Genomic DNA, 72089 nt, shown 5'->3' with positions numbered 1-72089 from the left:
CTGTTGGGAGTAATATTTTCTTTTTTGTAACTAAGTTACATAAATTACCTCATTTACTTAATTATCATATTAATTAATATAAAATTATTATGCATAGTAATTATTACCAAAATTTTGAATTCAATTTTGAAAAAAAAATTAACTAGTTATTGCATCAGGTGAGATTAAATCAATTAAATCTGATCATCCAATCACCACCAACCAAGGGGATCAGCATTTTATGATATAGGACATTTGATGTGATTTTGGTTGATTGACATTTTGATCACTCTTGCAGATAACATTAGATTTGGATCAACTTGTCGCAACCTTAATACATTACACCTCAATCAGTAAAACTGAAATTAAAAGAGGTGAATCGAATGGCATTATATTTTAATTTTTTGCAAACCTTACATTAAGATCTTTCAATAATGGTGACCATTTAGGTTTCCATATAACACAATGAATAATATCAGTTTTCTCCACCAAACTAGACACACTCTCTCCGTCCAAAAATGTTTCAAAACCCGAGCAATAAATTGAAATCGATTTTCAACATGTCCTCTGCTGCATGTGCAAACACGTTTCATGAGTCTAAATGTGGGCGAGTGGATGATACAGAGGACACCTCAGACCTCCTGGGGCATCAGCTTGCACCAATTAATGGAAGGACCAGTTGTAACCCTACCTAGTACAGTCTCCCTGGGATACTTCCTAATATGAGGAGCTTTGAGCAGGGTTTTCATAATGAGAAGAGGATCTCGACTGTGTCCATTACAGTGCCTTAGGCATGGGCCTCTGTGTCCCCAATATTCAATATGTACCATTGCTTGTGCAATTTGATTTACTGATATATACCTTGTTATAAGTGTACTGACAAATGAGGCTGGTACCTTCTATGCTCTCAAGACATTTTGGGGAAGTTTCATTCCTAAAGTAAAATATGTCAGTGTTCCGAGTACATTTTGGCGTGCATTTTGCATGTGCTATGTGCCACGTATATTGCCTGTGTATCCTAAGCATACGGTAGTATACATGTATTGTAGGAGAATTTTACGGATTAAAACAGTACATTTCACTAATTTAGGTAATGTCAAAGTCAGTTGCGTGGTTTAGGGTAGAGTCTATTTTATTGATAGGTGTGTCGTGTAGTAGTGTATGTGTTCACATTTGATATAAACATATTTCATTAAGATCAATGTACAAAATAGGATCGGGCACAAGTTTTCAAATTAACATGAAGCCTTGGGGGGGGGGGGCAAGAATTTTTTTTTTCTAAAAAAAATATATGAAATCGATTTTCCAAATTAAATTTCTATTTACTCTTTTGTGGAATTGAGTTATAAATCCTATGATTTTTATCTGAGTATCTGACTTTTATCTGAATATCTGTATGAATCTGTCTGTAACCAGATTCTCCAAGTATAATTAACTTTAGTTCAACTTATATTTTCAATAAAAAGGTAACATATCAGCATTACAATAAACAGTCGGTACATGTATATATACCTACAGTTTTACTTAGCATCGGATATAAAACAGTAGAGCATTTACTTACACCTCTGACAAGGTCAGTCTTTATCTTCTGAATGACAGTGCACACTCTCCCGCGAAAACGTTTTTTTTCGTACCTATTGTCATTATCTATGACGATTTTCATTCGTCAATGTGATTATGTGACTAAATTTCATACGCTTACCAGTGTTGCGCATTCACATTGTTGTAAAATAATTACCAAATAAAGTGCGTCAAAAATTCTGGTTTAAACCACCAAATTTGCTTCTTTGGCTTAAACGAAACTTAAAATCATTAAATAAAATGTAAGTTTACATGTATGTCACTTGTTCAAATTACGTATTTTGGTGGTTCAATTCTATTTGAACAGTTTTGTGTGTCTATATATTTATAATATGTTGTAGGAATGCTTAGAGGGTCTCTAAGCTAACGTCACAACGCGCCGTGCGCGTGATTTTCAAGTCTCTGAACACGAGTTGCGCTTTGTGGCATTCATGATATACGTGTCACAGAAGAAAATACTTTAAAACACCAGCGGTTCATATGACTTAAACTCGATCTTTGAAACTATGATATTTAGCATGCGACTTTCTTTCGTTTAACCAGAGACGTCTCTGGTTTAACTTTAAGATTGAAATATGTCAATGTGCCGAAAACTTCTTGTTGTGTTCCTCACTGCCATGAGAGAGGGGGTAATTCATTCCCAAGTGAAGAAAAGCTGAAGATTTCATGGGTATCTGCCATCAGACTAAATTCTTCGGTGAGAAATAAGAGCGATGGACACTCACAAAAACAAGTGTCGTCTGCAGTGCCCATTTTCTCAAGACTGACTACAAAACTGAGACAGCTTACGGTAATAATGCAATGATGTTGTGTTACTTCTGTTTGTTGTGTCCTTCTCATTAGGTTTGTAATTAATAATTACTAGTTTTGATTTTCTGTATTACAAAATTCTAATGACTATATGTATTTTGGAAACAACAGACATAGGACCAGGATGTTGGGGGGAGGGGGGGGGGGGTGATTTTCTTTTCACGTTGCAAAAGTTGCACACTCAAAATGAAAAGAAATACGTTTAAACAAAAGATTGTTTTACCATCTGCAGCTTCTAAAGCCTCACTGACCACTTTGTGTATGTTAAAAATGAAAGTCTCCGATTAGTCACAACTTACATATGTAAATTCACAGAGGCTCGCCGGTTACGGTGTCATATCATATTTGGATCCCCCATCAGAAAAGGATCCGGATCACTTTTCTGGCCATCAGAAAGTGATCCCCCTTAAGAGAAGTTATATAAACAGTGCATATATGCATATATTTAAGATGGATCAATATATGATAGCCATCAGAATAGTATCTAGTGGGGTATGATGAGATATCAACGGGGGATCAATATATGATAGCCATCAGAATAGTATCTTGGGGGTATGATTGACATGACGTGAGCGTAAAGAACACTACGTGCGAGTTGATAAGAAGCTAGTCTGGGGGCTTGGTTTGAATTATCAACTAACAACACTTATAAACAAACAAAACTTACAAACAGAGCATCAATTTTGTTTTAATCCTTGTCATTGTGGCAAGGTCGTCTTAATATATAACATCACTTTACCTCAGTAGACGTCACCGAATAGGACTGTTTATCCCACGCGCACTCTCGCCGATATGACACTTTTTCAGGTTTTTCACACCCACCGCCATGACACGTTTTCAAGTTTTTAAAGATAAAAAGTTTGCGCGTTGTAGGCAAGGTACATTTGGTGATCATGATTTATGAATAATATATTTTTAATACTGTACTGATCATGATGTTGACTCTGTTATAACTTATATTTTTTGTCTTTTAGTTTTATTTGATGAAGGTTGATTGTGCTGATTTTTCAAGGTTTGTTAATGTGTATCAAAGTTCCTTGAAATGAAAATATTCCTGCAAACAAAGCGCGTATAAAAAAATCCAAAATATTCATGTTTATAATTATCAGTTAACTAGAACGAAATATTTCCATAACATATTTATTCATTTAGCGTGTCATGGTGACATTATCTAATGCATTGGAGATGAGAAATAGTAGTAGCTACAGTGAAAATATTGTAAATTTTGTATATATATTGGAGTCTGGTTTAATCTCATAGAACTATGTCTTTATAGACATAATTACTGGAAGAAAAGTCTAACCATGATACTTCAAGGAAGATAGGCATGTAAATACATTTAATGTAATTACTTACACTTTTATCTATCTGAAATGCTGTGTATACCTTATCTACTTTCCTCAACTACAAATATGATTATAATAAGTAAGGACTATTACTTTGCAATACATTCAAAATAAAGAAGAAGGTATAAAGTCCTATCGATTTGTCTAAATCCTCATATTGATAGGATAGTAATTGCAACATCTTGGGTATTTCAAAGGTTTTATTTAGTCAACTTCATCATAGAGTCATTTGTCATTTGGGTTGTTGGCGATAAATATATGGTGTGAATTTTATTTTTTTACCTATTTTGATTTATTCACATTATTGTCGTCAAATTTGAAATAAGAATTAAAGAAGATATAAAATCGCTTAAAATTACTTATTTTAGTAATTTTTGCATTCCAAAGTGTAGGAGTATGGGGAAAGTAATATAGCTTAGCGGTTATTTGTGAACATTTTTCAATACGTTTAGCCTCTCAGTACTTTCAGTACTTTGATTATTATATTACATTACAATGGAGAAATAACTTGAATGTCATTGATGCTTGCATGTACTTCAGATTTCATGTATCAAATAGTATATTGTTTTATCTTGATGTAAAAAGATAATATCAAACATATCCTATGTGTCATTTGTACAGAATAAGGAAACTTGTTAAAAGTTATTGGATGAAGAAAGATATTCAACTTATCTAGGTTCTTGATTTCTTAATACACTCTGCTTATATATTTTACTAAGTACCTTTATCTCTTCTACAAGAGAACAATATGACCTTAGGTATTCATGATCATTAGGTTCTTTATGTAGATCTTCCTCCTCAACCACAGTAATATTTTCTGTACAAGAAGTACTCGTTACATCAGCTGAACTCGTGTCCACTTTTTTTGGTTTCCTGTGATAAACGTTTATTTTGCACTTGGTTTTAAATCTGACTTGAACAAACTTCCTTCATAACTCAACATTGTTATCTTTATCTTGGTCAGACTATATTGACTACAGAGGTGTATAATACTAATGCTAGCCAGGAACTCAACTCATATTAACAATTATAACAACTGTATATATATTGAGTATATTTGTGTTAATGTTCAGCTACTACATTTAACATTAAAATAGGCATGATACCTGTTAATAAGAGTTATAATAAAGATGTACATGTTATACACCTGTAATATGAACATGGAGAACACAATCTTAAAAGTGCTTCGTTATTTCTCAAATGATTTGTCACATTTTTAGGAAAGGACTGATATATTGTCGTGTCTGTTGTCTAGTCGATTTCAAAATTAATGTTTCAGACATTCTTATGGAAATATAGCAATTAATTGTGATTTTTTTATGACACCTTGAAATTTTATTTGGATCTTGGTAGTCAAAATATTCCCCTTGGTTCCAAGGAAACAAAGTGGGACCATTCTCCTTCTTCTCGTCTTTAAAATGGCAGCTACAGATTCTGTCTGCATCAGGTACTTTCCTATCCCACCTCCTAAAAAGGATATCGATGTATCCATGGTGATCCAAGGCCAATTTTGTGTAGGAAAATGACCACGCCCACTTCGGGATTACTCATTTCCACATAATTCCAATCACACGATAATTAAAGTATGAAGGTTTGTATTTGATTGATATGAGAAGCATTTGAATTTAATGATTTGCTGATCATAAAGCGGTGCCTTAGAGACGTGTTTCAGGTACTGCATACAAACCCATAACCCATAGGAAGCTTTTGTCTCACTCATAATTATAACATTAAACAAGTGTATAAGTGTATCTGTTTATATACTGCGGAACCGAAACGTGTTGTGCGCCACCTATAAATCAGGGGGAAGTACTCTATGTGATATGCGACAACTGTTTCTCATTATCCATGCTGTCTTTGAAAAACCATTTTTCCTCAAAAAGTACATTACTAATCACTTCAAAATAAAAAAAGTAGTAAACTAGTGCTAACTTTTGAGACATTGAAATTATTACTGTCAACTTTTATTATTTTTTTTTACAAATTGTATTCCCACTTCCATCCTGAAATATGGAGAATATCAACTTGAAATAGATATTATTAAAAACCTGAGTAATTTTACAATTTATGAAATAATTTTCACTTTCATTTATATAAGTATTAAATCTGTTTTTGTTACCAAGTTGAGATTTTCACTTATGCAGGTAGATAAGGTTAGAAAAACAAAATGTGGGGAAAGGGGGGACTTCATGGCTCGATGGTTACAGACACAAAAACTAATGTCTCTCATCTCTGTATTATACTTCCCAGGCATACCAATGCAGAAAAAAAGTATGACATGAATTCAATGCGACTTCAAGTTGACCAATTTGTTGACATAATAGAGATGTCTTTCACAAATGAATTTGCAAATTACAATTTTTTTGATATGGAGTAATTAAGATATTTTCAAGAGTGAGTTTGTGGTGCTTTTGTAAACACATAAAGACTTTAATTTCTGTTCCAAATTTTTTGCCTCATATTCATTGATGTTAACTGTCTAATGATACCAATAAAGACAGGGTATTAGGGTAAAATAGACAATTTGGCTCACTTGCTTGGGATATAAAAACCCTGGGAAAGTAATGTGTATATGCTTGCACAATAAAAGTATTTCGAGCGAAGACTAATCAATATATCTGTACAAAGCACAGGTTAAGTATTTTTGTGGTGCATGTATGTACAGGTACTGAAAAATTAAAAAGAAAGTGTCATCTTGTGTGTATACCTGACTAATTTTGAACCGTAAAAGTCAACTTAGAGATGGTGAACCTGATATTTTTCGGAGAAGTCATTGAATCATTTCAGACTGAAATAAATGTGAAGAGGCCAGGTTTTTTGTTTCAATATACAGTTTATGTTTTGAAAACCTACATTTATATCTTTTTGCTATTTAAATTTTACTGCACAGCAGACCTGATGTCTCGCAGGAAACTTTATGACATGGCCTGTTTACATGATATCCTCACTGAAACTCAAGTGTATTTAGTTAATTGCCCTAGCTCCTAGCATTATATCTTCAGAACTAAATTTCAATGACAGTAAAATATCAGAGAAGTTTAAAAGAGTCAGAAATAAATGAAACACAAGTATTTAGCGAGGAAAAGTCGGAAAAAATAATGATTTGATGGATTTTGATATTTTCATTGTGTGTTGAGTAATTATTGCTATGGTGTTATGGTTAAAGCTGTAGCCTCCAACATTAATGGTACCAGGACCAAAACCATGTGATACTGGAATTGTTTACCAATATCTAATTTTATGTCTCTTGCAATGTTTGTCCTATATAATTTTCTGGTTAACCTATCTGCTTAAATATTTTTCATAAAGCGATAATTTTTTTTTATTACATGTATATGAATTGTAAACTCATTTCTTTGTAGGATCTAATACCCTTTGCACATCATATCTCTTCCGCATGAAGATTAACTCTAATTTGTGTTTTTGATAAAGTTACAAATTTTCTATAAATATTTATATTTTGGTGGTCATCGGTCAAACTCTAAAGTCAGTGGTCACACTTTGTCACTTTTGAAATGAAAAATGCTTTTATAAAAAGATACAATGTATCTTCTGAATATTTTCAGTTTTGCGACTTACGTTCGGGCGATTGAAACATAGTGAGTAATTTAAGTATTTGATTTAAGTGTGATCGAATGTTAGGTGAGAAGCTTATGCGGGACAGACAAAATACTAAGAATTAAATGAGGTCTTTGAGTAAATACAAGTTCGACATAATTAGGTTTGACTGTACTCCTTTGCATCTCTTAGTTATTAGCTCACCTGGCCCAAAGGGCCAAGTGAGGTTATGCCGTACTGCGGCGTCTGTCATCTGACCGTCTGTCCTGCATCAGAGGTCAAATGTGTTAAAACCTTTAAACAACTTCTTTCAAAATACCAAAAGGCCTAGAATCATTATATATGGCTGGAAGGTTCCTTTGATGAAGCCCAACAAAGTTGGCGAAAAAAAATAGAAATTGTACATGCAATAAAAATAAAGGGGTCTTATTTCATGGTTATATTCTATTACATGTATAGTATGTCCAAATAAACAACAATTCATATTGCTTCGGAAAAACTCGAATAGTTACTTGAAAAAATTACAAATGACAGTTTGCTTTTTGTTACTGTCTGAGATCTTGTTAAGGGTCTTTTGAATGGTATGTAATGCATTGAATTAAAATTGTACTCAGTGTTGTTGCTGAATTTCGAAGCTATCTGCAATATCTTTGTTAGTCTTTTCCCCATTTTCTACTTCATAAATAATTTGGTATTTGGTTTCAATTGTTAATGCCTTCTGTTTACGAGACGGCTACGATGAAGCCATTTCCAAAATAACAACAACAAGAACAAAACGCAAAGATTTTGTATCGATAAAATCAGTTCAGTAACTCAAAAACCAAAAGAACGCAGTTACATATAACAACAACTCACTGTATTCGTCAGTCTTGCATGTATGTAATTGAAACTTACCTTGACATGTGTGTCGATACAGGACACACGACTTACTTCACTACGGTGTGATGAATGCCTGAGGCCACTATGTTATATGGTTATTAATTAGCACTGATATTCACCTGAGTGGACCCAAAAGCTGCTACGTTATAACCACTAATTCGTTTTAAGCGTGTTCGTTATAAATAAACGTGTTTTTCTGTATTTGGCTTGATGGTTAAAACCTTTAAACGAATTCTTCCAAAAAACAGAAAGGCCTAGAATGATTATATTTGGCTGGAAGGTTCCTTTGATGAAGCCCAACAAAGTTTGCAAAAAATAGTAACCTTGACCCATATTCAAGGTCACAGAGGTCAAATGTGTTAAAACCTTTAAACAACTTCTTCCAAAATACTGAAAGGCCTAGAATGATTATATTTGGCTGGAAGGTTCCTTTGATAAAGCCCAACAAAGTTTGCAAAAAGAAATGATCTTGACCTATATTCAGGGTCACAGAGGTCAAATGTGTTAAAACCTTTAAACGACTTCTTCTAAAATACAGAAAGGCCTAGAATGATTATATTTGGCTGGAAGGTTTCTTTGATGAGCCCATCAAAGTTTGCAAAAAGAAATGACCTTGACCCATATTCAAGGTCACAGAGGTCAAATGTGTTAAAACCTTTAAACAACTTCTTCCAAAATACTGGAAGTCTTAGAATCATTATATTAGGCCACTATGTTCCTCTTATGGTGTCCTACAAAGTTTACTAAAAGAAATGACCTTGACCAATCTTCAAGGTCACAGGAGTTAAATGTGTTAAAATGTTTAAACAATTTCTTCTGAAATATCAAAAAGCCTAGAATCATTATATATGGCCAGTATTTCCTTTTATGAATTGCAAGGAAGAAAAAGGGGTCAAATGTGTTAAACGTGGAACATATGCACAGATATAGTAATGTTGGTCATAAAGATCCAGGTGAGCGATACAGGCCCTCTGAGAAATACACTTTTAATTCAATTCCTACATTCAAACCTTTCATTAACATTTAATGAAAATTTTAATGGTTCTCGATTTTTCCGTATCTTCTACATAATATGTAAAATGATCAATAAATGTTTTACAAGAACCAGAAGTAGGTGTATTGCTTCCATTTTAAGTTGTCATATATGTAAAAATTGTCTCAAATTTTAACTGTTAATATGTTTGAAACTATATCAATATATTTCAATACATGATATATATTACATATAAAAAGTGCATATGTAATGATCTGATCACCCGTTCATATAACTCTTATCATGTGTGGCTGGTGTTGTAAGCTTATTTGTTTTATTACTTATATTATTCACCTACTGATTGACCCAAAAGGTCATTGAGATATATTACTGAGTTCTTACCCTGATCCTGTCTGAGAATCTATTGGGTACTATAATGGATACAATATTTAGGTCAAGTGATTTAAAGGTAAAAGGATTCATCAAAAATATGGACACTGAAGGAGATAGCATCTCTTGCTATTTATACAAAGTAATGTCAAGCCTTTTAGTGAACCAATTAAAATTACTCACTTAAAATTGTGAAGGTCATCGTTGTGATAAGGCGTCTCTATTGAACAAGGCAGAATTACAATGTACCATTAGTTTGTACAAGATCATTGGCCAGTGGGCATATATATACAGTCATGATCAGTTAACATAACTGTTAGTTTCCAAAGGACATTTTGGGCATAATTTTTCAGACATTTTTCACCTTTTTTGGCATTGAACACTTATCAAATGAAATCAATTTTGAAAGAGCAGCAACCACTGCACATTATGATCTCAATCGTGTATTGAAATATTGTAACAATTTCAAACATGAAAAGTCAAAATTTGAGACAGTTACATATAATTTGTAATGGAAGCCATACACCTACTTTTGGTTCTTTTTTTATCATTTGACTCATTATATAGAGAGCATATGGTGAAGATTTCAGAAGAATTGAAAACCAGTTAATTTGTTGTTTTATTTAAATGAAAGGTTTAAATGTAGTAAATTTCAGAGAAAGTCAGATAAAATGAGCTCAAAGTATATAGTTACATATTGGAAAATAAACCATTTATGAAATTACATTTATGAGAAAGTTCTTTATTTTTCTATATATTTTGCGGTGTTTTCAAAGTTAAACACAGAAATGACACAACTATTAAGACCATTCATGTGTGTGTCTCCATGAGTAATTTAAGGTAGTACAGTTTTAAAATGTGATTCACTGCAATGAGATTTTTATGGTGTCTGATCTAAGATAGTGATAAATATCTAACAGGATAGAATAAACACATAAGTGAAGTTGGTAACTAAGTAAACATATTTGTATAATACAAGTAGTAAAAGATTATTTATAGATATGAGGTTTGTCAGAGGTGGTAGTTTTTTTGTTTAATAGTGATCATGATGGCACTTTGTCTAAGATTAAAAAGTTATGATCACTTAAATAAGACATATATATGGAAATCCAAAACTTGACTTCAAATTATGAACAATGTAAAAAGGTAAACTGGTACAAAGAGATTTCTCTAATTATTGTACTTTTATGTTTGGTGTGTCTTCCTGGCCCCCCATGCTGTGTAACTTACAAAAAGATACATTAATACAGTATAAGTGTTGCAATAATTTTTTCACGATTTTGCTGTGAACAATATAACGTGACTGAAGAATTCTTTAAATGTAAACAAAATTAGCGTGCCAAATTACTTCCATAAAAAGAACTTAAAAAACGTATGAATGTCAAAGTGTCCCGACAAAAAAGTATTTTGCGAGTAAAATTTAAATGTCGTGTAACATGCAAGGTTGACAGGTTGTGTTTAGTACTTGTATAGCTATGTATGTAATTTAGAAAAAAAACTGGCAGAGAGTCATTGTATATGACAGATCAATGACAGTATTTTGTCCTCATGTCACATAAAATATAGTTTTGGATGTTTCTTTAATATTTTTGGTTGTTTCTATTCAGAATACGATATTTTCTAAATTCTTTCTTTCTCACCAGTTTGTTGACAGGGTGATTTCATACTGTCTTTGTCAGGATAACTTTCATGACCAATTTTCCATCAGTTTACAGAATATAATCTGTTGGTAATTACAAAAACTGAAACATCTAATTCTGTTTTCTGGAATAATAGTAATTTTTTTTTCTCTTAATGCTTGTCATACAATTAATGAAACTAATACTACCTCCATATTTGGAGATAAGTTCCTGGTTTCCAGGAAACAAATAGTGTTTATAGTACATTAAATTTCCCTTTGTGCTTACAAACATACCGTCAGAGTTTATCCTCTGCCGTGAACAGATTTAGTTTTGATAATGTGAATAGAAATCCAATGGCTTTCCACACAAACCAATGAATAAAAACTGAATGGAAAAAATTCGGTATTGATAAATCATTTAGAATTATACACGTCTCCTGCAGCGTATAGTTTTTTACCCGTCATGGTAAATTATAAACAAGAAATCATTTATCTGCATTGAATAAGCATGTAAATCCGGAGAGATATTGACATTTAAATTGTGTGTATTACCTTATTATACCGTAATGCTGTTGTTTGTAGAAATTAAAACTTACTGAAGATGAGTTAGCCTTTAGTGGTTAATGATAGTCATATTATTGTTCCATAGCTAAGTGTTGGCTATTTTCAGACATACTGGTAATTTTAAACCGACGTTTTTTGGATTAAGTGCAGACCAGGCCGCAGTTCTTTATGCCTCATTAAGTTATGACACCTCAATGTAAAAAAAATTTGATGTAGTACCAGGTACATAATTGGAAATTAAAGTACAAAATTGTATTTTGAGTTGTATTATAAATTTATCAAAATTACTTGTATTGAACAACTGCAGGCTGCTTTCAACTTCTGCTTTATTATGATACATATCGTGATATACACATTTTGATTTAATTCTAATTTAATATGATTTATAAATTTGCCATCAGTAAAATTTACCACTGACTTTAAAAGGAACTTTCAAGGCAACTATGATACAAAACATGGTATCAATGTAACAATAACAAAGTTTTCAAAGAGAGCATAGATCTTTACTGCTAATATCACTAGAGAGAAAAAACCATTGACACCAAGACAATCAGGCTTTGTTTTGTTTAGGTTTTTTTCCGCACTCGGAAACTAACTTTTGTTAACCTGAACAAAACTTCGTATGACGCAATCTCTTTTGTAGAATGTCTACAATCAGCCTTTGTTATGGTTGCATTGCATAATTTTGAAATCACAAAGTGAATTAAGAAATTGAATGCATTGAAATAAATGTTTTGATTCTCTAATCTGGTCAAGTTTGTGTGGTAGTTGAGTGTTGAAAATCTGTACATATTTTTGCAAAATTGATTAAACAGGAAATGTGATCTACATATTCTTGTGCAATCTTAAATGATATAAACCTTATAATGTTATACTAGGCTGACAGTAAATCTATCAACAGGTGCTATCTGAATGTATTTGAATAAAATTATTTTTTGAAACTCGGCCATGATAGTAAATATGCATTGTCAACTTATATCTATTTCAACACTTATTTTCATAAATGATTTAGGCATTTAATTTACAAAATATATGAAAATGGGGTCAAAATTGAATTACCCTGAGTTTGACCGAAGTGAATGTATGTCAGTATTACCATGCTTAACACATTCAATATCTAGGTGTAGAAAATCCCTACTGTTATTCAAATATTGTTACAAAATCTTTCTATTCAGAAAAGCTTTCACAGGTTAAGTTTTACCTGTCCGTTTATTATAGAGCAATTAAATCCATTTGATCTTGTATTTTTTTTTTAACTTCTATAGGATTGCTATTTATAGCAACTTATCAAAATTGGAATTGAAATTGATAAAAAGTATTTCTTTTGTCAAAAATTTCAACCTAGGTGGTGTGGTTCAAAAATAAATAGGATTATATTGTAAGTATTTGTGAAAACTTGAGATAAAAATAAATCATGGACATTAAGCGATAAATGGATGGATTTAGGAAATTAAAATATACACAAAAATGTTCTTTGGTATTTAAATAGACTTTACCTGACACACTAAAAAAGTTTTTAACCTATTCTTAGTTGAATCTTATTCAGGTTTTAACATATTTGTTCATACTGACTGTGAACTTGTGTTATACAATGATTAGTGTAGTTTAAATTTATTTGGAACAAGTTGCTGAATGTTCTGAAGAACCAAACATCTTCAGATTTAAATGGCTGCATGAAAGAGTGGAATTTATGTTGAATTAAGCATTTGACTTTAAATATACATGGGTGAAAATGATAAATTTATTTAAAATTATTAAATATTTTCAAAGTTAAGCGAGGAATAGATGTTTTAAGTACAATTTTTTATAAGCTGGAGGCCCAAGGGGTCAAAGGGCATGGCCCTTTAAGGGAAATTGTGAACTGAGGCTTAAAATTTCTTCTCCTTTTTATATACATAGACAAATTTTAACTATTTTTGAATGGCTAAAACATCATTGGCAGACAAAAAATCATTGCCATAATCTTTTTGATATGTTGTAAAAGAGCATCATCATTCTCTTTAATGTTAATCAGAAGACTGTGATGGCCGAAATGGCTTCTTGTTTCAACAATTGAAATATTCTTGCTTTGTGTTTTTTCATCGTTCTGTTTATATTGTGGGTTTTATTACACTCCTATGTGTGGATGATGAAGGGACAACCCAAAAGAAATTTTAAAAGCTGTTTTTTTCCTTTTTTTATTAATTTTCTGTAACCCTTATAATGTGAAAAATAAAAAAAATTCTTTTGTTTTTGACAAATACTGTTATAAAAATAAATTGTTTGGATTATCTTTTTATTTCATGCTTGGGATATGCCAGGGTTCAACTTGGTGAGACCGTGCCGCATATCAAAATAAGTCTCTGATTTGAGTTCCCCTTGATTAGACAGTGTGTCACATAACAAAAGTAGGTCACTTTGACCTACATTTGGCATTTGACAATTACATTAAAGGGAAAGTTTATTATATGGACCATATCTTTGACACTTCTAATTAGGGAACTTAATACTTGGTATATGGGTTTATCTTGGTGAAAGGTATGTTGTGTATCAAAAGTAGGTCATCTGACCAGCGATCTTGAGCTGCTACACTTCTTATTATGGGATCTTAATTCTTGGGATATGGGTTCACAATTAGTGAGACCATGTGTAGCATATCAGAAGTAGGTCATGCTGACTTACTTTTTTTCATTTTTACCTACATCAAAGAAGTTTGTACAGGCTTTATAATCTCCCACTTTACTTATAATCACTGGAACTTCATACTTAGGATAAGGGTTTACCTTGGTGATGCACTGTATCGGTGGGCGACTCAAGTTCATCATATAGTCTTGTTACTTCATCTACCACTTTTCATTGTGGTGAAACTGACAGATTTCTTAATTTTGATACAGTGTACAGAAATAGCCATGTATTGGGTCTTGGGGCCACTGACCCAACAAAAATGAAATTGACCCCTATATATTTCAATTTTTTAAATTTCATTTCTATATATAGAAATGTCCAACTTTATTCTATGAAAATTGCTGGAAGCGACATGTTACTTTCAGTTCCCAGAATTTTCCTGTACACAAAAAACTACCAACATTATCTTCATAATCATGATCTAAATTCAAATTCCATAAAACAATGTATGTCTGCTGACCTTATTGGACTCTGTGTTCATGACAATTAGTCTATCAGCTTTTTGAATGAAATGTTTGGAAGGTCTGTAAGTCTATAGTCCAATTTCTTAGACAAACAATGACACCTAAGTGCTACAAGTAGCATTCTTATCCTTCCATATTGACAGTGCCCATGTTGAAGGTTTGTTTGAAATAAATTGTGTTGGCGTTTTCATTGTGCAGGTTTATTTGATGGAAATTTACACCTGTGTACAGATTTAAATAAAAGATCCGGCTTCTAGTATTTCTGTAATCAAGGTATTTATTTATAAGATAGAGAAAACTAAACACCAATCACTGACTGAAAGCTCCTGTGTACACAACTTGCTAGGCCTACTGGGGGTTTTAAATCTATCTACTCTCCTTTCAGGAAACAGTGGATCCATATATGTGTGTCAGTGTTCATTGGTTGAAATGTCGATCAGCATGGACTTACTTGTCTCATGGAACATGATGTCTGTTCTAGCAGTGGTGATAAGGCAATTGAGGTGTAGTAATATTGATCACACAGGAACTACTTTTTTTCTGTGCATCCAAGGGATATATGAAAGAAGGTAAGTGATATTTTTTCTCATTTGTTGAAAATCTAGTGGATTTGTACTTTGAAAGATTAATTGTTTGTGAAAAAAAGATGAAGAACTTGATGAATTAAGTGGTGCTGTAGAGAAATCAGTATTTTAGGATATACCAAAAAGTTCTTCATGTATTTTCATGACAGATACAAAAAGTATGTGATTTTAAAAATTAGAAATCTTGGTGGACATATGGAAACCTGACTTCCTTTGGAATTTTATCACTTAAGCAATGAAATGGATTAAAATTATGGTTGTTGTTGTTATAGTCATTTAAACTTGTCAAAATATAATAGTACATGATTTTTGGGTTGGGGATTTTTATAAAAACAGGAAAAAGAGTGATTAATTTTGTTCTTTATTTAGATATTTCATCCTTTAATTAAGATACAAAAACGTTAGTGTGGTAGATGTTTATTTAAATCTTTTACCTTCATTACAGAATCTAATATTTCATGAAAAAAAATGACAATATTTTTATTTTTATATAAAGATTTTTTTCGTTTAACTTTAACCAAGTAAATTTGATGAACACAGTTTTCAGATAGTCATTTCTGGTACTTGCTGATTTTTGTCTGGTGCCAATGAAAAAGTTAAATGTCTTTTTTAGATCATTCCTTTATTTTTCTCATTACCGTGGTAGATTTTTTACTCCACTGATTTTAATGGCCTCTGTATTTATCACTTCATTGATTATCTCCATGCAATTTCTACTTCAATAATTTTTTTTTTCAGCCTATAAATGTTTTCACTTGATCATAGTCTGAATTATTCTGATATTCAATCAGTTTTTTTATATCGATCTGAAGTCGACTCCAGACTGATATACAAAAAGTTGATAGAGTGTCAAAACAATTCTGACTAACTGGAGCGATGATGATGATGATCTAGTGTTTTTCCTGAATTTATTTTACACTATTGTGGGATTTTCTGATTAATTGGGAAAATATTCCTGGATTCTACTAAATTTTGGAAATAACACACACTTTTGCGATGGAATACAGTCTTTTTTGGCTGTCATGTAGTGCAAAAACAAAAAATCAGTGAAATCTGTCAGGCTCTCACACCCCATTTTGGGACTGGGGCCTGTGGCCCTTTGAATTGGGAAAAATAATGGTGTTTTCCTTAGAATTGGGGAAACTTGGGGTCTAAATTGGGAAAAAAAAGATACTATTTTGCATTGGGAATTCGGCCCCAAATTTGGCAGATCGAGAGCCCTGTCTGTGAAGTTATTTTACTCCATGTATTTGTGTTTTTTTTTGATAGGTTGTTCATGGTGCTTTACTTTTTATTTTGGTTCTTCCTCTGTTGCTAGTTTTATCTTTTTACATATGTCTTTGATAGTATTCTTTTTTCCTTTTTTTTCTGGCGTACCATTCTAAAATTGATCTACTAAATTTTATTTCTCAAATATGTTTTGATAAAGATATTGAAAATTTCATCTTTCAAATAAGTTTGGATCATACAATGCTATAAATAATGTCTATAATTTTATAACATATGCAGTATTCTAGGGGAAATTAAAGAAGAGGAGGATTCATTTTAAATAACTTCATTGATTGATGACAATAGAAGTTGTCTCTAGATTTCTTCAACAGAAAACATGATAATATTAACCCATCATTTCTGTTGACTTTAACTTCTGAAATGTTGACTCAGTAGATACACATTTATAACTGGACATGGATTTCAATCACTTTTCTATTCTATTGTCACTTTCTCAGTCATTTTGACATCTTCACACACACTGTTTATTGTAGGCATAACCATATCACCTGTCGAGCTTCATACACTCTCATAAAGCATATTTGTTGATTAAAGCTTTCAGACAGTGGGCTACCTGTCCAATAGAATGTTTAGAATTCTTTAAGGACCAACACTAATCTTTATTAACAAGGAAGTATTTCTGTTTGTCTTGACGTTTGATAGAGCGAAGTTTTATTTGCCAGACAGAAGATTGCACCATGAAATACCTTTGAAATTGTTTAAAGGAAGTACTATAGTCTGACCTGTGTAGCTTATGCTCAATCCTCAAAACATTTTTTATTTTTCATTGTGAAAGTCATGCCTGGTACTAAACACATTAGTAAGTGCATAATATGTTAATGTTTTTTGCCAATCAAGACTGACTTTGAGGTAGAGGAAACTAATTGCTCTCCTATAAAATACCTCTAAAATGATAGACCAATTGACCCAAATATATAAATACCATTTCACTGGTTGTGCTGTGATAAGCCCACCCTCTTACTTTGAGGTACAGGAAATGAATTGCTGTTCTACCTCCAAATTGATGAACTAGTCAATATGGTAATAAGCCCATGCTTGTTGATAAGCCAATCATACTGTTCAGTACACATGCAAACCAATTAGAGGCTACTTCATTGTCCAGTTAAAAGCCCACTTTTAGATATAGTTAATGAATAAGAAGTAATGACACTGCTATACCCTTTGACTTTTCGGAGTACGTTACTTATGTTAGTTGCTCATTTAAACTTGAACGGTTGTTGAAAATTTCATCAAAAAAAACTTAAGATTGGTTTTGTGTTCCTGTCACCAGGGTCATTAAGTCTACTCAATGCTTTCTAAAACTACTGATCAAGTTATTTCTGAGTTCCTTTTGGATTTCATTTAAACAGCTCACTTTAAATCGTGTGTGACTGATTGGTCGTTTCTGTATGCAAATTCATCGTCTTACAAAATTTCATAAACTTTCTCCTTTAAAGAGTTCTTTGCATATAGATATGAGTCTTACCATTTCTAGATGATTTTTTATATGTTAAGGGGTAGAGGTAGCTTTGTCGGTTAGAAGTCAGTCTATATATGTACCTTCAGATGAAGATCTGAAGTGCATGTTTTGATGCTTCCAACCCTGGACCAGTCTGTGCTGATATGGTTGCGTCTATGTGGAAGAAAACTGCTGTGGACAGCATGCAATGGGCCTCCTGTATGTTGTTCAGTCTAGTAGTCACCAGCTACTACACTGAGATCCTGCCTCAAAATAGCCCTGGCTTTTCATGTTATCTTATGGTAGCGAAGAGCCAGCAAGTTTGTTCAGATTAATGTTTATCATATTCTCTGAAAGTCGGAGGTAAAACCATCATTATGCCATGAAATTTTGTCTACTGTTAGTATAGAATTATTAAAAAAATAACACTCAAGTTCTGTGATTATTAGTATAGAATTATTAGGAAGTAAGTTTTGCTGGGTTTATCATAGTCAGGAAGATTTTAAAATGTGCAGGTCTTCTTGTATGTGTTAGCTAAGATGGCTACAGGAAATCTCACTGGGCAACACACAGGAGGCCTTCTTAATGTCAATCATCAAAAACAATCGGGGTTGAATTAAGTGTCTTGTTGAAGGACACCAACATTGGAGTATAGGACCTGAGAAACACAAATCACCCAAAGCTTAGCTAACGGTCATTGAACTACACACTCTTAAGATTTTCACTTCATGAAGTTACAAAACCCAAGGGTCTACCAACTTATCTAAATCATTACATTAGCTTCACCACCAATGTGTTCAGATAGGCTAACATTTTTTCTGATAATCTCAATCTGTTTCATAGTTTAACACTGTTCACTATTATTTTTTCAACACTGTAGTCAGAATATCAGACCTATTGGGCCTTTTGGCTCATTGCCGATGAACACAGTGAACTGCAATATGTGATAAAATCTGTTAGATAATTTATAAGTCATTGACAGCAATACAGATTGTTGTTATTACAGTCTCAATGGCCGACAACACATAAAAGGTCATTAGGGTCAATGCAGATTGATGACACAGGTTTATATCAGTGTAATGATAAAACATATGGCAATCTGATTCCATGAAAGTCATAACCTGAGTAATAGTTTGGTTCATAATTCCTGGTTTGATATTCCCCCAAAAAACAAAACAAATACATTTTATCTTTGTATTTAGTGGTAAGATTTATATAAAACAGCTAAATATGAATTAATCTTATATATCAGTAACTAATACATAGATAATATGTAGCACGTGTAAATAGATCTTCATAATGTGTCTTGCTATATAGCATCAAGTATTAGCCCATCTTGTCTACTCTGGTTCATCAGACTATCCAAACAATATATACTGTTTTGTTGTCATGTCATTTGCATCCCTTCTTGAATTGGCGTCAGAAAATTCCTGTGTTTATTTTCATCACTTAAATAGCAGGATGTATAAAATGATTGTCAAGTTTGATAATAAACAATATTTCATGTGATTAAAAAGTCATCAAAATCTTTTAAAATTCTATGAAATATTTTTTTTTTCAATTTTCAATCATTCCTAACATAAATGTGTAAGGGTACTGATCAGACTACAGACAAGAGATATATTGGGTACATATCTGATTTAAATGTTACTCCACTGTCATGGTCACTGAGTACAAGATGTAATTAAGAGAACTTATATGAAATTAAGGATTTTTAAGTCATAAAGAAATGTTTGAAAATTCCAGATTATAACTTCTTTAATAATAGAATTTGCAAAAGCATATATGATACTCTGTGGTAAAGTACATGTAATCCTAAATAACACTCAAGTATAACAAGTACATTTAGATCTAACTGATTCAAGGTGAGGTAAACTTCTACAACACCGTAGTATTACAGGTATATCTGGATCTACCGATAACATATACATTTAACATCCTTGTCAAAATTTGTAATATCTCCCAGTTACAACCTATATGTGAAAATCAATGGTTCAGTTCTGTAATTCACTCATTTTTACTTCAATCATGGTTTCCATTTTGGTATTGTTTATGATTCTTGACAGATTGAAAGTATATAATTGTAGTTTCCTTTTTCACAAAAAAATATTAAATTTGATAACTTCTGAGTCATATTTTTGGCAGGAGCTACACCAATATAAGGGTCAATAGATAGTTATCAGCTGTGTAGAAAACAGATATGTTATTATGGTATGAAATATTTCTATCAAAGATATCAAGTCGTAAAATTAACTGGGTGTTACCATGGTCGGAAACCAATAATCAATAAGTTATGTTTAGGAAGAAATGAATAGCCTGAAAAGTGCACTTTAATCAGAACTTACCTTGTTAAACTCATAATTTTAAATTCAAAGGCTGTTAAGTATTACCACATATTAGCATGACAGAACAATAGTATGTTTTTGACACGGCTCACCTAGTTTAAGCCAGGAAATTGTTATTGAATTTAAATTCTATACCTGTTTCTAAGTATTGCTATATATGGTAACATACTTATATAACTATGATCTATTGTCGTGAAAAAGTAGGAATCTGTATGTAAAAAACTAATGATATATAGGTATTTGTCTAGGTACTGATAAATAACTAATTAGGAGATAAAGGTATTTGTCTAGGTACTGATAAAAAACCAATTAGGAGATGTAGGTATTTGTCTAGGTACTGATAAATAACCAATTAGGAGATAAAGGTATTTGTCTAGGTACTGATAAAAAACCAATTAGGAGATGTAGGTATTTGTCTAGGTACTGATAAATAACCAATTAGGAGATAAAGGTATTTGTCTAGGTACTGATAAATAACCAATAAGGAGATAAAGGTATTTGTCTAGGTACTGATAAATAACCAATAAGGAGATAAAGGTATTTGTCTAGGTACTGATAAATAACTAATCAGGAGATAAAGGTATTTGTCTAGGTACTGATAAATAACTAATTAGGAGATAAAGGTATTTGTCTAGGTACTGATAAATAACCAATAAGGAGATGTAGGTATTTGTCTAGGTACTGTATTTGTCTAGGTACTGATAAATAACTAATTAGGAGATGAAGGTATTTGTCTAGGTACTGATAAATAACTAATTAGGAGATAAACGTATTTGTCTAGGAACTGATAAATAACTAATTAGGAGATAGAGGTATTTGTCAAGGTACTGATAAATAACTAATAAGGAGATGTAAGTATTTGTCTAGGTACTGATAAATAACCAATTAGGAGATAAAGGTATTTGTCTAGGTACTGATAAATAACTAATTAGGAGATGAAGGTATTTGTCTAGGTACTGATAAATAACTAATTAGGAGATAAAGGTATTTGTCTAGGTACTGATAAATAACTAATTAGGAGATGAAGGTATTTGTCTAGGTACTGATAAATAACTAATAAGGAGATAAATGTATTTGTCTAGGTACTGATAAATAACTAATTAGGAGATGAAGGTATTTGTCTAGGTACTGATAAATAACTAATTAGGAGATGTAAGTATTTGTCTAGGTACTGATAGATAAATGATTAGGAGATAAATTTATGTGTCTAGGTACTGATAAATAACCAATTATAAGATAAAGGTATGTGTCTAGGTACTGATAAATAACCAATTATGAGATAAAGGTATTTGTCTAGGTACTGATAAATAACTACTGAGGAGATACATGGGTATATGTGAAGATGCTGATACTATGTCATTATTCAGAATAAGTTCAGCAAACACTGTTGTCATTTTAGATAAAGCTGAAGGCAGCTCCATCTGTCCTTCCCATTGTGTCCAGAGGATAACTTTGCCCACAGTTAAGCAAGGATTGTGAGACTTTGTGTATACAGTGGTCATACAAAAGGGATATGCAGTTTACCAAATTCAGGGACCTTGACCCTTTATTACAGAGTTATTGCCCTTTGTTAAAATTTAATCTCTGGAACATAATTTTGCTTGCATTTAAAGCAGGAAAATGAAAGTTGGTGCATACATTAATAATAATAAAACAATGTGTAGTGTACTAAATTCAAGGCCCATAACCCCTCAGTCACAGAGTTATTGCCCTTTGCTAATAATTTCTTGTTTGGAGCATAACTTTTAAGTAAGGACCATGAATCTTGGTGTATACACTGATCAACAAAGACAGTATGCAGTGTTCCATTGTAAGGGCCTGCAACCCCTTAACTACAGAGTTATTGCCCTTTGCTGAAATTTTGTGTCTCGAGCATTACTTTGCTTGCATTTAAACTAGGATATTGACATGTGATGTAACTTATCAGTCATACTAAAAAAGATGCAGTGTAACAAAGTCAGGGCATATGACATCTGAGTACAGAGTTGTTGCCCTTTGTCAAAATTTTGTGTCATGAGCGTAGCTTTGCATGATTTAAAACTAGGATAAAAAACTTATATACATTAGTCATACTAAGTGAATGTGCAGTATACCAAATTCAGGCCCTGCAAGCCCTTAATTACAGAATTAGATTTACAGTAATGTAATTGAATTGGAAGTGTGGTTATCAGCACTATTTTTATTGAATTATATCACATCTGAATCTTCCATACTTGAAAATATTTATACCTTTCCATAATACCAGTGTGGATTCCATGTTTGCCCAAATGACATCCCCCTCACTTCAATCATGTGTTTTATATTCTCCCATAGAATAAAATATTTTTCCTATGTTAATACAGTCTCTCAGTTATTATTTGATTTCTCTCTCTCATTAATTCATATTTATCAGTTTTAGAAGTGATGTATAAACACTCGGAACAGGTTTTTAAAGAAAATTTTTACCCTTCACATTCCTAGAGCTTTTGTTACTTCTTGTCAATTAACAGTGAATTTCGGTTGATCTTGGGGAATTTTAATATCTGATTAAAATGCATTCAGGCATGATGAATCTTTATTTGTTTTCCTTGAAGATATATGCTAAATCTGAGCTGAAGGTTAAAATCAGTATCAGATAAGTATGTACTTGACACACTTTCTTACACATAAAAAGATTAATGGCTATTTGACTGATATATATATAATAACAAAATATCTAATCTTCAACCCAAACATGAGATTTAACTCAAAGCTTGAAGGAGTTTTTAAACATTAATTTCTCATGAAAAAAAATTCATACAAATTGTCATTTACATAAAGATGTGAACACAACAAAAGTGAAAAATCTTCAGAATAACATATTAAAGAAATGTACCTGCAGGGGATTATACTACAGCAAAATGTGGATTCCTTCCAAGAAGACAACTAATTTTACATACTGGTGGACATACCAAAAACAAAAAGAAGCAATAGAAGATAAATGACAATGAAAGCAATAGTATTCACTGCAAAAAGCACAGGGAAAGACCAATACAAACTATCCAATCAAGATCATCAAAAGAAGAAGGAGAGCAACATCACCTATTGCACGTGCTTAAAAGCACACTGAAACATTTGTAATGAAGCAAGTGGAACTTGACCAACAAGAGACATATGGAAAGGAAGTTCATGATAGCCTGAAGTACAAATAGAATGAGAATGAAAGAAATTCAACCTGCAGTTAAAACACACTCAAACAAATGTCTTCACTTTTCCATGCACTTGAACCAAACTCTTGAAGGAATAAATGCCAATTGGTGAAGCCATCAAAATTGGTTCAGTGGAAAACTTAACTAATAAAAGGTGAATGGAGGGAGAAGAAATGAAAACAATGACATAATTGAGCTAAAAAAGAGCTAGACAAAAATGGCAAGTGATTGCATTAGTAGGAAAAATGGAAAGCTAATGTGTAAGGAACTTGATACATGTATGTAACAATCAATACAGCAGGAAAGTCAGAAAATATGTCAGGAAAACAGTTACTCTCCAGATAGAGGATGTTGGGAAGTAGGACTAGTGATGAGTAGAAAGTAGAAAAACAGCTCAAGAGATTTTACTGATAGAATGATGTGTTGGGAAATGAGACTAGTGGTGAGTGGAAGGCAGAGAAACTAAACTGGAGGCTGCTGAATGGAGGGTAATAGTTGGGAAATGGGATGAGGAGGAAGCAGTGAAACAGCACAGGAGGTTGCTGAATAAGGATAATAGTTGGGAAATGAGATGAGTGGGAGGCAGAGAAACAGCACTGGATATTACTGAATAGAGTGTTACAGTTGGGAAATGAGATTAGTGGGAGGCAGAGAAACAGCACTGGATGTAACTGAATAGAGTGTTACAGTTGGGAAATGAGATGAGTGGGAGGCAGAGAAACTGCACTGGATGTTACTGAATAGAGGGTAATAGTTGAGGAATGGGACAAACATTGAGTGGATGGCAGTGAAACAGCACTGTAGGTTGCTGAATAGAGTGTAACAGCCTGGAAATTGAATGAGAGGGAGGCAGAGAAACTGCACTGGAGGTTACTGAATGGAGTGTTAGTCTTTTGTCTCTTTTGTTGATTGCTCTAGGGGTATAGAACATATCACTGCAATTTAAAACTTGATAAGGTGTTAAGGCCTCTTTTGAAAATAAAGTTAGAAGGATCAACCTAACTTCTATAGATTACTGTGATAATTGGCCAAAATTCACCAAATTATGTGTATGCATTTTATAATCATTTTCTAAACCTTTGTGTTCTTTTCTAGTTTTGTTCTGACATTATCATAATCATTTCTAATTTTAGAATTCATTGAAACCAATAAAAGACTTGTACTATGGTATGCCTTGACTTTGATAATTTGACAATGAAGGTAATTTAGAAAATGACTTGGTGGATAATCGTCTGTGGTTCAGCTATGTGACACATGTCAGTTCAAAGGAAATGGGTCTTTCACGTTCAATGCCAACGTTCATAACTTATTCTAATCAATTTACAGATCTCATCCTCATTTAAAGAAAAACACAAGACAACATTCAGTCATTAACTTGGGTTAAAGTCCTTTTCACATCAATTGAATATTACAGTACAAGCTGAGCTATAAGGTCATTTAAAGGGCAGAATATGTCAGTTTTTCTTTGATAAATGTTGTTAAAGTTTGTATAGTTACTTTTAAACAAAAACAGCCTTCAGTTTCACTTTCCTGACTGATTTGTCTCGTCTTTTCTGGAGTGGTCATTGACTATGGCTAATTTGTTGTTGTGTGAGAAAACTTTCTAAAAACTCAGGTAGATTAAATCCTGATCAGTACAGGTATAGACAGACAGCAGAAAGTCTTTCCTATATGCTAGGTAGATAATAGAATGATTGCTAACTGTCCTGTCTATTGTTTTTTTGTTTTACTCACTCTGTGAACAGCCAGGGTCATTTTGAGGCAGGGTTTCTTTCTAATAGCTGGTGACAACCTCACTGAACATATAGGGGAGGCATGTTGCATGGCATCTAGAGCAATTTAAGTGAATTGTCTCCCGAAGACGGTTACAAGCAGTCAGTCCCGACTATCCTTTTACTTACCTGGGAAACACAAACTGCCAACGGGTAGGCAGCATCAAGCTACACACTTCAGATCTTTACCTGAGGTAACTTAGGCTAACACTTAACAGACTGAGCTTTCACAGCCCCTCTATCAATTGTATAAAAAAACCCACAGTAACTCATGGCAAATGATTAAAATCAAATGCTATTGTTGAGCTTGTATTTATTTTAAAATGTTTATGTTCTATAATAGCTGTGTTTTTCTTATTTCTATTGACCTCAATTTCCTTTATGGAGAACTTAACTATTAAATATGGGGCACAAATCTCATTTCCATTAAGAAGAGGCTTTTGTATGTGTGTATATTATCTGTTGAATTGGTGTTGTTGAATTTTAATGACAGGTGACCATGAGTTAATTCATGTCCTTAGTTTGCAATTCCTGAGCACTGATCATTTGAATAGATCAATTGGCTGGCAGAAGCAGTAATTGAAATAGTATGTAGATAGTGTAGATCAGATACAATGATTACAGTGTAAAATTACATTAGATTTCTATGGTATTATATACTTTTCTAAAGTAACTGAGTAAATATTCAACCCATATTTAACTGTCAGATTGAATATAGAGGACCTTTCTTTTTGTACCACAGGGTGTTCATATTATACCTATGCCACACATGTACAATTAGTACATGTAGCCTTGTATGAAATATAGAGTTCCATGTAAGGAAGAGTTAATATCCTGTTTATATCACAGTCACACTGTAGGAATGGTTTACTGGAATCTCTAGCTGACTCATCCTGTGAAACTTTTTAATGGATTTGATAATCATTATGAATAATTCCCAAGTCAATTAGTTTTAATGGGTCATGAATAATTCATAATCTGTACATGAACAAAATTAAAGTCAGGAACTATGAGAGCTGATATCATGGTTGATCAGAAGGTGAGGGGTGGGGAGGTGAAGGGGGAGGGTTGTTATAATTTCTATCCAAAACTATGATATAAATTTTCCCTCTTTTGTAAAAATTCTCCACTAAATATCAAATGTGAATATGACATGACATTGGGTATCCTGATAATTGTCTAATATTTCCAAGTCACAAATGAAATATTTGCTTACATGCATAAGTATAACATTTAAGAGATATAAATAGAACCTTGGAATTGATCATGAGCTTATTAAGTATTGGTACAGGTAACCTTATAAACAGGAAGTAAAAATCCAGCAACCAGACCAGGATACGTGTATTGAACAATCAGCATGGATTCTAGCTTGTGGATACTTGAACCAATTTTACTTCCTGGTCACCAGCCGTTGGCTGAATCCTGTTTGAACACATTCCTCTTTTCCTTTGATTAGTTTCTCGGTCAGTGTTACCCATTCACTAACCATTGGGTACAAAAATGTTAAGAAAGAGTAATGGGCAATATCTGATTAGGACTAAAATTTGGGACCTCAGAACTTGTAGCATGCAGCTGCTTGCTAATTTTGAGTAGAAATAGTGTCTGGTGATTGGCCTGTATAAGCCATAATTTCTGTATCTTTTTAATGAAGATCATGGACCTACTCAAACCTGAAAGACAATGCTGAACTGACAGGTGACGTCTTACATGCTGATTGTTCAATACACGTCTCATAGACTTAACTTCATTGTGACGTGACACTGAAACAGCTAGGCAAAATCATTCAGAAGTGAATTTAATCAATACTCCAAAACCCTGTTGGGCTTTTCTTGGGTGAATATAACAATCTGTTTACCAGTGCTGCAATTCTTGACCAATCAGAATTTCCATCATATTGCATTGGTAGTAAAACAATTTTTGACCACATGAAGTATCCCCTTCTTCAGTTGATAAATCCTCGTATTCACCTGAAAACAGGTCAAGGTTAATGGTATGTTCACCTTAGGTGAAGTGCTTCTCTCAACTGTATACAACCCCTGTTATTCCGGCCACCTTTTTGTTTTGGTAATGTTGGAGTTTTATGTGTTTTTGATACCTGATTGACTGTTGTTAGTATTCATAGAATGCCGTTTTGATGACTGACATAAAATTTACACGTATTAAGTAGCCTGATCCCTAGTGACTCCGGATGTATAAACTGCAGGTAATTGGGAAATTAAAGTACACTGATGTTCCACAGATTCTTGTTCCACTTCACTGAACAATCTTCCCAATAGACTAACTTAAATTGAGTCAAGCTAGACAGTATTAAATCATGCTTGCTTATGACTTTTGTATGTTTTATAATAATTAATTAATTAATTAAGTGTATTTATTAAATGGAAGACCAAAGACAAATCAATGATAAAGAAATTTTTTTAGTTGTTTCTAATTAATATTGGCATAGGTCTCCGTATTGAAGCATACAAGATTCTGTTACACTGTTTATTTTTTTTAGAATTAATTATGTTAGTCTGTTGGTTAAGGGAAGCTCTGCCAAAACCATTTAGCAAACTTCTGTGTTGAAACAATGATGAATTATGCTCTGGAAGGGCATGAAATGTACCAAACTTCAAAACAGCAAAGCAAAACAGCAGAAACAATACAAATATCAAAATAGAACAAAAAAGCATTTAAACTGGTTGAGGGAGGGTTAAAATATGTTTATACCAAAGTTTTATTAATTCAATCTACCTCAGCAGACAGGTGTTTGCTTAATGTTTGATTGTAGAATTCAGTAAAGCATGAAGATTTCTCCAATGTAGATAACCTTTCCGACAAGTTGTACTTCATTTGGTAAAAGATTTAATGTACCTGATTGCTTAAATCTAAAGCCACCTCTAGTGACATATTATGTAGTTCTTTTTTTCCAAAAGAGGTTAGTCTGATCTAATTGGCCCTGATAAGGTGTATTTACATATAAACGCTCATGAGTGTTTTAGTGCAATAGCTAATGGTACTTGATCCTTGGAGAGCAAAACCAGTAATTCAGACAGGGAATTATTTGTTGAAGAAATCAGTATTAAGAGATGTGAGGGGAAGGTCTGTATTGCCATCTGTGTGAGATATGTAGGACTTGTCTGTGTGTTACATTACTAGAGACGGACTGTGTCCCTAGAGCAGACTGGAACATGTCAATATATTCATGGGGTCCTAATCAGAATCTGTCTATGATAGGCTAATAGCTTTCATACAATTGTGAATATATTTGACCCTTTAGTTATATATGGCGACACACAGTACTATATATTTTCACCATAAATATACTCATCTGGTAATGAGCTCATCGAAAAATCTATTGCATTCCATTTCCCACATATTCATGATAAGGTGATATGTTGGTCCCCTGGACTTATATTTCAGGATAGTATGCTACTTATAAATAGATAATACCTAATACATTGTATGGATATTACGACCAGATGAAAATTGCTATGGGACCGTAACATTTTTATCTAAATCTAACCCGCCTACATACCTGTGTAAATTGATCTGGCTCAATATCCCTGAGAGATGCTTATAGTTCCTGTTTAGGCCAGCAGCTATTAGAAATACATGTTTCCTGTTATCTAGCATTGAAAACAGATCAAGTTTTGTGAGAGATATCAGAGATGGAGGCCTGCAATTTCATTTTATCAACTGGATTTTACATAGAAATAGTAGCCATTTTGTAAATGTCTAATTTCATGGGACAGATATCTGCAAGTGTAGTCATCCAAACATTCTAAAGAAATCTATATAGAGTTTTTAATGTCCTCGTCATTTAGTTACATAGTCATGTCCATTATTACGTGTGGATATTACTTTATGCTAAAACCAGTTGCCTTTTTTATATTCTGAAAAGTTTTATTTGGATTTTGGACAACTCTGAGAGACAAAATTATTTCTTTTATGAATTTGGATATTGATGTTGCAATGACTTCAATGATTAGTGATGGGAATCAGATTCAGTCCATCAGGAATTGAACACACACACATATATATGATTATTGATTGTAATCAATTTCATGCATTGACTACCGAAGTATCAAGTGTTTGTTTTGTTGCATTGAAAACATTGTAAATATAAAATCAATATTTTTACAAAAGCTTTTAACCTGTTTCTATATTTGTATTTAAAAAATCTTTCAAAACTGCTAGTTGTAAATTACGTAATGAATTATACATGCTATGTGTATTTCTGCAATCTCTTTGTCATATCCTGAATTAATCTTTGAGGAATGTTTGGGCATCAATTTGTTTCCGTAAACAATCCATTTTCTATTTCGATTTTTTGTCATTTAATTTAGCCCTATTACTACATGAACAAGCAAACAATTTAATTTCATTAATCCAGAAATCAGTAGAATTAATTGATTTATGAAAGTTTTCCATCTAAATCTGTCCAATTTCAGACAACTGAGAATGCTTGAATATCACATTTTTTAAATATCAGTATTGCTCCATTAATTTTTACATGAATATGAATTACCAAGAATTATACCTTCAGACAAGTTAGATTTGTTGTGTATAGTATTGTGGAAGAGGTCTAATCAGGTCTAATCAGGGCCTTTCATTATGTTTTTTGTCAAACTCATTAATTTTACTGAGAGTTTTCATGAATGACCCTGACCTATTTGTGAGATAATGTAAACCATTTGAGGATTTTTGAACATCTTCTCTGTAACCTGTTCTAATGAAGCAAGCTGAATGAGTCTTAAACACAGTATTTATTGTCAAGTAGCATTCTAGATAATGACATTGACTTAATTCAGTATCACAGAGGTCAGATGTGTTAAAACCATTGAAGATTTTACTGCTTCAGAAAAATTTAATTTATTGAATACTGGCTTCTTACTTCTGTATCAAATAACCATATATAATCTAATGTATTTAAAAGTTTAAACAAAAATTGAAAAATCAAAAGTGATATTGTTATTAGGTCTTAAAGATAAGATGTTTATTAAGAAAATTAAATTATGTGACAAATTTTGCTGGTAACAAACAAGAACAAAATTTTCTCTTTCAAAAAGAAATGACCTTGACCTTTGTTAAAGTGAAGTTTTAACTTTCAGAAAATTAATAACCTTAACTACATTAATGCTAGAACAAAATTTCAGTTTTCAGAAAATCAATGACATTGTCGATTTTTAAGGTGATAGCTAGTGATGATAGGTAATGGAGTCTTAACTACTAAGCTAATAAGCAGCTAGGTGTCATGTCACTAGCACTAGAATGGTTAAATCATTGATTTTAAAAATGCATATAGATTGCAAAAGATTATCTTCTCTTGAAAGTGTATGAAGAGGTGAAGAGCCATTTACATTTACAAACTTTAAGTCTCTTAGGTGACATGTGGGAGTGTCTCCAGCACCTTATGTATTTTACTGATGATACCTAAAAATGGTAGAAGACCAATTCTATAGGATGCCTGGATTAAACCCATTGTTATTAATCATCAACATGTAATCGGTAATTGTCTGAGGCTGTTTGCCACCACAGGAAGGCAGCGTCAGGGTGAGTTAGTACAGGTAGAGATCTACCTGATTGTCAGGCATGTTCATTAATCTTTCATCAGGTAGTAATCGATACAAAAGGACTGGTGTGAAATGTACATATCAGTAGCTTTCTTTACCAAATGATGGAGGATTAGGATCATTTCCTGTCAGTACATGTAAGTGCTGTTTTATAATAATCATTTACTTATGGAGGTATCAAGTCTTATTCAGCCAGGTCATATCTTATTATTGGTTTTTACCTTCATAACAGGTAATCTTTCAGAAAATTTGGGATACACTACCAACCGAGTGTATCTGAGGTTTTGAGTTTCTGTGTTGTCTGCTTGTAATTGTTGCAGATGATTATTACTTCCTCAATTGTTTCATCCTCATTTCAGGTAAAAGTAAACAGATTATTTTATATCCTCCCCACCCCTCCCCTCTTCTCAAGAAAGAAATGAAAAAAAAAATCTAAAGGTTTGAAACAAAGTTAAGGAGCATTCTATGGGCAGTCATCATGAATTTGTACACTTGATTTTTCCAGAGTCCTTAACTCCTAGCTTACTCTGTATTTTTCATGAATTTATTTACATGTTATAAGATAGTTGTGTCTTTGCTTTGGGATTTATTTTGTGTTTATTTATTTTATGGCTGTTTTATGATATCCTCGTAATGAATAAGTAATTTTCTCAACCCATCATATGAAACTTTGTAGAGAACTTCATCTGACCTTATGTTAGTTGTGCACTTCAATTCATTTTTGAACTATTTTGTAAGAGTTGTGTCCCTGTAGTGATTTCCTCATCAAAGTTTCCTGTGGGAGCAGAATAAATGTTAGTTTGACTTCAGTATGAAAAATTTCTGGTTTCTGAATAATTTCATAAAGCAGTCCTTTAAAGGGACATCACAGTTAAAACATTTTTCATTTCATACTCCTTGAAGGGGGAGCTTGTAGTCCCCGTATTGTCTGTGCATCCATCTGTCCATCCATTTGTCCATCCATCATAATTTTGTTCAAAGCATGATGCTAAACTATAACAGGTATCAAAATAAAACGTCATAAGCAGACAGATCTCACCAAGAAGAATTCCAGTGCACAAGAACCATCATTTTATTTTGCATAATTTAGGAGTTATTGCCCTTTGTTATTTTTCATACTTAAACTTTGGGAGCACAACCTATCTCTGACAGCCCTTGTTATTAATTGTTTGTGTTTTATACAATTTCAGTTACATTTCTTTGCTATCCTGATATTCACAGTCAATTTTTGGTGTCAAATTCAGGAAACCCTTCTCAAATTTTGAATTTGAGCTGATAACATCCAGTGACAATTTTGAAAACAAGGCAGTTTACACATGAGGACAGAGAAAGTGTAATTATATAGTACAAGAACATCTGTTTACATTTGGACAAATATGTTTTCATTAGGCAGGTAACTGTTACAGAGAAAGACAGGTGTGGTTACATTAGACAGCAGACAGTTACAGAGAGCAGACATATGGTCTCAATAGACTGATGGTCATATGTAACAGAACATGCAGGTGGTATCAATACTGATTTAAAATGGTTAGTTTCAATAGACAGACAGGTGGATTCAACAGACAAGTGACTGTATCAGAACATTCAGTTTATTCCATTGGGCAGGTGGTAGTTACAAATTAAAAGTGGGTGGTTTCAATAGGCAGGTTGTAATAACAGAGTAAAAACAGGTGGATTCATTAAACAGGTGGTAGTTACAGAAAAAAATGGTGGTTTCTTTAAACAGGTGGTAGTTGCAGAAAAACACTGGTGGTTTCATTAGACAGGTGGCTGTAATAAAACAGTCAAATGGTTTCAAAACAGGTTCTTTCAATAGACAGCTGGAAGTTATGGAGAAAGGACATGTGGTTTCATTGAACAGGTGGCTGTGATAGAACTGTTAGCTGGTTCTATTACAAAGATGGTGATTACAGAATAAACGGGTGATTTCAATAGACAGGTAGCTGTAACAGAACAGTCAAGTGGTTTCATTAGAAAAGTGTTGCTTTCAGAACAAATAGGCGGTTCCAATAGACAGGTGACTAACAGAGAATAGGCAAGTGATCTCAATAGACAGGTTGTTTTATAAGCAACATAAAGCATCCTTATAATGGTAGAAAAGGACAATCAATGTGATTACTGTATAGATAACTATTTTTTGTAGTTACTGCCCGCTTAATGAAATATTGGTGAATTTTCCAGTTTTCTTAACGGTATTGGACTGGAGTTTCCAGTTTGACCAGGAAAATAGCACAATCTCAAGCTTTATGTAAAAGATTTGTATTGAAAACAAGGCTACATCAACAAAATGAAGAGAGTGTCAAAATGAGGGACAGTATAGTGACCAACTGAATATGATTCAATCAGAATGATCCAATAACATTGACAGCAAGACGATTCTTCAAAGTAAACATCTGCACAGAAGATATAAGGTATCATCTTAAAATGGTCCTTATTGCTTATTCCAGTCTAATTTTCTCTTCTTTGTGGCAGATTCCATCACATTTTTCTTCTACACGTTTTCTTCTAGACATGTTGTTTTCATCATTGCTTTTGTATTATGAGACTCAAAGGCTAAATATAGCTGCCTTTTTTACATGTTATCTAGTCAGTCTGACAAGTTTGATCAGAAAAGGATTTCCTATATTCGTTATGTAATCAAGCATTTTCCCGAAGTCAGTGGAATATGATACTCAATATGAACAAACCGAAATGTGTACTTTGTTTTAATTCTATCACAAAATGGGCATTTTCTTCGCTGATGCATAACCTCCTTTGATAAGTATTATAATGTATATCTACACAATGTTTCCATTAATTAGTCAACCGGAACACAAGTGACACACAGAAAAATTGTGAAATTAGAATTTGAGGATTAATTTGGTCTGATGGTTTAAATATAGCCAGTAGTGTTACCATAACGATGTTTTCAGTGGATCATAAACAGACTGTTCTTCTGTATATGGCATTGGAGCATTTACTTTCTTCCAATAAAGACATGACACTCCCATTATTTGGTTGAAAGGCATAACATGGTTGACAACTGTTATGGAATCGATTCATATTGTCAGAATTGTATAAGAATTCTTATATGAAATGTTTCCCTAATGGAGTACTTCATGTTTTGGCTTACATTTTTATGCAATACAAATTATTTTTTCGTTTTTTGTCATATAAATTTTTATTTGTTATATCGTATAAAACGTAACAGGAATTGGATATTTGTACAGTTGCTTGAGTAAGAAACACTTCAGTCTGTGGAGGTCCAATTTTGTAAAGAATATGAAAATTGTCAATTTGTTTCACTTAAACAGAATCTTAGATGTCACTACATGTTTGCTCTGGATAAATATTATCAGTGTTTCCTTTTTCAAATTTTATTTAAGGCTGTATATGACCTTTCTTATAGTTATATCTTCTTTACAAAAGAGTTTGGTACTGGAAACACTTGAGATAAACATCCGTTAAAGTATTCATGATTATAATGTAAATTAAAGGTACCAGGTACCTCTGCTAAAGAAAGAAAACTAATGAATGGTTAATATAGAGGTTATACACAATGGGTGGTAAACCTTTTACTCAGGTTCGTTAATTTTCAAAAGTTACGGAAAAACTTTTTGTAACTTTCGAATAATAATAACAAACGAGAGTAAAAGAAATCTTATATGTAGCAACAGGCTGACCAGAGTGTTTCCACCACAATGAAAAGCTTTTTCAAAGTTTAATAAACCTGTTCTGTACCCATGTGTTTTTTTTATGTTGGGATGTTAATGATATTACTTTTAGTGAAATTTTGTCAGCCAATAAAAACATGCCAAAGTGTTATACAATATTTTCGAAGATCTTCTTATAGTTAGCAATGTCAATAGAATAAAATGCTAATATGCTTTGTTTAATACTTTAATACTTTGTTTAATACTTTGTCATATATGTTTGAGAGTCTGCGACCCCCTCGTCTCTGTTTAGTACAGGTCTGCTGAGGCATATTCAGATCAGCCCCAGAAAAAGTTGTTTTCTCTGTCGACTATTTTGGAATTTACCCAGTCAATGATGTGATTTTGCTGTGTGGAATGATATGTTGATGCCAATTTATTGATCGGGGTCTGAGAATACTTTTGCTTTGATCTAGTGAATTTTCTGTCTTCTTGGAACTCCACGTCTTTCTGATGGCCATGAAGTTGGACACTGTGTCCTGCCCATTTCTCCGATATGTTATGCATCACAGTTTTTTGTATACCCACTCTACCACCTTTTCTTTGGGTAAGTTGTTTCGAGGGTGGATATAGACATTTCATAAGTCTTTTAAGGTTTCCTATTTTTACTATTTTGACTGGTTACTTATGTAAGGGATGACTTCCTGTCATTTCATTTTGATTGTTTCGTTGGTGTTTTGTCTCTTAGTCATCTCTTTGCCTTTCCCAAATTTGTTGTTAACTTGCTGGATAGCCAAACCTGGGTATTCAAATGGATGTGATTTTGTTCTTATTTCTTTTCTTGTTTGTGACAATGGCTTCACACCTGTTGAGCAAAGTTAGTACTTTGGCAAACTTCTGGTGTAAGGGAATTCAGGTATTGGTCTGTTTGTCTTTTTCCTTCGAACCAATACTTTGATAGTGTAATAGTCTTTTTTTATGAGGTGAGTGTCAAGAAATGGCATAGTGCTGTCAATTTCCTTCCTCACCGGTGAATTGGATGCTGTTGGTGATACCTACAGTATTGATAGGCACAGTGAAATATTTCTGTGACTCTTTCTTGACTATTTCCAAAGTTTTTGTCAACACATTGTTTCCACAATCTAGTTTTGTATTCTATATGGCTTTAACCCCCCCCCCCCCCCTCTCAATTTTGAATTAGGCCACCTTATCACATATTTTTTTTACTTCACCATGAAGAAGTATGCTGGCCTTGATGGAAAGTGAAGATAAAGAAGTGTGCTGACATTGATGAAAAGTGAAGATGAAGAAGTATGCTGACCTTGATGGAAAGTGAAGATGAAGAAGTATGCTGACCTTGATTAAAAGTGAAAATGAAGACGTATGCTGACCTTGATTAAAAGTGAAAATGAAGACGTATGCTGACCTTGATTAAAAGTGAAAATGAAGAAGTATGCTGGCCTTGATGGAAAGTGAAGATGAAGAAGTATGCTGGCCTTGATGGAAAGTGAAGATGAAGAAGTATGCTGACCTTGATGGAAAGTGAAGATGAAGAAGTATGCTGGCCTTGATGGAAAGTGAAGATGAGAAGTATGCTGACCTTGATGGAAAGTGAAGATGAAGAAGCACTGTGACTTGATGAAATAAGACTTATTTTACACAGAAAAAACCTGTGACTTTTAGATTGACATGATGAAGTATATCGAACTTATTTAATATGGCTCTGGTTGTAGATACAGACATGATTTCACTTTTTATTCTTTTTTATTTCAAGGGCTTTAATATTTGCTAACGGTCCTTCTGCCTTTCAGCTGATGAGGTTTTAGTGGACATTATGTACCTGTGAGGCCATCATTTTATAGTTATATATTACTGGGTCTTTTAAAGAGACCTAGTGTTTCACGCTGAGATGAAAGACGTTAACTTAAATGATTAAGAAGTATTAAATGGATCATTGATGTTACGATGCTATGGTGTGACAAATGTTGAGCAGTTGGTTGTGTCCCTCCTGCTGTAGTAAATACGCTAATAGTTGTTACTATAGTCAACTACATCTGAGATCAACACAGTGTGTGTCCCATGATCATGGAAATGCTGTGAGAGTTTATAGCTTTTTCATGTTTTGGGTTGATATTCTGTTGGTATTCATATATATTTTTTTTACTCAATTTCTTTAGATTTGATGAAATTGCTTAATATTATTCCTTCATTTGGCCATGAAATTGACCAGACATATTTTGCCTACATGATTTTGATTGCTATAACTTCACACTGACAGCCCCAACCATTATCAGTTACCTGAAGCAAGGTATTTACTGATATACTGTGACTGTCATTTGGATGAAATGTTATTTTCCTTATTTTCAATGATGAGACATACCTCATCACAACAAATAAATACCTTTAATATGAAATGATAGAGAAATTCATAGCTTTTTTCTGATGATTCTTGTGTATATTACATCCCGTGCATTTAAAACTACTACAAAAATAAAAACCATTAAAAAACAAAAACCCAATTTTGACATTATCTTACATAATTTTGATATCTTTATATTGAAAAGTTGTTTTTGTTTATTATTTCTTAATTTGTTAAAAAAATGGTTTAATTTAATAATTTTTACAACAAATTTAATTCATTTTTCAACATCACATAATCATGTTGAGTTAACCATGTCTTGGTAGCAATAATGGGAAATTGGGTTATGGTAGTAAAACATGTGTTTATCACAAGTACAGTAATACCAGTCAAGGAGATGTTATATGGTACACACTTTATTAGTCTCAAGTGTAAGCTGGTGATTTATATCTGTTGTAAATCAGTGTTTTGTTTAATTTTGTTATCTCTGGATACCGGGGATTTCCAATTGATATCAGGTGAAAATGACCTCAATCCATATGTAAAATTTAGAGATAAATATAAATTGAAAAGAAAAACGATCTAGGTTGAATTCTTTTGAAACTTGTCCCATGAGTGTTGTCATTGACTGTATCATATGGCTCTGCTGACATACCAAGGGACACTATCCAGGCTTTCTGTTTGACTACCAGTTTACCTGTCCTGTATTGACTACCAGTTTACCTTATTCACTGCCAGCTTACCTGTACTGTATTGACTACCAGTTTACCTGTATTGACTACCAGCTTACCTGTACTGTATTGACTACCAGTTTACCTGTATTGACTGCCAGCTTACCTGTACTGTATTGACTACCAGTTTACCTGTACTGTAGTTTGCTTGTACTGTATTGACTACCAGTTTACATTACCAGTTTACCTGTACTGTATTGACTACCAGTTTACATTACCAGTTTACCTGTACTGTATTGACTACCAGTTTACATTACCAGTTTACCTGTACTGTATTGACTACCAGTTTACATTACCAGTTTAACTGTACTGTATTGACTACCAGTTTACATTACCAGTATTGACTACTAGTTTACTACCAGTTTACATTACCAGTTTACCTGTACTGTATTGACTACCAGTTTACATTACCAGTTTACCTGTACTGTATTGACTACCAGTTTACATGTACTGTATTGACTACCAGTTTACATTACCAGTTTACATGTACTGTATTGACTACCAGTTTACATTACCAGTTTACCTGTACTGTATTGACTACCAGTTTACATGTACTGTATTGACTGCCAGTTTACCTGTCCTGTATCGACTGCCAGTTTACCTGTACTGTATTGACTACCAGTTTACCTGTCCTGTATTGACTACTAGTTTACCTGTACTGTATTGACTACCAGTTTACCTGTAATGTATCGACTACCAGTTTACATGTACTGTATTGACTACTAGTTTACATGTACTGTATTGACTACTAGTTTACATGTACTGTATTGACTACCAGTTTACCTGTAATGTATCGACTACCAGTTTACATGTCCTGTAGCTGTAATGTGGCTGAGCTATAGATAATAAGATACTCTAATCACATATGGTTACTGGAGGGACCCTAAAGTTATGCTGTATGACACTACATCTCAGAGAGCTGGCCTGTCTCTGGCAACATACAGAATGGACAGGGCTATAGGAGGCAGGGATTACACAGGACACACACTCCCTCTTCACATCTGATGAACACTGATTACATCAGAGAAAGCAGACATGAAACCTATAACTGACCAACAAACCAATAATCATTATATATGGTAATTTTAGACTTTCCGTGGTTGTGGTCACACGTTTTTTTTTATTTTGTAACCTATAGGGTTTTATTGTCATCAGACCATGCCTTGTTGTATATGTTGTCAAATAAACACTATAGGTTCCAAATGTTTCCTTTACACTCAGATCCCCACTTTTACTAGAGTGATATACTTCCTTGTCCCACCCATGAGTTGAGACTGAGGAATCCACTCTCATAAGAATGTCACATCAGCAATGCCTATTATGTATAAGCTATTGTAATAACATTGATGTAATTACATAAGAGCTGCAAAGTAACGAGAAAAATAATCATTTACCTCCTTGTGGTGAGAAAGAGGTGTCTCATTTCTCTGGGAAAGATTATTAGCTGCAAACACTCGCCATGCCTCACATTTACCAACTTCATGACTTTTCTAATCAGGATAAGTTGAGATCTCCCTAAACAATACATTTAGATTCCATTGATCTGTAGTTTGCCTCCAGAATTCATGCTTGGCAGTTAAAAATGACTAAATCATGTTCTTTTCATGACCAGATACATTTAGGTAAGCTCTATAATAACCTTTAACATTTTAATTATCTTAATAAAAAATTTTCAGTGTTAATTTTGACCTTCCTTTTTATTATTTTTAAAGGTTAAATGATGTGGATAACAGGGTAGACAACTCTATCTCAGTAAGAATACAGTATGGAGGGACATATTGGACTATCAGTGGTTGTTGTCACTTTGTTCCTGTGTGTAACAAGTATTGGAGCATGGACAGGACCTGATTTCTGGAATTCTCGATATAGTGTTCTCGGTTACCCTTGTAAGTATTTAGTCTACAGTTAAAGAATCGTTAATCTTTCTTTCAGCTTGAAATTCAAAATGTTTCATTTTTCACTCCTATCAAAAAATACCTTATAATACTTTTTTAAAAATGGAGTTTATTTTGATCCTACGAACATATTATCCATGTTGTGGCCATTTACTTGTTTCTACTTCCATTCAAACAGATCGTTCAAGAGAATACATGTGTTACAAAATCTAGACTTAAATTATCTCTGATAGTTTGACTGCCAATATGCCAGATATTTCATTTTTTCACTCTTATCAAAAATTACCTTGTAATGCTTCTTCTACATTGAGCAATATCTCAGACCAACATTTAGTGTGAAAAATAACATGATGAAGCATTGAGAAACAGGAAACGAAAATCTGCCAATAGGACAGAGATGTTGAAGACAATGCAATTTCTGGTAATCTGAAGTCTATGGACAAAAGACAATGCTGATTTGTGCCTGTGATTTCCTTGGATGTGGGATTTGTGGTCAAAACACATCAATAACCTTTACCATTTGTAATTTTCTAGCGTTCTGGGGTTTGTGGTCTGATAGTACGACGTCAGCTGCAGGCAACTACCATCTAGCCTCTAGTGAGTACATTGGACGCACCTGCTCAGGGTGTAGCTGTAATGAAAATGACCGTGTTGTCACTGGCTGCTCCGGGAGTGTGTAAGTCTGTTTTAAACAATGTCCAAAATATTAATCTACATGAAGTATTTGCAGGTGAAACACATATTTGTTGGTATATCTACTGAAACTGTCTCTGTTGTGGTGGGTTTAATAGTTGTACTTTATCATTGCTGTATAGGTATGGTCTGTAACTGACTGATATTGCTTCCATCATAATTTGTGACATGCTTAAGAAAAATCTAATGAAAATTAATGGACAACAGTTGAGAGAAAATTGATAGACGTAGGTTGACAGAGAAAAACTAATAAAAAATACAATGTTCAGCATGCTGTGTTATTGGCCCACTATTGCTAAATCATACAGATGATAGGCTTTTCAAATTACTGGCCATTAACTATTTTTGTTATGGCTGTTTCTTGAGAAGAATAGAATGGATCTTTCTCAAATTTTATATGTAAGTTCATCCAGTTCAATAGTTGTGCCCTGTTGTTTTGGGACAGATCAGAAAATGAAAAGTTACAGTGACTTTATTGGATTTTGACAACGAAAGTTTGTTATTGCTGTTTCTTGAGAAGTACTGAATGATTCTTTTTCAAATTTCATGCGTAGATTCCTTTTGTCTCATAGTTGATAAATTTTGATTTTGGGACTGCTTAGAAAACAAAATGGCTAACAGGTAGCCATCTGACAGGTATTAAGTTTTACTCTATCAAAATGGTCATGTGATGTCAATGAGGAATTGTGTATTTATGATGTCACTAGTGTTATTGTTAATGTATCATTTGTTTCCATGTCATTAATCCCAGCTCTAGTACCGTTCTATATGATGAGCTATTTGATCTATTTGTATTTTAGGTATTTAAAGAATTATGTATTTGACAACCTAACAACAGAGTCCTTTGCATCACTTACCTCTGTCACATCAATGTAAGTACTCAATACCATTTTTTGTCCTATTTGTACACATTCAATAAGTCTACCATTTGAAATTTGTAATCTGTTTGCAGATGATATGACATTTTTGTAACAAGAGAAATTGGAGTCTGTGATCTTTGGAAACTTTGATAATTATATACGCCATTAAATAAAAAAGAGAGAGACGTATATAGTAATCACTGTGCATGAATGTGTGCATGCATACATATATCCATTGTCCTTGATAACCTATAATCTTGTGTACAAGAGTACAAGATATCTCATGAACCTCAGAAGAGATTTGGCTCATTTTCACACCAGATCAACATGCTACCACGTTTTTCACCTGATTAGATATTAGTGTCTATTGGTCAAGGTTAAAGATCAAAGGTCACTCTTGACCAACTTTTAGATAAAAAGCCAGTGTATCTCATGAACCCTTGTACAGATTTAGTTTAGATTTACATCAAATCAAGCTTAGATTTTGGTGGTCATTGGTTAAGGTTAAAGGTCAAAAGTCACCCTTGGCAAATTTGGAAATAAAAAGCTTGTGCCATTTCATTTTGTCTAAAGCATCCTTGTGTGAAGAAAGTGAAGACAGAAGAAGGCTAAAGGGCATAGCCCAAATATGGTAAAATATTAAAGATTCCTTCTTTTGTTTGGATGAAGGTAAACTTGCCAAATTTGTACTTGCTAGGTTCTCATTCTTATTTATGTACTTAGGTGAAGAGGAAACTAATTTTCTTTAAATGGTGGGTCTCAGCTCCCTAAAGCCTAAAGGACAGGACCCAATAGGGGATATATAGCAAATTCATTAAATATCTTCTTCTATGGGAATGTCAGGATTTTGTCCAAATTTAGTCTCAAGAAGAAGAGGACTGATTTTGTATAAACAGTGGGTCTGACTCCATTGGGGGCAGAAGGGTGGGCCTAATACAGTAAATAAGGATTGGTATTAAAATCCATCTTCTGTTTGGATGAAGACATATTGGCCAAATTTGGTCAGGACCATTGTTGGTGGAAGGAAAACCAATTCTGTATAAGTGTTGTGTCTGAGAGGCTGGGCCCAATAGCTTAAGACTCAGTTTTATGTAATTGAAGAGGTAGGCCCTTTATGGATAAGATTTCAAAAACATCCTTTTTCTGGTTGCATTAAGATACTTTGTAAAATTGTAGATGAAACTTTAAAGTTCCCCATTTTTAAGAAAAAAGCAGGTACATAATTGTGAATAAAGGTGTTTTTAAGTGGAAGCTTAAATGTCAAGGTAAGTGATACAGGCTCCGTAGACCTCTTGTCAATACTTAAGATCAGCAATTTTTGTTGCAAAATAAAGATAATTACCTGTTCACCATGAGCAATAACCGACCATGTTTTTTTCTTCTTTTTTTTTCAGAAAAATTGTGAATGTGCCAACATTTGTGTTGATTGAGAGGAACCTGCTCACTTCAATGACAAGTCTATCGGAGCTGTAAGTGAAACCTGTGGTATTTGGTGCTGTCTTTTTAGGGACATGTATTTCATCCGACAAATCATGTATGAGCAAGTACTTATCTGACACATTTTGTATCTGGGGGCACCTCTATTATGTTTCTTACTTTGTATTTGGGGGCACATGTCTTATCTGACACAATTTGTATTATAGCCTCCTGTCTTATCTGACACAATTTGTTTTGGGGGCCCCTGTCTTATCTGACACAATTTGTATTGGGGGCCCCTGTCTTATCTGACACAATTTGTATTCTGGCCTCCTGTCTTATCTGACACAATTTGTATTTAGGGACACTTATCTTTTTGTATTGGAGGTACTGTCTTATCTGGAACGCTTTGTATATGTCTGATAGGTGACCATATTAGATTCTGACAATAAAATTTTGTATTAAGTTTCCCTCTTGTAGCATAGTGGGCACCAAAATTCCTCATGTTTAAAGAAAGTTTTTTTTCAATAGCTGTTGGTATATTCCAGTGTTCATAATCCTTGTTTTTGTTGTTACAGCATCATCACTGACACTGGACTGACAGCTGTTCCAGATGTATCTAACACTGCTCTGACTGAGATGTGAGTGATTTAAAGTCACTATCGCAATGTTAATTTCAATAACTTGCGATGCAATTTCAATGAAACTGTATTGGAGCATTCAGCGTTTTAGTGCTGATTAAACTCAATGTGATTTCGGTCTGTTTTAACTTGATTTACTAGTGCCAAAGAGCTGAAATTTGGTAGGAATGTTAAAGGAAGAATACAAAATGTTATATTTCAGCCCATTTAAATTTAGACTACAGTGACCTTATTTTATTTCTTTTATTGCAGGATGCTGGGGAGAAATTTAATCAATTTGTTCAACCATAATTACACCAAAATAAGCTGGCCCACTACACTGACAAAAGTGTAAGTATGATATGACACGAGGACAATTTTGGTGACAGACAATATTTCATACAGGATATTATCCAGTGTGATGTTAATTCCACTGAAAAATAACCTGAAGATAAGGCTTATGATAGAATTGTAGTTTATACAAGGGTAAAGTATAATAATGATTGGGTATGTAAGTTATTAACATTAAGACATTGACCGGTATGTAGAGAATAACTCAAATATGGGTGATAGACAAAAATTGCGATCCTGGTGAAGGTTACGATTTTGGGAGGATGTGATTTCAGAACGAGGATGTGATATTTTGGGGAGAGAATTAAATGTCAGGAGGAAGATGTGTTTTTAGAGAAAGACGTAATTTTGAGAGAATGCGATTTTGGGACGAGGATGTGATTCTAGAGAAGGTTAAGATATGTTCAGAGGTAAGCTATTGAGGAGAGAATAAGATTTGAGATGGAGAATGAGACTTTTGGATAGTGGTAAGAAGATAGTAGGAAATGGTATGTGCTCTCTTGATGTCCTATCATTGTTTTTGTATGCGTATAGAATAAGCCTAACCTTGAAAAATAAAGAACTTTCATAAAGTATGATAACTTTATCAATTTTAAACTTTAATATTCAGACATTTATTATGCAGTTCTATCAAAGTCAAGGAAGATAATGTATTGTTCATTTCAGAAATGTAACTCTGTTGGAGAGCTGCCAGGACTTTTGTAGACTTCATTTCATGATCTCTTCCTTGCCATTAAACATGCCTTCTTTTAACTTTTGACGTTGTTGAGATTATTTTAATTATTTGAATTTCTGTGGTGCTAATTAAATAAGATCTCCTTTTTACAGATCTTTGATTGAGAACAGCATCAATATGATACCCAACGGCTATTTTAGTGGTAGCAATATTGAGTATCTGTAAGTATTCTTACTGCTTACATTAATTTAAATTCACTATTGATATTGAAAATTGTTATTTTGATGTGTTTTAAAGTTTTTTAATGTCTGTACTGACTTTATGTGGAATTATCACAAAAATAATTGAAATTGAAATTCAAATTTGATCCTGATTTTCAGGTGATATATTCAAATAAATTCTAAGAAATGAATATTTGGGGATATAGTACCTAATATAATTCTTGCGAAATTAATTAAAGAAATACCAAATAATAATAAAAAGGAAAATACTTAAGATTGATTTGAGTTATCTCCCTTTGTATCACATCAACAGATTCTTCAAATTCTATGTATTCTGTTTCCTATTTGTATAATTACATCTGATACATGTCTTTTAATACCCGCATCCCCAAACAATGATATAGATGGAAGCCAAGCTCTCTCTCATGCAAGTCTGTCTTTATAAATCAGGTCTATAATTGTCACCAAAAGGATTGCTCATCTTAACTAACCAAATATGACACCTGCTTTTTCTCCATTTTAGAGGCCTTAGCAGAAATAGTTTACGATATGTTCCTGGACCAGCTCTAAAAGATGTCAACACACTTCTATTTCTGTAAGTTAATTTTCTCTTCATAAAATTTTAAAAATCAGATACTATATTTATCCAGTAATAAAAGCAAAGTTGGAAAACAAACAAATTCTAACTCACCATCAGATGTTCGGCTCATGGAAGGACGATGAATTAATTTTTTTTTTTTACTTATGAATTTTACTTCACATCTGGTATAATTATGGGGGAGAATTAAAGACTGAGACACCAGTCTCTAAGAGAAAATACAAATACATTACTATTGTTATATATTGTAAACAGGTATGTTGATCAATTTGTAGAAATATTCAAAGTCTAGAACTTCTCTATAACAGGGGTGTAGAAAATGAATTTAAAACATTGAAAACTGTTTGTATATTTCAGAGGTGTAGATGAGAACCAAATCACAGGAGTTTCTAGGACCCACCTGTCCTATTTTGCGACGTCTCAGTTGCAACACCTGTATGTATAAACACTATGAAGCAGATCAAGTAAATGTAGATGATAAATGATCTGAAATTATGTTGCCATGATTGTACTTTCATCTTTAGGAAGAAATAAAGTTTTAAAACCAAACAGTAGATAAACAAAAAAAAAAAAAAAAAGGCTTTCTGTCTTTGAGATGTTTTGGTATATCATCAATCTTACCAACGTATACCAGGAATGTTTTACGAGTATCTAAATTTATGTAAAATTTGCAACTCTTTCAGAATGGCAAAAAAAATGTTGCGAAATATGCATGTTTTCTTTTTATTGTAAATGCACGAGTAATACGTCTCTAGAACTGATGTACCTACATACATCTGAGACTACTATAATAAATAATTACTGGATGGCATGCTATCTAGTTTGACTGGTCAGTTAGATCTCCAATTGAATTAAAATCTACACCAATGTCCGTTCTAAAGTACCCAAAGTCTTCAAACGAGGCCTTCCAAATGAAATTGCAAAAAGAAAAAAAGCAGTGAGAGTTTTTGGAAAATTTGAACAGTGCAAACATATCCCAATATACTGTATGTTGATCATCTACAATACTTCTCATTCTTGTCTAACTTTTATTTTCGTCTTATATTTTACAGTAACCTTAGTAACAATGCCATCAGATATATCCAGCCCACAGCATTGGCACAAATTGGCAACCTGAAGGTTCTGTAAGTTACCCTAACGCCACGACAAGGGGTCATATTGTTATCATTTTGTACACTCATGACATTGCTAAACCTTTTTTAAAATTTCATTTTAAGAAATTGATTGATGCATGATGGATTTTCCTTAGTTGAACTAATATTTCGTGGTGTTTGGAATTCTGTTTAATTCTTAGAATATCTGATAAAAAACAACAGATGACAATTTTCTCTGAATTAAGGAATATCTTTTCAGACTTATCTTCTATGTGATACAGAGCAATATGCCCTTCCAGTTAAACCAGAACAGCTGACAACAATAAAGCAAATTATGGAGATTTTGTAGCACCACTGATCAGAATAAACAGACAATTATTGTAAAAAAATATTAGGACATGGATGTTGTTTGATGTACCATATTTTCTGTTAAGTCTAAAAAATAAAGTCAAAACTCATAATCTCGGCAGGATCTTGGAAAAGTTTGAGTTGTCAGACTATTCAGTTTAAGTGAGTTTGAATGTTGAGTGCAAAATTTGAATTGTATTGGGTCTTGCGTTAGTTATATGAATTCAAGATAACCAGGTTCAACTGTTTATTAAATGCAGTTTAATGTTAAGCAATTATGATCATCCTGCTAATGATTCTTCCTCACTATTAGGTCACCGTTACTTTAAATAGAAAATCATTTTCCATGTGAAAATGTCGCCAGAGAATCAACACACGTCAATTGGACAATGCCCGGCGACGGGCAGAGTCACGGAGACGAGAAACCATCGTCATTGTCATCCATGTGAAAACCAGAGTTTCCTTTAACCCAAACTTCATACAGTACTTCCTCACTGAAAGTGTTTGCTTACAATTGCTTGAAGGTCAAAGGTTAAGGTTACTGTTAACATGAATAGGAAAATCAGTTTCCACGCGATAACTCAATTTTGCTTTGGCAGCGGGGTGGGTATTTCCAGACACATAGTGGGGCCTTGCTACCCTGTCAGTGTTCTAGTTGCCACCAGTTCTGTTACTGTTTAGACATGACTTTAAAGGAAAACGTATTTAGGTATCAACAAGATTAGAAGGAACTTACCTGAAAATGTGCCTATTTTACAGAGAGCTCCACAATAACGTATTAACAACACTAACTAAGGGAGTGTTTGCTGACATGCCAAATCTGCTACATTTGTAAGTATATGTATCACAAATATTCATTCATTCATTCAACAAATAGTTCCCAGATATTATGATGTCAAAATCAAGCTACTGAATGTTTAAAAGCTAATTTTATACTGGCCTATACCTGTAATTAAGTTTCTGTATGATCATGTGATAAAGTAAATGTAGAAGTTCTATAGAGGCTCGTACAGACAGAAGAGCAAACCCCTATATTTGTTCATAACCTCTTTTGGTTTGAAAACATTAATGACCAAAGCTTTATTTGTTTCAAATTTCATAGTAATGATAACATTCATAATATATATTTCAGAGATTTGGTAAAAAATGACTTGACCATTTTGGAGGAGGATAGCGTGACAAACATGCCGGCTTTGATTACTTTGAAGCTTCACAGTCAAATAAATGGGCTTACCAACATCTACTACAATGCTTTTAAAAACATAAACGGCAACCTTACAAATCTGTAAGTATCGATTGTAGCACCCAAGATAAAACAACTACATATATCTCACAAAACAACAAAGTACAGTTTGCAAAATTTTAAAATTTGCATAATAATGCAGGGATTTAATTATTTGCACACTCATGGAAAAGTTGGCTATTTTTAGTCATGTTATTGTAAACCAATAAGTGTCCAACAGTCCCAGTATATATATACCAAATTTACTTCAACAATTTAGAAAAACAGGTTCACAGATGCACAGCCACAATTTCTCTAGTGATGAATATTTTGTCTTTTATATAGAAATTTATTGAAGTATTGGGCACATCTCAATCAAAATTGTTTACTTTTTAGGTCATCTGACCCGAAGGGTCCGATGACCTATAGTCATCATGCTTCGTCCGTCGTCGTCCGCCGTGCGCCGTGCGCCGTCCGCCGTGCGCCATCCGTAAACTTTTCATTCAAACGACTTCTTCTCAAATACTAGAAGGTCTAGGGGGCTAATACTTGGCACAGAGGATACTGGCATGGAGCTCTACCAAGTTTGTTCAAATGAATGACCTTGACCCACTTTAAAGGTCACAGGGGTCAATATGTTAAAATCTTTAAACAACTTCTTCTCATTAACCAAAAGGCTCAGAGTGTAGATATTGGGCCTGTGACATGCTGGGATAAAGTGCTACTAAGTTTGTTCAAGTGAATGACCTTGACCTTTAAGGTCACAGGGGCCAAATATGTTGAAATCTTTAAACGACTTCTCCTCAATAACCAAAAGGCTCAGATTGCTGATATTGTGCCTGTGGCATGCTGGGATGAAGGGCTATCTAGTTTGTTCAAATGAATGACCTTGAACAACTTTCAATGTCACAGGGGTCAAATATGTTAAAATCTTTAAATAACTTCTTCTCAAATACTAGAAGGCCTAGGGGGCTAATACTTGGCCCATAGCATGCTTGGAGCCCTACAAAGTTTGTTCAAATGAATGACCTTGGCCCACTTTCAAGGTCACAGGGGTCAAATATGTTAAAATATACAAAGGACTTCATCTCAATAAGCAAAAGTCTATGAGTGCCGATATTGGGTCTGTAGCATGCTGGGAGGAAAGGCTACCAAGTTTATTCAAATGAATGACCTCAACCCACTTTCAAGGTCACAGGGGTCAAATATGTTAAAATATACAAACGACTTCTTCTCAACAAGCAAAAGTCCATGAGTGCTGATATTGGGCCCGTAAGATGCTTGGAGGAGAGGCTACCAAGTTTGTTCAAATGAATGACCTCAACCCACTTTCTAGGTTTGGCTTGCTTTTTGTCAGATGACCGTTAAGGCCCATGGGCCTCTTGTTTTACAATCACTTTCAATTTTCCTCCGTCTCCTAGAATTCAGTATTTAGGCCCTTTAGCATTAGTGATGAGGTCTAGAAGGACAAAAGAGCAGTATGATGCACTTTAATTCATTGTTTGATTGTATTGTATTAAAAAGTGCTATTCAGTTGTGTTTCTGTAAGGGTCATCAAAGTTATCTTTTTGAGAAATATTCTATTTCTTTGAGCGATATGAAGCTGGATGTGTTTGATGCTATTTACTTTGCCTGTTTGTTCTGTTGTTGTATACCTTGTTCTCATTTAAGAACGTGACATTACTTACTTGAATTGACCAAGGTTTAACACAGTGAGTGTCGTCGAAAAAATAGAAGATGCTTACTCTTCAGGATTATCTGGTCTTATCGTTATTGCACTTTTCCAGTCTTGTGTTTAAACTTTTCTTTTGTTCATAATTTGCCCTAGTTTTTATTGATTTTTGTTTTTTGATATTGATCATTTTGACATGTTGGTATTTTCTTGTTGTTTTTTGTATGATCTTGTAACACATAGAGTAGGGGACTTAACTCTATTACTTCTCTGGCTTTCCAGGTGGGTGAGTGACAATGCCCTGACCAGCTATCCCCATGTGGTGATGTCTGAACAACAGTATGACAGACTAACTAAAGTGTAAGTATTTAACAGTAATAGTGAAAAGGGAAGAATCAAATGTTAGCATAAATTTCCTTCTGCATAGTTTTCAGTAATTACCTTGTGACGGAGGGAAAAATTTAAATTCAAAAAGTTTTTAAAACATTTAAGAAGAAGAACAGCATTGCAATGCTTTTTCAATAAACTGTTCTATGCAACAAATATGTATGTTTGTAGTATAAAGAATATTTTGGATAATTTTCTGTCATCAAATATGGGATATTGGAAGTTTTTTCACAAAGTAGTGAACAAGACCACACTGCTTTTTTATTTCTTTCAAAGAGAAATTCCAGCTGATTTCTGAAGTAGACTGATCCTTGGTTACAGGATTCCGTGTTGTCCTTGCACGTATACTGGACATTAAGGTGTTAAAACTGTCATGTTTGAGTTTTATATGTATTTTCTGTATCTATGTATCACTTGTTTGTTTTTTTCCTGTAGTTTTGCTGACAACAACCTGATCACCAATATGACTCTCTACAGTGATGACGGATTTTCTCCTTCTGCTCTGAGCCTCTATGAAAGAAGACAGAGATCATTCCAGCTGTGGAAGACTTCTCCTAACATTCGCTATATGTAAATATGTCTCAGTGATATTATTGCTTCAACTATATCTTTGTTTGAGGTTAAGAATTTGTCCATCTGAAGAACAAAATTCAATAGGGTGATGTCAGGAGTTATGTCCCCTGGAAATGTGACACTGAGATTGAAGAGGCTTAGGTGGTCTAATCTGATATATCATTATCACATCAATTTTCTCTACATGATTGCCAGACATGTAATAAAAACTAATATAATTGAAGCCCTTGTAAAATACTATCCACAATATAACTTATAACTTTAATAAACCTGAGGTCCAGGTTCAAATTCTGGCAAAGACATGTAGGGACTTGAACCGTAAACCCCAGAGTTTACAGTTAACTGATTTACATTCAACCTGATATAATATTTTGTAAAGGTCAACAGGGATCAATCTAAAATCTAATTTCACAAGTCCTGTTTAACATCATTGCTGAAGTCAGTGGGTCCCATAATGTGAAATTTAAGTAGTTTCTGAAATTCTTAGTCCCATCAATATTCTTTGTGTACAGGACTTAGGACTTGCATGTAGATTTAACACAGGGTCAGTGATAAAATAACTAAACAATTCCAAATAAACAAGTGTTGTGGAGTAGGTCTATCATTTCAATAGACAATACAAAGTTAAAATGAAGGAAACTTCTAACTTATTAACTTAAAGGGAGATTACTTGGCATAAGAAAAGGATCTCTTCAAGTCCTCGACAGCAGATTAAAAGGAAAAAAAATTGGATACAATATGACTTGCTTTGATTGGTCTCAGAAAGTTAGATAGTAGCTAATTATGATTCAGGTACCTTCATGCCAACCAGATCCCAGAGATTTTATCGACAGACTTCTGTGATCTGCCACTTCTTTACTACCTTGATCTGGATTCTAATCTCCTCACCAACGACAAGTTTCCCGACGATGTGCTGACCTGTCTGTCCTATCTAAATTATGTGTAAGTATGATGGCTGATAAAAATTGTTATCATACGATACAAAATTCTATTTTAATGTCAATATTTAAGTCACCTGAGACAAAGCCTCCGACTGCGATTACCTTTTGTCTGTCTCCATTTTCAGATGGGGATTTCTTCAGTTATCTGCAATACTATGCAGGCTTTAATCTGTACACTAGATATTGGATAATGCAGATCTGTTAAGCTAAAAAAAACAAATTCAACTCAGGTGACCATTAAGGCCTATGGGCCTCTTGGTGGTTAGTTGTTTTTAGTTTTGGAGATAAGAACTAGAGTTCTGATTTATGAATGCTGTACTGATTTGTGCACCTGATTTGTATGGTCATTTAAAATGTTTGACTTTATTAATCAAAGCATTAAGACCTCCTTGTCATGCTTTACATGTTCAAAAGAAATCTAGTATCGGAATGGTTTTCTGGTGCATCAACAGACCAGGCTGTTGAAATCGGGATTAGATAAAGTTTTTTTTCAACATTTAATTATTGTCAACATTCACAACTGATGGAATGGTTTTATCTGTGTTTTGCTGAGCATTATTATCAAGCAGCTGCAAACTTAAGTTTGGATTTTAATTTTGGAATGTCTTTAGAACACACATATTCAATCTAGTAGTAAGAAAATGAGATCTGATGTTCAGCAGAAAATCTTTTAAAAGTGTTTATAGTCTTCAGGGATAATTCCTCATGGAATTCAGAATCCAGTTTCAAAATGCAGTAGTAGATATGACCAGTTGGGGGGTTCTTTTGGACGGATGTAGTCTAGTCATGTTTACTTATAAATTCAGTTTCTGTATTTGTATTTTTCCTAGGGACTTGGGCAGTAACCAGTTCCAGTACGTTCCCCAGACTGTGCGGTCAGCTAACATGACGTCCTTAGAAACCATCGTACTGGACAGCAATTACATCACCTTCATTGAAAGAGGGACCTTCACACAGCTCCCAACTCTACTCACTTTGTAAGAATTTTTTTTTTAAAAAAAGACACAGAATTTTTTCTTAGTTCAAGTAATGGTTTATCATGCCGACTTGATCTTACATTTGTTAAGTCTCTTTTCTGAGTCAAATGTTTGGCTTCTTTTGTTGATAGTTCAGCTCATATTTCCTTCTGTGTTTTAAATATGTATCAATAGGTCTGTTACAATAAACATAATTATAGACTTTCTCTAAAAACAAAACTTTAAAGTCCAGATACCAATAAAGTAGGATTCTAGATTGTAGAGGTAAGTTCATAACTAGACTAAAGACATGAAGGATATTTCAATGTGTTTTCAAGATATTTCTGCAAAAAAATACAGTTCACAATAGAATTTGAGATTTTCTGTGAAGTTAGATGGCTTTCTCCTAAAGAATTCATCCTTGAAGTAATGGAAAGTCACTTACTGAAGGGAAAGAAAATATACATGAAGAGTCATATATCTATGTTACTTTTCAATCCCAGTTTAACCTCTATGGACTATTTTAACTTTTCTATAGTAAAGGTTGCATTGGGATACAAATTTCAATAGATGTTCTCTTGACTTAACATATGATGGTATGTTGTAGATCTCTCGCAAGTAATAGTATAGTGGTGGTTGAGAATGAGGCTTTTCCGTCCACCATCACATCCATGTAAGTATCTACACAAAATCTTCAAAAGTGTCTTTATCAACATGCAAAAAGCTTCTGAGTTTTATCAGTTCAACAGATTCCAAATGCAAAGAAGATAATATTTTTACAAGTTTCTGTTAAAATCAAGAAATTTTTGAATGATAATTGCATGTATGTTTTCAACAGATTGTCTTTTCTCTATCATAGAAAGACGAAACTTCTAATCTATCTATCTATCATCAAATAATTTTGGTAATTCAATTTGATTGAACTGTTTTGTCAGATGGGCAGGTCTCGTTAGAAAAACTCTGTAAATTTGAAATAGATATGGGTTGATAGTCAAATTGTATATCATTTATTTACAGAGATGTGCCAGGTTTACTCGCCTGATTACATTGTGGATTTATCAAACCAAAGTATTATCACTTCTAGTCACCAAATATTCAGTTGGCATGTCTGCGTCGTTATGTTTTTCACTTTCATTCATGTGTATTAGTTACATATATATTAAAGTTTGAGCAAAAATCTTAAATTTATTCTTCAAATTTTTTTTAGCTCATTGACAGGCAACTGTTTTCGATTTACACATGAAAATCCCTTCACAAACCTCACAGCACTGGCCACCCTGTCCCTGTCCAGCAACCAGATCAGTGTCATCCCAGACACAGCCTTCACAAACTGCACTGCCCTTACCGATCTGTAAGTATTTCTATACAACGAGGGTAGTTATGAGCTGGATATACTGCCATTATAAAGATGTAAAAGTTTCAACATTTCTTAGTCATCCTACATAGCTTGATAGCATGAAAACTTTCTTAATTTCACATTTCTTAGGAATTGTTTTAATCTGATGCTGAAAGATATGAATGATTCTAAAATGATACAATAATTTCCGTCTCCTACCTTTACAACAATGAACGAAATTGTTTCACTTCTATGTTCACAGACAGATGGCTTCCAATAACATAGGCTGGCTGACAAAGGTTATGTTTTCTGACTGTCCACTTAGTTACCGATTTACTGCTTCCAACAATGATATCGCTTATATAGAGGATGGAACATTTGCCCACATCACTAGTACAACATATCTGTGAGTTGAATTTTGTTTCAGGGTGATGTTTTTAAATTGATGTATAGATATGATGAAGCTTTTGAAATAAACTTCATTTCATGATAATGTGAGCTTCAGATTATATTACTTGGAAGAAGCCATTATATATTTAAAAGACATAAACAAATTTCATGAAATAAAAAGATTTTGTACAAGATGTTTCCTGAATCTTGCTTACATTTTCTATTTTTGAGAAAAGGATTTCTGCCAATATCTATCTCCATTTCATTCAACTGCTGAAGACTGTTTTAAGGTTACTTGCCAAAAGAGCAAATGAGCTTCTGCTGTGGCAAAGCAAGTCATCCTTGAAAATGTCTTTGTTTCAATAACCAAAGGACTCAAGGTAGTGATAGTGGGCTTGCAGCATGCTTTGAAGAAAGGCCACCAAGGTTGTCCAGTGCAATGACCATGACCCACTTTTAAGGTCACAAATTTCAAATATATTAACATTTTTAAACAACTTGATACTCATAACTAAGAGACTCAGTGTACTGATACCCCGCCTGGTTCATGCCAAGATGACTGGCGATAAGTTTATGAAGATAAATGACCATGAACTACTTTAAAGGTCACAGAGGTCAAATGTGTTCATGTATTTAAACAACTACTTCCTTATAACCAGAAGACAAAGAGCGCTAATATTGGGTTTTTAACATGCTTGAATGAATAGACTTAACATTTTTCAAGGTCACATTGGTCAAATGTTTAGAAATATTCAACAACTAATTCTCATTATAGAATATATTTAAGATATTGATAATGGCTTTTAGAATGCCGAGAGGAAGAAATATGATTGACTCAATTTCAAGGTCATAGGGTCAATCTTCAAGTGGCACCTCTTCAAAAACCAAATAGCCCAGGGTACTTATATTAGCCCTGTAGCATACTGGGATTAATAATCTTAACCCACTGTCAAGGTCATGGCGATAGAATAAATGACGATTTAAAAAAAAATCTTCTTCTCAGTAACCAGTTGGCCCTAGGCCTTGGTATTTATGTAGTAAGTGGCATGGGTAATGAACTGTTAAGTTGTAAGAAGTTGACTGAACAAACCAACAATGTCTTTGTAATCTGCAAAATAGAAGAGTGATTCAGACCCTTTGTGCCTCTTGTCTTTCTTTAAATTTTGATCTATATGTTTTGTTTTATTCCAGTTTGCTTCAAAGCAACAAACTAACCAAATTTCCAAAGGGTGGAGATTTTGCCAACTTGAATGTGTACAGTTTAGGTCTAGGAAGCAATCGGTTCACTGAAGTGCCAGCTGGAGTGTTCAACGGTACTACAGTTGGTAACAGTCTGTGAGTATTAAGGATTGGGGAGAGAAATGTGTTAATTCTGAAAAGGTTCGGCAGTCAGTTACAGTCTAAAAATTTGTAGAATTTTAATTGATTTTGACTTCATTTCTTTTAAAATGCATCAGATCATATCCTAGTTAAAGAATAGGGTAGCTACAGTTTAGACACTTAACTTTGTATAACTGGAAAAACTTTTCAGAACTGTTATTGAACACTCTTGTAATACTTACTACTCTGAATGTCTGTATGGCAGTTTTAAAGATCTATGAATTTTGCATATTATCACAACGATAACTTTGTGTCACATATTTACCATAATGATAACGTGGCATATTTACCATAATGATAACATCACATATTTACCACAATCATAACATCATGTATTTACCACAATGATAACATCACATATTTACCACAATGATAACATCACATATTTACCACAATGATAACATCACATATTTACCACAATGATAACAACACATATTTACCACAATGATAACATCACATATTTACCACAATCATAACAACACATATTTACCACAATCATAACAACACATATTTACCACAATGATAACATCACATATTTACCACAATGATAACATCACATATTTACCACAATGATAACATCACATATTTACCACAATGATAACATCACATATTTACCACAATGATAACATCACATATTTACCACAATGATAACAACACATATTTACCACAATGATAACAACACATATTTACCACAATGATAACATCACATATTTACCACAATGATAACAACACATATTTACCACAATGATAACATCACATATTTACCACAATCATAACAACACATATTTACCACAATCATAACAACACATATTTACCACAATGATAACATCACATATTTACCACAATGATAACATCACATATTTACCACAATGATAACATCACATATTTACCACAATGATAACATCACATATTTACCACAATGATAACATCACATATTTACCACAATGATAACAACACATATTTACCACAATGATAACAACACATATTTACCACAATGATAACATCACATATTTACCACAATGATAATGTGGCATATTTACTACAATGACTACGTTCTCTGTCTTTCATATATCTGTTATAGAGTATTCAATGTACAGAAATAGGTGCATGTCTGAATTTAGCTCAATGAAGTTATTCATGTAAATATTACCTCTGAAATATGTCTTACTGTTGATATAACATCAATGTGTATCTATTTTCTGCAGGGACCTGAGTAGCTCTGAGATATCGGTCATCGAAACAGGAGCCTTTCAATATGTGTCTGTGTCTGGAACTCTGTCCTTAACAGGCAATCCTTTGAAAACCATCCAGGAAAAGGCATTTCTTAGTGTCAGTTGTACAAGACTGTAAGTAGGTCATGATTAAGTCAGTAATCACATACTAGTTAAAGTGATAACCGCTGGAGAATATTTCCTTTCTCCCTTAGTGTCCTGTAATAAGCACACTTCCTTATTTTAAGTAAAATAGCATCATGGAGAATAAATATATTATTGAGTGGTAATGTTTTATATATTAATAAACTTTGAATAATTATATCATTTTTCATTTATTAGGTACATGAATGGAATGCAGATCACACACATCCCGACAGGGGCCTTCCAGTTTGTGAGTGCTTCATACATCTACCTCCAGGAGAATGCCATCGCCTATATTGACATTGCAGCTTTTGATGGTGTCAGTGTGGGATATGATTTGTAAGTACACTTGAGTAAACTTAGCCAGTTAAAGTAATATTTTTGACCTAAACAAACACAATTATGTTTCCAAGATATGTACACTTGAGGAGTTACTTAGTTCTGATATTTTTTATCTCCCACTATTTGTTGATGTTTATAAGCACTATGGAGTTATATTTATAACAAGAAATACATGCTTTACCTTAATTGGTCTGTGTTTTCAAAATTATTGCTACAATTGTTCTGTTTTAGTATTTATAATTGCCCTGGGAAAGTTTACATCTTTGAGCTAATATTAATGCAGAAGATTATCATATTTGAAATAAGGTGGTTTCCAACACAAATTCACCATTATCCACCTTACCTGTTGTATATATCTGTTGTATATTTTTTTTCGCAGAGAACTCTATAGCAACCAGATAGCAACTCTTCGAGGAAATATTTTTGCTAACAGCTCTACCATCTCAAGAAATTTAGATCTCAGCAAGAATTCCTTGACTTCTCTACCTAAAACAGCATTTGATGGGTTGTCATATGTTAAAGCAGTGTAAGTATAGGGAAACTGAATATCGTTTTCACACTTAGAAACGTTAAAACTGGAATATTATATAGACTAAAAATTATGTATTACTTGTCCCTGTGATATTTTAATTTGTATTTTAACGGCAGTTGCGGAGCAATATGAAATTAAGCATGAAGTAAAAATGATTTGCTCTCAGTACCTAAAGGATTAAAATACTTTTGTATCTTTGAGTCTATCATCAAAAACATATTGTACCATACTGATTCACAGTAATATTAGCCACTGATTTCTGTGATAAACTGTTAATTGTAAGCAAATTTGTAATGTTTAAGTATATTTTTAACAGTATTCTTAATAAACCAGTCTAAAACAAGATTATCTATGCTTTGAAAAAATGATGTTCAATCTTTGTTGCCTAATAGTATTGGAATGCGAATCAATTTATTAAGCATTTTTAGCTTATCAAGTCATATTGTTTATCTATGTTCTCTATCCTATTTCAGCAACACGTTTCCTATAAAGATACTCAATAACTGACTTTCTTTTCAAAGCAGCCATACTTAAATGTGCTTTATTTGCTGTTCAAATGCTTTAAATGGCTTCATTTTTGTTTTTTTTTTATTTTGCTTTAAGTGTTAAATTTATCATACAGGCATCCAGCTGGGCTTTTTTGCAGTAGTGTTATGGACCCATACAGTGTTGTGCAGGCAGAAATGTAGGACAGAAATATGTAGTTTTATCTAAATTATCATTGATTTTGTTATAATCCATCTTCGCATTCTTCCTCAGTCTGTTGGATGAAAATCAGATTACAGAATATCCAGCAAACGCCCTGGCTAATAGAAATTTGGAGACAGTGTAAGTTGTGGATGTTTGCGTCACCTTCCCCTCTAAAGGTATAGAAATGATACTAACATGTACATATAGTTGTCTGAAGTGACCAATCAGGATTTTAACACTAGGACTGGGGTATTTTTACACTTTGCGATTCCTTTATCAGATTTGATGTGATGCTTTCTGACCTCTGTGTGACCTCTTTATATTAAAATTTGCTTAATTCTTTTATTCTTTCATCTGCTCTTTCGTATTTTTGTAATGTTGGTAAACATACTTTTAAAGTATTAGCTGTTTTAAGTTCATTTTGAGTTCTTGTTGATTTATAGAAATCTCTTATTGAATCAGACAGAAAAAAACGGTTTGTTTGTACATAATGTAGTGTTGTATTTGACATTCAAATATTCTCATCATTAACATTTCCAAACATTTGTGTTGATTATTATACAAAGTTATAGACTGCATTTGATTTATAATAATATTTAAGAAAAAGTTAAAAAAATTTAAAGTAAAAATTGTATGAAAATGTCCTGTATTATTTTAAACTGAATATATGAACATTGTACGTGTTTATTAGGGACATGTCAGACAACCGTCTCACAGATTTGTCTTTGGTGGCCTTCCTTAATCAAGCCACAATGAAATCTCTGGATTTGAGGAACAATCTCATTACCAACATCATCGCAGGCGTGTTTGATCCTCTCGTCAATCTTGAGACTCTGTAAGTCTTCGTCAGAGTCATCAGTCAATAATGTGTTTGTCTCAGTATGAATCATCATTCACTTGTAGTGAATTGCTGCCAAGAGGAAGGAAAAAATATCAAGTATTTTCTGACAGTAAGAAGCTCTCACTTCATATGAATCCATAAGAGGGCTTCAAATAAGATAAATGCATTTAAAGTTCATTTGAATTGAATGTTTAATTTTGAATTTGTAAAATTTGTTTAGGATAAGATGTTGATGTTCAAATGTAATGATTTGTAAATTCCTTTTTGAAAAGAATGGAAAGCTTCAAATTTTAAAGAAATTGACTTGAGTTTATTTTAAGTTATTTCTTGTGTGTTAAACGAAAATATTTACAATTTACTTGTACATTTAGACACTAAGATTGAGCCAATGACGTACTTTTTAAAAAAAAGTTCATAAAGTCCCTTGTACCTTCTCGCATGCCGGGCGATCAGAGTAAAGGGACCAACTTTATTTCTTACATATACATGTATATCTACTGACAGGATCAGTATTGTCATCTTTATCAACTGTTTCAGCAACTTAAAGAACAACACCATTGGGTATGTCCAACCCAATTCCTTCGCTTCCCTCGGATCACTGAAGACATTGGACATGTCGGATAACCAGATGTACTTCTTTCCTAGTCTGCCCAATATGACTGAGCTGACCTCTATTGACCTCTCCAACAACCAACTTCAGTCTTTTGAAGTAGCCACCTTTGATGAATTTGAAGGCAGTACAAAGTTTAAAACACTGTAAGTGTTATTTAGTTAAGATGTTTGCTTTACACATGCCTGTATATTTGTACATGGGTAGTAGATGGTGACTACCTCTCTGAACATCATATGGGAGGCCCATCTCATGCTGTCCATAGCAACCAGGGTAAAATGTCTTACTCATAGACACAACCACATCAGCTCAGACTAGACTGTTTCTTAGCTTCCTGAGAAACATGAAATGCCATGAATAGGGGTTGAACCAAGCACCTCAGATTTCCACCTGAGGTGTTTCATTGGCCAAAGCTCTGATAGCATTAGCTACCACAGCCCAATCATCATTCTTAAAACAAAAAGTCATCTCCTATTTTGGTTATGGCATTGCAGTGTTTTTCTGTTATACCTCTTGAAAAAGATTTGTTAAACTTCAGGTGTTAGGTATTATTGTCAAATATGAATTTATTGTGAGTTCTTATGAATTATCCAACAATATTCATTTCAAATTAAGAGAATTTTAAAAAAGAAAATATTCAGTGCATTTGTTAATGAACAGATAAGCTAATCAGCTTAAAAAATAAACAAAAAAACAAAATTCTGTATGAATGCCTGATCGACTGAGTTAATTTGTTTATTATCAGACATCAGTGATCTCAAATATATTCTCATACACACAGCAAATGATCATTTGGTATCCAGCAGAAGCTGTCCTGACTCACATTGAGGGTCACAGAGTACATATTGTTTGTAAAGTTTGATGAGCTGGACTTAATTCCAGGTTTTTGATGAAAGTTTCTGTGATGGTATGTATTGTATATAATTTGTTAAACTTTCCTCCAGGACACTTACAGGTAACAATGCTATCGGATGTGACTGTTATATCTACCAGACCCTGGAGAAAGTACAGGAAACCATCGCTGGAGGAACCTGTGGCTCCCCTTCACAGGTGGCTGGCATCCAATTTGACTACACTACGAAAACTAATGCAACCTACTTCTTGAATGCAGATGTCAACAATTTCTTGTGTTGTATGTATATATAAAATGCACAACCAGTAGGATTATAGTAGAGTCGAACAAGTTGGTCAATTCCTTACCATCTCGTACACTATGTATGTCAGTGCTAATACCCTACACAATGGTCATTTGTCTGATGTTATACTGGTTGTTTTATAAGAACTTCTGTTCTGTTGACATAACCTACCTGAAGGAAAATATTTCTAAATGTTTGGCAATCATTTATATGAAATTAGTATAAAGACACACTTCATTTTTATCAGAAATCATACAGTCCATCAGAAAAAATGTAAAATCATTTTATTTACTTTTGGCAACATTGACTTCTGGTTTAGTACCCTATGTTTTAGTCTCCAAATTGATGTATAGGTAAAATCTAAAGGTATGTTTACTGAAAAATCAGACCAATATTTAATCTTTTCAAGCTCCGCTTAATGTGGCCGCTTCAGCTGTGACCTCTAGTGATGTTACAGTTACCTGGACACGTCCCAACAACACTGTGGCTTCTTCCTCGACAGCGACTAATACTGAAGCAGCTGCATGGTAGGTTTTTATGCCACCTGATTGAAAGATCGGAGGCATATTGTTTTTGCCTGTTTGTTTTTTTGTCTGTTGTCAACTTTAACCTTGCCCATAACTATTGCACTGTTAGAGGTAGGGCTTTCTTATTTATTATGTGTATTCCTTGTGACAAGATTCTTCCAGTGGTACCATAATTTTTATACCCCCCGCAACGAAGTTAGGGGGGTATACTGGAATCAGGTTGTCCGTCTGTCCGTCCGTCTGTCTGTAGACACATTTTGTCCGGCTAACTCCTTCTAAACCTGTGAACCGATTTTGAAGAAACTTTACAGGAATATTAAGGATCATGTGTAGATATGCATGCCCTTTTCTTTTTTTGAAAATTTTGGTTGCCATGGTAACTGGTCACTATAAACTAGTTTTCTAATAAATGTCCATAACTCCTCAGTTATTTGACTGATTGTATTCAAACTTAGTAAAAAGATGTAATTCAGTAAGGCCAATAATTGGAAATATTAGATGTTTCCCAAGCTGTTACCGCGGAAACACAATCCTGGCCTCTGATTGGACATAATTTACTGAGGATGTAAAAACCTGATTGGGTCAAAGACTAATATTCCTCATGGTCAAAGGGTCATAGCAAATCAATATTCATATTGTACCTATAAGTGCATCAGTATTTTTAAAATTGATGAACTGAAAAGCAATAGAGAAGGAAATACCTTACAACACTGTGACCAAAAAAATATCCATTAATCATGTTTTGGTAATTCAGCTAACCACTTATGAGATGATGAGAATTAAAATTTCTATAAATTTTATTGACTGTGTAAGACTTATTGAAATGCCCAAGTTTTCTGTCTACAGGCAGTACCAGGTCACCTGCACCGCCTCGAGTACTGGGACGTCCCATACCCAGCTGGTTACCGCTGTCTTCACACACACCTTCACTTCTGCAAATGGTATCCAGGGCAACACTGAGTATGTCTGTGTGGTGGCACTTGTTGTTGGAAGTGGGGGTAACGCTTCGACCAGTGCACCGAGTCAGCCAGGGGTCGCTACAACACAGATTAATTCAGGTATGAATATGCAACAGATATTTGTGTAGATTTTGTGATGGAACATGTATCACAAATAACAACAGCTTTTTAAATATTAAACTTTTCTCACATTATTTTCAAACTTTGAAATGGTGTTGAAGCATATATTTATTTACAGCTGTTTGGGTATACTGCAGGAGGATAATTAGATATTGCTTATTCAAACCAACACCAATAACACTGCCAATTTCTGTGCAACAATAACTCTAATGTAATACAATTTCTAATACAACAGTTTTTGACTGCATGTGGTAGCCCCTATGGTATATTATTATGTAAATATGGTTAAGGATGCAAACAGTAAGACATACATGTATGGACTTTTTAAAAATAAAAATTGTTAAGTGCTTTATCATACATGTAAACAGCAAAATTAGAAGGTCTGCAGCGCCTAGTCAGCTTGCTTGTAGAACGTTCCTCTTGTGTTAGTCATTTGGCTGGAATAACATGACAGTAGATATGAATAAATCTGAGTGTCAAGCTCAATCTTACTCCAGCTTCTCTTTCCAACAACATCTGTGTTCATTGGGAAAACTGAGTCACATGCTAGACGAAGACAAAATATTAAAACAGTTTCAATGACATCAATCCTTAAGCTTTTTTTGTATAAGCCTTAGATGTGGTTACATCTTGATTAGATGGCGAGTCTTAAATGAAATATAGGTCACAGCAACCTACATTTTAATCTTTAACACTTCACTTGGCTTTGACAGCAAATACAATACTATAAAAAAACAAGCAGTTTCTTGAAGTACTAAAAATTATGTGAATAATCCATTAAAACTAACTCCGTTTGATGGCCCTAATGACCTTTTATGTGTTGACGGGCCGTTAAGAATGTAATAATATTAATAATATTAAAACTAACTGTCTATTTGGTTACAGTTGCATCAGGAAACTCATCAGCATCTGTAAGTGATTGGATCCTGCCTATAGTGTACTATGACTTCAGGTAAGTCATGGCATGATTCTGCATATCCTGTCTTCTTGGGTCACGTCATGAATATCATCATTTAGGATGATGTTGTCTCCTGGGAGCTCTGTAAGAAAGGGATGTCAATCTTATTTTCAATCTATGTTGCTTTACGATTATTTTTTTAACATATATATGTATTTCAAACTTAAGAACTTGATAACTTATTACATTTCATCTAAGTACCTGGTAGTTTAAGTCCCACTTTATTTGTACCTTAAAGGTTCCTCCTAGGTACATATTCTACCCAGGACCTGCTGGGCTCCATTATGGACACTTGGAATATATCATTACTCACATTGATAAAAACATCATTCATCATATTATCTTGTGGATTAGACCCTTAGATCTTTGCCAAGTTTTACGAATATTCACGGAAGCGTTTTAATTATATTTCAGTCTAATACATATCAAATACATGTACATCACAAATTGAAATCTCTTTCTGTTTTGTATGAACAGTATCCATGTTCAGTTCTGTTTTTTACTAATCTTTCATTTAACTTCTAAGTATGAAATATCCAGAAATATCATACAGCACTATTTTGCATTCTGATACTTGATTTGAATGCAAAGAAAAGTTGTCAAAAAACCTAAAAAAATAAAAATAAAACACTAGCTAGAGAGAAGAGTAGTAAAATACAAGATACTAGTATATTAATTATAAATGAATAAAACAATACATAATGAGAAATTTGTTTTATTTACAGTGTATCCCATGTTGATTTTACTGGCTATGAAAGCACTATCGTATCTCGACCAACCTTTGTACCTAGTCCATTCGGTGCCTGGTTGATGCGTTCAAGTACACCTACCACTGACACCTTCTCTGAATGGTTTGTTAGTAAATCTGGAACCAACTACGCCTTCGACAACAACATCACACTGACTATTATAGCCTCATCTCCTCCCACCCACAGGTAAATGATAAATTATGTCTAGCATCCCCCTCCCACCCACAGGTAAATGATACACTATCACTGTCAAGTCTCCGCCCACCCACAGATAAATGATAAACAATCACTGTCAAGTCTCCTCCCACCCACAGGTAAATGATACACTATCACTGTCAAGTCCCCTCCCACGCACAGATAAATGAAAAACAATCACTGTCAGGTCTCCGCCCACCCACAGATAAATGATAAACAATCACTGTCAAGTCTCCTCCCACCCACAGGTAAATGATACACTATCACTGTCAAGTCCCCTCCAACCCACAGGTAAATGATAAACAATCACTGTCAAGTCTCCTCCCACCCACAGGTAAATGATACACTATCACTGTCAAGTCCCCTCCCACGCACAGATAAATGATAAACTATCACTTTCAAGTCCCCTCCCACCCACAGGTAAATGATACACTATCACTGTCAAGTCCCCTCCCACGCACAGATAAATGATAAACAATCACTGTCAAGTCTCCTCCCACCCACAGGTAAATGATAAACTATCACTGTCAAGTCCCCTCCCACCCACAGGTAAATGATACACTATCACTGTCAAGTCTGTCAAGTCCTCCCACGCACAGATAAATGATAAACTATCACTGTCAAGTCTCCTCCCACCCACAGGTAAATGATAAACTATCACTGTCAAGTCCCCTCCCACCCACAGGTAAATGATACACTATCACTGTCAAGTCCCCTCCCACCCACATATAAATGATACACTATCACCGTCAAGTCTCCTCCCACCCACAGGTAAATGATACACTATCACTGTCAAGTCTCCTCCCACCCACAGGTAAATGATACACTATCACTGTCAAGTCCCCTCCCACCCACAGGTAAATGATACACTATCACTGTCAAGTCCCCTCCCACCCACAGGTAAATGATACACTATCACTGTCAAGTCCCCTCCCACCCACAGGTAAATGATACACTATCACTGTCAAGTCCCCTCCCACGCACAGATAAATGATAAACAATCACTGTCAAGTCTCCTCCCACCCACAGGTAAATGATACACTAAATGATAAACAATCACTGTCAAGTCTCCTTCCACCCACAGGTAAATGATACACTATCACTGTCAAGTCCACTCTCACACACAGGTAAATGATAAACTATCACTGTCAAGTCCACACTCACACACAGGTAAATGATAAACTATCACTGTCAAGTCCCCTCCAACCCACAGGTAAATGATAAACTATCACTGTCAAGTCTCCTCCCACCCACAGGTAAATGATAAACTATCACTGTCAAGTCCCCTCCCACCCACAGGTAAATGATACACTATCACTGTCAAGTCCCCTCCCAAGTCCCACCCACAGGTAAATGATACACTATCACTGTCAAGTCCCCTCCCACCCACAGGTAAATGATACACTATCACTGTCAAGTCCCCTCCCACCCACAGGTAAATGATACACTATCACTGTCAAGTCCCCTCCCACCCACAGGTAAATGATAATCACTATCACTGTCAAGTCTATCACTGTCAAGTCCTCCCACCCACAGGTAAATGATAAACTATCACTGACAAGTCTCCTCCCACCCACAGGTAAATGATACACTATCACTGTCAAGTCCCCTCCAACCCACAGGTAAATGATAAACTATCACTGTCAAGTCCCCTCCCACCCACAGGTAAATGATACACTATCACTGTCAAGTCTCCTCCCACCCACAGGTAAATGATACACTATCACTGTCAAGTCCCCTCCCACCCACAGGTAAATGATAAACTATCACTGTCAAGTCTCCTCCCACCCACAGGTAAATGATACACTATCACTGTCAAGTCCCCTCCCACCCACAGGTAAATGATACACTATCACTGTCAAGTCCCCTCCCACCCACAGGTAAATGATACACTATCACTGTCAAGTCCCCTCCCACCCACAGGTAAATGATACACTATCACTGTCAAGTCTCCTCCCACCCACAGGTAAATGATACACTATCACTGATACAATCACTGTCAAGTCCCCTCCCACCCACAGGTAAATGATACACTATCACTGTCAAGTCCTCTCCCACCCACAGGTAAATGATACACTATCACTGTCAAGTCCCCTCCCACCCACAGGTAAATGATACACTATCACTGTCAAGTCCCCTCCCACTGTCACAGGTAAATGATAAACTATCACTGTCAAGTCCCCTCCCACCCACAGGTAAATGATACACTATCACTGTCAAGTCCTCTCCCACCCACAGGTAAATGATACACTATCACTAAATGTCAAGTCCTCCTCCCACCCACAGGTAAATGATACACTATCACTGTCAAGTCCCCTCCCACCCACAGGTAAATGATAAACTATCACTGTCAAGTCGCCTCCCACCCACAGGTAAATGATAAACTATCACTGTCAAGTCCCCTCCCACCCACAGGTAAAAGATACACTATAACTGTCAAGTCCCCTCCCCCCCACAGGTAAATGATACACTATCACTGTCAAGTCTCCTCCCACACAGGTAAATCACTGTCAAGTCCCCTCCCACCCACAGGTAAATGATACACTATCACTGTCAAGTCTGGTAAATGATACACTATCACTGTCAAGTCCCCTCCCACCCACAGGTAAATGATACACTATCACTGTCAAGTCCCCTCCCACCCACAGGTAAATGATAAACTATCACTGTCAAGTCTCCTCCCACGCACAGATAAATGATAAACAATCACTTTCAAGTCTCCTCCCACCCACAGGTAAATGATAAACTATCAATGTCAAGTCCCCTCCCACCCACAGGTAAATGATACACTATCACTGTCAAGTCCCCTCCCACGCACAGATAAATGATAAACAATCACTGTCAAGTCTCCTCCCACCCACAGGTAAATGATACACTATCACTGTCAAGTCCCCTCCCACCCACAGGTAAATGATACACTATCACTGTCAAGTCCCCTCCCACCCACAGGTAAATGATAAACTATCACTGTCAAGTCCCCTCCCATCCACAGGTAAATGATACACTATCACAGCTATAACCCTTCTCACCCAGAGGAGAATTAATCTTGTAAGTAATTTTGTGTGTATACCTCTTTGTGAATTCTGTTGTAGATATATTTCAGACAAGTTTTACCCAGTAGATGGAACAGGCTATGGTAACAACGAGAAGGATTGTCTGGGTGAAGACCATAACTTAGGGTATGTTAATGTTGAGACCATAACTTAGGGTATGTTAATGATGAGACCATCACTTAGGGTATGTTAATAAGACCATAACTTAGGGTATGTTAATGAAAAGACCATAACTTAGGGTATGTTAATGATGAGACCATCACTTAGGGTATGTTAATAAGACCATAACTTAGGGTAAGACAATAACTTAGGGTATGTTGAGATAAGATTTATTGTCTGATGAATGACTTTGAGTTAATTACATAGTGAGAATGCTGATCCTGATGTCATGTTAGAGAATATAGCACAGGAACAGCATGTCCATAAAAGGTGTTGGCTTCATTATATATAAAGATAATGGTATTCAAAATGTAAAGAAACACTGACAATTATGTTTAAGTATCACTTCAAGTATTATATTTTGATATAAGATGGTTTGATACTTTCTAAATCAGAAGAAATCATGTTACAATGTAACAGCCTGTCAAAATTGTTTGATAGCATCGTGTTCATAGAGTAAAATGCTGATTAAACTTGTTGTTATCTGTTCTTTCAAATCATTATGTTAAGACTCAGCTAGAATTCTGTAATAAGTTCTTAATCTTTTGAAATAATTTGTATTTGTAAGTATCAGTTTAAATGATTTTTTCTTGACCTGTTTTAGCAATTATTTAAATTAACTATGTGTCATGTTAAAGCATTTTCACATGGCGATTTGTTTTTTAAATTACCAAATATTGTCATATAGTTTAAAAACTTTTGTGTCTTTTTGCATCAGGTTCACTTCAGCTATTCGGTCTGGATTTGTGTACCAGGGAAATGAGACCATTGCTGTTGGGGGTGGAGATGACATGTGGGTCTACCTGAATGGTAACCTTGTTCTTGAGGTCACAGCGAGAGGGGAGGGCTCAAACATACCCTGTAAGAAAATAGACATATCAGCTGCGTCGGCATCAGGTAAGACATAGTTCATTATTATAATAAAGTATTTTTTCTAGACCATTTCAAGAACAACATGCTTTGCTTATAACAGTTTTACCCGTGACTGTAAATACATTTTGAAGCATGTTAAAGTCAGTAGTGTAGAAATGGTTTCTTTGTTAGTAAGGAGTCACCATTGAACTTTGGTATTTAGAAGGTGACAGAACTGTAGGAAAACTTACAGGAGTATTTGATTTAAGTGAGATTTTATGTCAAGTGGAGAGTTTTGCTGGAATGGATATTCAAATTATACAGGGTCTTTGAGTTAAACGAGATTGAGATAACAAGGTTCCACTATATGAGTTTCTGTGTGTAACAGAGGTCATTTTTCATCACAATGCCTCCGCTAGGAATCGAACCCGGGACCCCTGGTTTACTAGTCTGACGCTCAACCAATCGAGCTAAAGAGAAGTTCTCTCTAGCCGAGTGGTATATTGCGGCTAGTATTTTACCAGGGTTACATACTCCCCCTCCAGGAAATAACTCGTCCTCGAGTTTCCAGGGGTTACAGTGATGCTGGTGGGGCATGGCTAAGTATTATTCCTGGGTTCCTACATGGGCGCCAATGTAATCGGGGGTTGCAAGAAACGTCACAACACCGGAGTTCGTTCTGTATATTTATTACGATCATAAGGACGACACCCTGCATGTAGTGCAGGGCCGATGATCGTCGAACCACACTCAATAAACTGAGGATCAGGATCACATTATTAAATCGTCTGTCTTTGTCGGAGCCAGATCTATAGCACAACTGCTAGTTCCAAAACAAACTTGTCATCTGGCAAATTCCCGCCAACTGACCACACAAAGAACAACAAACACAATGACCACACCAACTGACCAATCAGAACACAAGACATAATAAAACACTATGACACTAACGCCACCAAAGGCAATCACACCTTCGGACACGGATGGACGCGGATATATATATATAACGACGTCAACGATAAAATAGGCAAAGCGAAAGCTGGTACTTACGACATGAAGTAATTATATTAAATAAAAACAATAACAAATAACCCTGTTACATCCTCCCCTGCTTCGGAAAATGTCGTCCACGACTAAAGACATTCCTAGGAATGCTGCTACTTACATAGCATAAATGTAAAAACTTTCCTGCAAAACTGAAAATAATAATAAAATCATCTAAAAACAAGAAAATCTGGAACTATTAATCAAGAAAATCTGGAACTATTAATCAAAAAGGCAGAACAACTCAAGTCTTCCCAGCAACAATACTCAGAAGAGCAGAGACAACCCTGTCATCCTGTCTGTCCAGAGATCCCACTTCTACTAGTTCCGAAAGGAATCTGGCACGACTTCGCCACTCAGGCTCACCCAGTTGCTGTTTCAGCACATATCGGTCATCTCTCATCCAGGCGGGTTTGGCCCGACTCCTCAGTGACCGTCTGGGTGCCACAGGACTTGCCTGGTGATCAGCTGGTGGCTCCAATTCTTCGGGTTGCTCAACAGGTTCTTCTATCTCTTCTGGTTGCTGCTCATGCACAACATCCTCGGGCACTGTGGTAGTGGCTGGTCCGGAAATGATGTTGGGTCGAACATCAGTCGTAACCACTACCACTTCCTCCTCCTCCGAAGATGAAGTGGAACCTTCGTCACTAGAAGGTTCTCCCCTAACAGGCGCTCTGGGTTTCCTCACTCGAGGAGTGGGAACCGGCCTCTCTGGTGGCTTGGGTGGAGCTGTGTCCATGTGCAGGTAACCTATGGGTAAGAGAAGGTTCCTATGGAGAGTTCTTGTTCTTCCCTCCCCGTTTTCCCTCCGTACCACATAGGAAGGTATTCCAGGATGAGGCTGCTCTATCACGATGTAAGGATCTTCTTCCCATCGGTTGGCCAGCTTATGTCTTCCTTCAAAGGCGACTATTTTGACAAGCACCCTATCTCCCACATTCAGTACAGCTTCGCGGACCCGCTTGTCGTAGTTGTTCTTCTGACTGGCTTTGGCCTGGTCGGAATGAGCTACTGCCAACTCATAGGCATGCCGTAGTCGCTGACGCAGGTCTTCGGCATACTGAGAAACGGTACCACCTTCTTGCTCACTCCCAACACCAAACGCAAGATCGACAGGTAATCTGGGGTTCCGTCCAAACATAAGGAAGTAAGGGCTCTGTCCTGTTGATTCCTGGCGGGTACAGTTGTACGCATGTACCATACTTGAAACATGAGCTTTCCAGTTAATCTTCTGCTCAGCTGACAGTGTCCCCAACATTCCAAGTAAAGTACGGTTAAACCGTTCACAGAGCCCATTTCCCATAGGATGGTAAGGGGTAGTATGGGACTTTTCAACTCCAGTGATCTTGCAGAGTTCCTTCAAGATGTTGCTTTCGAAGTTGGGTCCTTGATCTGAATGTATCCTACGGGGAAGACCATAATGGACCACAAAGTGACTGAAAAATACTTCCGCCGTAGTACGCGCTGTCATGTTACGAGTAGGCACTGCGATGGCGTATCTGTCATGACAAGAATGTTCTCGATGCCACCCTTCGATGTTTCCAAGGAAAGAAAATCCATACACACTAGTTCCATAGGTTGGCAAGTTTTGATGGATACTAGCGGCGTGCAGACTCTCGCCGGTGTTTTCCTTAGAAGACACCTGTAACAGTCCTTGATCCATCCCTCCACATCCTTTGTCATTCCTATCCAGAAATACCTGTCCCTCACAAGTGATAGTGTTCTGTCCCGACCCTGGTGTCCGAAGTCATCATGTAGCATGGTGAGGATTTTGGGGATGACAGTTCTTGGAAGGACTATCTGGCTCCTTGCAGTGCCATCATCTATAATATCCCGGCAAAGTACACCATCAATGAGTTTAAACTTCTCAAAGTTCTTCAACATCGCTTGGTGTCCAGTTGCAGATGGCAGATCATGTCTGGCAGGCTTAAGTCCTGACTCCACACACTGAATCCAAAAGCCTGTGAAAGGGTCCTGTAATTGCTCTTCCCTCAATCCCTGAACTGGCTGTAACACTGCAGTCTCTTGTATTTTTCCAAGTGCTTGTGCTGATACAGCAACAGTCTCGATGTAAGGAGTAGCGTTGATGCCGTTGCTTAAAGCCTGTATAATATCCTTGGAGATGACTACTGGCTCCTCATTGGGCAATGTTGGATGACGCGACATCCCGTCAGCATCAGCATTACTCACACCTGGCCTGTACAGGATGCTGAAGTCATAAGCGGCCAAGGCTGCAACCCATCGCTGTGATGTTGCATCCAGCTTGGCGGAGGTAAGAATATATGTTAACGGATTGTTATCTGTATAGACTGTGAATGGGCAAGCGACGAGGTAATCCGAAAACTTGTCCGTGACAGCCCACTTGAGAGCAAGAAACTCCAGCTTGTGTGTGGGGTACCGATGCTCTGCTTTCGTCAATCCTCGACTAGCATAGGCTATAACTCGCTTGACTCCATTCTGTTCCTGGTATAATACAGCTCCTAGTCCAAGTCCCGAAGCATCCGTGTGAAGGGTAAATGGCTTGGTGAAATCCGGATAACTGACGATAGGTGGTCCAGCAAGACAAGTCCTAAGAGCTTGAAATGCCTCCTCCTGTTCCTCTCCCCATACCCATGGGTGTTGGCCCTCTGGTTTCT

At 34.6% G+C, this 72089-nt stretch overlaps 1 protein-coding gene across 1 annotated transcript; it reads left to right on the top strand.

The window, feature by feature from the left end:
* Nucleotides 1–39467: 39467 nt before the first annotated feature.
* Nucleotides 39468–68465, top strand: LOC132564756 (protein artichoke-like). The gene is made up of 32 exons (XM_060229385.1): nt 39468–39588; nt 40132–40273; nt 41091–41162; nt 42545–42619; nt 43145–43207; nt 44366–44434; nt 44958–45029; nt 45390–45467; nt 46085–46156; nt 47234–47305; nt 47607–47759; nt 49651–49728; nt 50191–50325; nt 51121–51270; nt 52100–52246; nt 52833–52898; nt 53433–53576; nt 53824–53967; nt 55143–55286; nt 56537–56677; nt 56885–57025; nt 57408–57554; nt 58320–58388; nt 58942–59085; nt 59629–59847; nt 60646–60833; nt 61247–61364; nt 62211–62422; nt 63329–63395; nt 64127–64336; nt 67438–67524; nt 68276–68465. The coding sequence occupies exons 1-32, from the start codon at nt 39468–39470 to the stop codon at nt 68463–68465; spliced, it is 3930 nt and encodes a 1309-aa protein (XP_060085368.1).
* The last annotated feature ends 3624 nt before the right edge of the window (nt 68466–72089 follow it).

The sequence above is a fragment of the Ylistrum balloti genome, unplaced genomic scaffold (genome assembly GCF_031769215.1).
Source record: "Ylistrum balloti isolate Yb309-2 unplaced genomic scaffold, AGI_CSIRO_Ybal_v1 Utg372726, whole genome shotgun sequence".
Lineage (NCBI taxonomy): Eukaryota > Metazoa > Mollusca > Bivalvia > Pectinida > Pectinidae > Ylistrum > Ylistrum balloti.
The sequence above is the reverse complement of the archived record's forward strand: the minus strand, read 5'-3'. Positions and strand labels throughout refer to the sequence as shown.

Coding starts and splice junctions, on each gene's coding strand:
- LOC132564756 (XM_060229385.1), top strand. CDS start 39,468: ATGGAGGGACATATTGGACTATCAGTGGTTGTTGTCACTTTGTTCCTG. Junction 43,208..44,365: donor AACACTGCTCTGACTGAGAT/GTGAGTGATTTA, acceptor TCCTTTTTACAG/ATCTTTGATTGAGAACAGCA. Junction 62,423..63,328: donor TACAACACAGATTAATTCAG/GTATGAATATGC, acceptor ATTTGGTTACAG/TTGCATCAGGAAACTCATCA.